The following is a 72089-nucleotide window of genomic DNA, read 5'->3' as shown; positions in this document are numbered from 1 at the left end:
AAAACACAAGTGGCCTGACCACATTAATTGCTCTAGATCGTGAAAATTAATATTGCTCTGAAAAATGGCATTCATGCATCAAGGTTGTAAATTGATCTTGGAGACATCGGTTCCACTAGTCATGTGCTTATCATGTCTTTTTAATGTATATACAGTGTGATAACATCAAATGCACATTCACAAAAGAAACAAACATGTAGATGATAAGTAGAACATCTCACCCAATGCAAACTACACCACCACTGTGCAATTTAGCATAGAAATTGCCAAGTAATGAAATACAGCAAGGCAGCGTTAATTTGCATCCGACAATCCAGCGTTCATCAGTTGTGCAGGCGTTTGTAGTGGCGTAGGTGAGAGTGGTTGCAGTCTTTAACGTTAATCCTGGAATATATCTTCTGAAAGGGAAGGAAAGAGTCAATACACAGCACTGATTTGGTTCTGATCTAGAGCTCACGGCTTTTGGAAAGACGTGTTGGAAAGAATCAACCTGGTGCTGGGAAGGGACATTCGAATGTCCCTTTTGATTTCCATTCTTGGAGATGACAAGACAATCTGCAAACTGACCAAACCCAACAAGATGTTGCTTTGCAAAAGTGGCATACAGGTTTCTCTTCTGTGAAAGGATGGTGAGCTAAAGACTCTGGTTGAGACTCTAATCCAGGATATAGGCCGGGAGAGAGACACTCCCAGGACCCCCCTTGTTTGTGCATACGGGTAAAACATACTGTTCTGCATAACTGGAAGTCTCCAGCAGGCCTGAACATTGAAGACTAATTACTGACTCGCTCTATGATTGTGCAGGCCTTGCACAAATATACAGTAAGAAATGGCAGTAAAGGTCAAGGGTATCCACAGCACTTGTACAGTCACTTATGATTAGCAAAGAGGCAGCGGGTGTCAAGAAAGTGTGGGTGTACTGCCAGTACACTACCACGTTAATTAAGCACAGACAGAAAGGTCCCAAGACACACTGCGCCAAGAGAGGCAAGAATTTAAATACAATAATGTATTTATTTATGTTGATTGGTCAGCCCGACACGTGTTTCAAGCCAAACCCGGCTCTTCATCTGAGGCTTGTTGTTAGAGGTAGGAATTGCAAAACGTAGGGGCATAAATTGCCTTTGCAAACTCTTATGCTTCGCAGACGCGGCAGAGGCCGGACACTGAACAGGTAGCAACTAGAATGGGCACAGGTCTGTCTGTGCTTGCAGAAATATAGGTTAGGGCGAAACTTTGAAAAAGAAACATTGTAAGACATTGCTCACTCCCTGTGGCCCAGCTCCCCCGGATGGGTCTAACTCGTGGATACAGCCCAGCATGGGATCCTCCTGTCTCTACACAACCTGTGCTCTCCATTAATAATCCCTCTAGTGGTCAATGGAGGACCACATACACTTGGTTCTCTGCACCGAAGAAAGAGTTACGTCTTCTTCAAAGCCTTGTAAGGGTGGAATTATGTCTCAGAGAATGCCTGTGGTATTCCTTTGATTTGACTGTTTTTATAATAATAATAATAATAATAATAATAATAATAATAATACAGTTGTGCGCCTTTTGATGTTGCTCTGTGAAAATTATGTTCCATGGAGGTTTAAAATTGTATGTGTTTTCGCATTCAAATTGTTTATTAACAAAATAATATTACAGAGCATAGCCTGCATCAGAGTTCTGTTACAGTCAACACAAATAGAAGAAACAACATTTTCACAAGCAACCATCTATTGGCAACTATCTAGAATTCTTTTATGTAAGTTATAAACAATTGGTCCATACAATACCTAAAAAAGATTATTCAGGAATTCTTCTACCCCATGTAACCACCAACTGGTGCCATCCCCTGGCCCTCCTCCACAGTGGGTGGTACCTGTCAGGAAGTAGGTTTCTGTTCCATCATTTCCACCCTAAGGGTCTACCTTTGACCCCTCTGAGGGAGTGTAGGCTGATGGGGCATATTCCAAAGAGGGCGCTCACACCAGGGGAATCAAGAAATAGGAGGGTTATAAGGGTTTAAGTACTAATGTTTCCATAGGTCTTATGTTTTGTTGAAAAATAAAATAGGGTCCCCTTTGGGGTGGATCGACCTTGGTGCCTGTGTCGCATTAGAAAGAAATGTGTTTTAACATCTTTTAAATTGCAGGTGGTGCAGCATCCCATCTTGTCCAGTTGGTCTGGGCGGTGGGATTGGTTGGCTTCTGTATGGTTTGGGGTCTGGGTTAAGGAATGTGTACCCCTGCCCCACATCAGGGCCAGAAAAGTACAGGCTACGTTGGAGGCATTGCTGAGATGGGCTGAGCCCTTGAGGGTCTGAGTGTATCATCATAGCCAGGCTTTATAGCATTGCTGGGATTGGCATTCCTGGAGATGGGAATTTCCTGAAGGGGGAGTGATGTAGCCCTTGGCCTTAATTGGGCCTGGCTAGGGTGGGCTACAAGCTTGTCCCATGAGGGAAATAAAGAAATAAAGACACAGACATTTGGCGTTGTAATTTCCTTTAATTGTGTGTGTGTCTTTTAACTACATAGATGTACCCGTAACACCCTTTCCATCATGGGGCTGTGTGGAATGTGAAAAAAAGAAAGCGAGCAATGGCCAAAACATCCCCTGCCCAAGAGTGGGTTGGGCAGGGGAGAGAATGTTGGAGGAGTTCTAAACAAATGCTGTACTAAGGGTTGTGGGAAGAGATAACGAAAGTGGTGAAGAACACAGCTCTCTGGGGGGCTGTGGCCCCTGGGCCTGGCAACATTTTAAAAAGCAGACCTTGTATACTAGAGGCAGCCCTCATCTTCCATGGGCCTGGACTGCACGTCCGGAGCGGCCCCGGTCCTCACAGGAATGGCTTGTATGTGTGAAGCTGGCAAAGTGGTCTAAATGTGTGACTCTCAGCACAGTGCTTGTGATTTCTGGCAGCAATTGTGGCTGTTGTGTACATATATTCATAAAAATATCTATCTTAAGTTTCATCCAACCATCATCTGTTAGAGAATACCTAAGGGCAGACACTCAAAAGGTCAATGAAAGACCCAAAACATAGTTAACACCAGCAAGAAAAGTATTCTACATGCTAGTACTAGCTTAACTACTTTAAACATTGTGTTAAAAAGTGCCAAGCAGTGATTTGTACACAGGAATCCACATGAAAAGCAGATAAGTAGTAAAAATCAGATCATTGTATCAATCTTTCCGAAAATACAATTTCAAAATAGTTGTCAGAGATTTACAGGATAGCCCATTTCTCACATACTTCTATAGAGTTTAAGAAGTTTAGAAAAGTTAGTTCGTAGAAAGCGCCATGTCATGAGTTCAGACCCCTAATATAGTGAAAATGCAGATAACCATTACAAGATGTATAGGGCATCTAAAGATGTGGCAACCTTCATGCTGGCAGGGAAAAATGACCCCACCAGATTAGTTCCAGAGCCAGGTGCGACAGCCCGAGGCCTGGAAAAGGAATGTTTCCATTGGGACTGAAGAGGATCAAAATCAGACAGATTTGCCCTGATGGTACCATGGAAGATGCACTGCACATGGAGGCCATAAGGCCTTTAGGTGGCTGCCAGCAATGGATCCGCTGCCCAAGGACTCCAAGAATGTGAAATGGGCCGCTGAACCTGTCGAGAGGATCCATGGTTCGAATGTACAGTGGTCAAAGGAGACAACAGGGCTTCACAGGTTAAGGTTCTGACTTCTAATTACGGAACTGCACACAAAGCCCTTTGGCACAGACGGCTGCCTACTGAGAACTAGACACAGTCACAAAACACATGTGAGGTGGACCTTATGGTGGTAGATGCCTGGGCAGATGCAGCAACAGTAAACCACACTACTGGCCTTTTTGAGTCAGGCCAGAGGTGCTCCAGTGACAGCAAACACAGCAGGACAGAACGCAAAAGGCCCCCTTGAGTCAGAACAGCAGCAGAGATCAGGGACAAACAAAGGAGCAGGTGAGAAATAGCAGCAACAATGCCACTCAATTTGAGCATAGCAGCAGGGCACCGGTCCTACTCACAGACAAAGGGGGCATCAGCACAAAGGGCTCCAGATGTTTACAGTAAGAAGATTTAAAAGAAGCAGCACAGGCCTACTTGGTAGCATCTTCTTCAGCAACTCTGCAGTGATTCCAGGTAGGTTCTGAGGGATGCACACACTCTGTCAACATCAGTCTGCAATGACCGACTGCTCTCTGACAAAACACTCTCACTGTGCACCAATATTTATTAACTCATTCAATTCTGAAATGATCACCTTAAACCTGTCCACACATTGCACCTTACATCGCCTTCTTGCTTAAAATCTCAATCCTCAGACCCACCATTCCTATCAAGACTTGACTGTAAACTCCTTCTACACTGGCCTTACAATGTCCTTCATATCCACATTTCAGACTATGCAAAAACAACTTTCTGCATCTTCTCTAACTTGATTTTCCCACTATAATCCATGGCAGCAAGCAATACCAGTATATAAGTGTGGTATCCTGGGCAGCAGGGTGTGGCAGGATTCAGGCAGGAACGAGGCTGGACCCAGAGTTGTAGAAAAGGAAAGTCTTTATTATGTTAGAGTTTACAAGCAGGTAGTTAAGCAGGGGACCAAAGCAGAGACAACCAACATGTAATTGATCCCATCCTGTCTGATCTCTAACTAAAACTTCTAGAACCTTCAGACACACACATTCCACATTCAATCAGGCATTCCACACGCATCTTGCACCCCAGGGACACAAGAACAGCAACCCAGGAAAGAATGTACCACAAGTCACTAAATAATTGTCTTATTACATGCTGGTTTTGATTAACTACTGACCTGTAATAAAAACAATGACATCATCAGTGCTCTGTTATCCGTTATTACGCTTCGCTTGTGACCCTCTCTCTGTTTTATGGGAGGGCAAAAGGGGCACTTAGGGGCCCTACAAAGCTGCCTGATCGAAAGAGGTAAGATTCCTTTATTCACCAGATTTAAATAGCACCCATCACGATATTCTATGGCATTGTCCTGAGGGTCTAAACCTATTGCCTTTCTGTTTTGCCAAGTACATTCTGACTCGATCAATGCATCATGTCATGCTTTCTGTGTTCACTATGGTATATATAGTTTGTGTGTTCCTTGCGGCACAACTCCTGTAGCATTCCTTGCTTCCTGTGGGAGTTATGTTGATCATTTGCAATAGCCACATTTGAAATGCATATTGGTAAATTGAGTGCCACAATGGTTCAGAAGTTAGCTCAGTGTGTTAAGCACTCATTGCAGAGATATGTGTTCCTATGCAAGATTAGAATAGCACATTCCTGTAATGCTGGCTGAGCCTTTCCTATGTCTGAAGTTTATAAACCTGCCTGCATATGTACTTGGTCTTGCAGCACAACAGGTGCTATTATCAGCAATGTGCCTGCACCCGTCAGGGGTTGCTAGAAAAGCGAACATGTCATCTTTATGGTGAAGGTCTAGAAATTGGTTTGTTCAGATGCGGTGTTGTAAATCCTAGGCATTCTGCTCCAACGCTGAGCATAAACTGTTAGTCCAAGAGACGAATAAGTATCCAAATTTGTAACCAAAGCCTTCATTCTTGTATCCTGGCTTTGCCTGCAGACAATACAGTGATCCTGGTCAAATCAACTAATATCTCGTACATTACTGTACTGTCTTTGGTGAAGTTGGCTTCCTCTCATGATGGTGCTGCTTGTTTGACACAAAAAAAGCTTTGCATTTTATTAAAAGTGAAAGGTTTTTCTGCATGTTTATAAATGACAATTTCCAAGACAGTGTTTTGGAACTATGTAAAGCTTTAAAATACAAATGACCAACCCATATCAAATCTGTTAAATCACACTGATTAGTATGCTGGTATTTATATACTTTTCTTGATGATGGAGAGAATGAAGTCTAGAATCATTCTGTTACACCCTTCTATAATATTTTGTTTTTAAAAATGGTCATGTTTGGTAATGTGAGTGGAGTACTTTCCAAGTCAGTTTTATAAAATTATATTATTTTAGTTCATGGTAAGAACTGGTAATGAAAGTGTTCAAATACAGAAATTGCAGAGTTGGCACAAATCCCAGATTCACCCCTTAACCAGTCTGTGTAATGCTGGGCATCTAATTTAATCTTGCATTGCCTAGCCTCTTGAAATTGCCAGTCCCTAACCGGTTCAAAATTGTCAGCCCTAAAGAGAGATTTCCTTCTCAGGGTATGACCTTCAAAACAGCCTCACTCATGGTTTCACTGACTATAGTGTTGCTTCCACTATAAAAGTGAGCATTGATATATTGCACACCACAGGCACTTTATTCTTTCGATATCTAATGACAACACTATTTGAAAACCATGTCCCACTTTTGCAGGCCTATTCATGGAATTAATGTGCACCAGAAATTGCCACGCAAGCGTGCGAAAGAGTGCGAATCGCAGCGCAAGTGTGAAAATCGTAGCGCAAGCGTGCGAAAGCCGCGCACATCGATTCATGGAAGTCCATGCGCGTGTAAATCCTGGGATGTGCGCTAAAATCGTGCGTGGCGCACGCGGGCGCAGACTTCATCAAACGGCGTGCGCTACGCGCACAGCAAAAGCGCACATAGCACAGCGCACACAACAAAAGTGGGCGTAACACGGGGCGTAACATGCGGAATGGGGAACAACGCATGAAAATGTGGGCGTTACGGGTAAGTACAGGAGGTAAATGCACAGAACGCCCACACGCGTGCCTACAACACACATTCATTGAATCGAACAGGGGAAACGTGTGCGCCAAAAAAGAGGCGCTAATCCGGAAACACGTACGCCAGCAGGAAGCAGGCATACGCAGCCCCGCGCAGCGTAAAAGTGCACGCAAACAACAAACAAGCTCAGACGCTACAATGAATATACCATTCTTCGCAGCAGTGGTCGTGGGACATCGCAGGAGGAGAAGGATAGCCAGGCCCAGAATTTGTACACCCAGGACCAGCCTTTTTGGGATGCCTGATGACCAGGTGTATGGGAGGTCCAGGTTCCCACCACATATAATACTCAACCTGGTGAGTGAGTGGGAGAATGACCTCACCTCACCCACCCTGTGCTACCAAGCACTGAGCCCCTTGGAAAAGGTGCTCAATGTACTGCACTTCTTGGCCACTAGTTCATTTCAGCGGACAAGTTCCATAGTGGGGGGGGGTGTCACAGGCCACGCAGTCACGCTGCCTACACCAGGTGTTGGCCATCATGACTGCACGCTCTTCAGTCCGCAGGCACATATACATGCCCAGAACACCTGCAGAAAGGCAGGCTGCCATCCAGGACTTTTACGGGGTGGCACACTTCCCCAAAGTGCTCGGTGCCATTGATTGCACCCATGTGGCTCTACGTCCTCCCAGGGCAACTGAGCACATCTATAGAAACCGCAAGCACTGGCATTCCATCAACGTGCAGGTAGTATGTGATGCCAAGGGAATCATCACCTCATTATATGCCAACTATCCAGGGTCCACCCATGACGGTTTCATTTTCAGAATGTCACCCCTAAACCGGGACCTAGAAGCTGGGCGGCATGGCAATACATGGCTGCTTGGTGAGTATAAATGCCTCTGCACATGCATGCATGTCAGATACTGAGTAATGTCAAATCCCCACTAATGATACCCATCATCACCTCCCCAGGGGACAGTGCTTACCCTCTAAGCACCCACATGATGACGCCAATTCGGAACCCCACCACACCACCCGAGGTAAGATACAACACAGCCCATATTGCAACCCGGGGCAAAGTGGAGTGCACATTCAGAGTGCTCAAGTCACGCTTTCGCTCCCTTGACCTCTCTGGTGGGCAGCTGCTATATGCGCCCCCAGTAGTGTGCAGGATCATAGTGGCAGCATGTGTCCTGCACAACGTTGCAACCCGCCGGGCCTGCCGGTGGACATGATGGTGCCCCCACATCCCCAACCACATGCACGACCGCTGCGCATGGGAGAGGAAAGGGCATGTGGTGAGGCAGCCCGTACGCAGCTGGTGGCTAATTACTCCACCTTAAATCACACCCCTGTGGAGTGCACACAGCCCTGGCACATACCAACTGACAATCAATGATGATGACATAAGGGACAGTCAACTGTCACAACCATACCAGCCTGTGATTGGTCACCTGGAAGTGTTACATTGTGTGCATCCCTACCTACTGAAAGACAACCAATGCTGTGTCACAAAAAGACACACATTTATGCTGCATGAATGACTACCCCCTTGCAAAATACAACATGAAAATAGTTCCATGTCACCAAACCCCTCCCCACCTCGGCTACCCAACACACCATGGCATGTCATGCAATGTGAAAGCAACCAAATGAATGCACAACACATGAAACAAGTGTCACAAAGTGCATTGTCCCAAATGGAAACAGGCCACAGACAATATGCTCCCGGTAATCAATAACAAACAGCACACATGAACAAATACTTACCAGCAACACAATACAGCAACACAGGATGAAATAGTGGCAAAATATGACAGTCCAAAATCAAAGTAGTGCAAGTCTTACAACCTGAATAAGCCAGCACATTGACCCCTTCCAACTGCAGAGTGTTTCTGTCAGGCAAATGTGTCAGTGTACTGCATACAACATGAACTGCATCTGCAAAGGAGACGGCCTTGTGAAGACATGACGAAGTACCTGTGAATAAGGAGGAAGACATGGATGCACAAGCACATATCAATACACCATGCAGTGTTCAATACAACAACATTCCCCACTAGGGATGTCCACACAGTTTTGACTACAGACTGCCCACACAGCTCATGGGAGCCCAATGTCACTGTGTTAGTCACTGTCACTTGGTCACACCCTTTGTAAGCCCATGTAAAGGGGAAGCAGGAGGGGTGTGTGTGTCATGAACCCAAGCATCTAACCCAAAGACAGGACAAGCCTGCATGTGCCCAGCTGGAATACACAGTGGATGCCCACGGGAGCCACACAAGGCAACACACTGTAAAAAAAAAAAAACAAAGATCAAAAATGGCCATGTGTGGACCAGGGGGGGGAGGCCACCCAGGAGGTTCGAGGACAGGGTGCACACCAACACCCACCTGCGTGGATGTTGCGAGAAAAAAAAATACCTCCATGGGCTCATGGCCTGCATGGCTACGCCAATGTGGGAGAGCTGCTGTCACTCTCTTCACCCTCTGCTGCTACATCAGGAGGTGGCGGTGCTTTGGGAGGCAGCCCACGCAAAGCCCTGGTATGGTCCTCCATGGCAGCAAGCATGCAGGTGTGGAAGGTCTGGTTCTGGAGGATGATAGTACGGAGATCCCCATGCAGCATCTCACGGGTTGCCTGCATTTCTGCACGCATGGCCTCGTGTGCCTGGATCTCCTCATGAGTTCCCTGCAGCTCAGCTGAGAGTGAACTTGTGAGCTGCTTCAGCTGCTGTTCTGACCTAAAATTTCGGAAAGCCTCAAGTTCACGCAGAGTCTCCCTTAGGAAATGGAGTTCTAACCTCAGGGCTTCCCTGTGGCCCTGTGACTCTACAGATATGGCTTCACGTAGAGTCTCCAGTGCCGCCCGTCAGTCTCTGTTGGACGCCAACATGTCTTCCCTGTGTGATTGGCAAATGGAGTCTGTTGCCTGCTGTTGTTGCTCCATCTGCCTTTCAGGGGGGAGAATGGAAGTGGCCACCCTCTCCATTGCCTGAGCCATCATTTCAACCGATGCTCCCTGTTGTGTTGCTATACTGTAAATTGAGTTTTCCCATACAGTATTGCCTGGTGGCGTACGGCCACCGCGTCGGCGGGCATCACACCTGTTTGGGGCAAGGCGATCTGCGCCTTGCTGTGCTGGCACTGCCTGAGGATGCAGGACTGCATTCCCCCTCTGATCTGATGGCCCAGGAACAGGATCAGATGTAGTGGAGTGTGACCCTGCATCCGTAACCGCCAAAGGCGGAGTTACCAACACTGACATCCCCATAGAGGGGCCTACCCCCGGTGCAGGTGGGTTGGACAGAACAGCATCCCTGCCAGAAACACTCACCTGCGACAGCACATAAGTCCCACCGTCCGATTCAGTACCTGAATCATAGAGGTCTGGGGAGGTGCACCCAGAGACACACGTGGACAGTATGGTCTGCAGGAGGATGGGGTTTTCACCCACCACCACACCACGTCCTCCACTGGTGCCCGGTCGTGGCTGAGATTCCTCCTGGGTCTGCACCATCTCCTCCACCTCAACAGCATCAAGTGCGTCATCACCTGCAAAAACATGAAAGACAACAAATGGAAACAGGCAAGAGCACCATAGCACACACATAGGCCTGACAAAGCAGAGATCCAGTACATGAACAACACATGTCCCACACGACTATAACCCTGGCATGCATGCACTGTCAATGAGTTGGAAGGGGAGGCAAAAAGCAGACACTGAGGACTCCAAGATGGAAAAGCAACACATGTGCTAGCACTGGCATCCCAGATTAGCCTGTGAGTGGCATGGGCAATCCACATACATGACACATGCCAGCACACAGATGCAACGTAGCATAGCCATGGCACATTTGACAAGTACAGCCATATGTCAGTGAATGAGTACTGTCACCTATCCATGTGACACATGATGAGATGAAAAATGCAAAATAGTGTGTCAAAATACGCATGTGCCACACAGTGCAACACATCCAGTGTGCAGTAATACAGTGATGGCAGGCAGACAGATACATCAATGGTTGGTCACTTCAACATGACAGGAAACAACAATCATGTTCCACATTCAAAGAGGCCCCAAAAATGTATGTGAGCAGGCCCTTACTCAATCAGCCTGAATGGTCAAATCATTCCCATAACAAGGTAATAAATGTGGGCCAATGTGGGTTGTAATCTATGACAGAAGCATGTCACATATGTGGCATTAGGGCACAAAAATGCGTTGCAAAAATGGGAGGATTGAAACAATCAGGCTGAATGAACACTGAAAAATCAGAACAGTTCAAGGGCAACTGCAGTAATGTGGCGCCAATTGGCTACTGTGGTCAGAAGGGATACTGTCATACCCAAACCCAAGGCCAGTGAATGGTTTGGAGGAAGCACATGGGTGACCCATACCACTCAGGAGTACACACCCTCACCTGGCACTCAATCATTACACATCACCCAAGAAACATACACATGGATTACACACACTTGCATGGGCACTCACCGGACAATGCCTCATAATCTGGTAGGTCTCCCACGCCTTGGATCTGTTCCTCTGTGATGAAAGTTCCAGCAACAGATTCATGTTCAGTGAGTTGGCGGTCCTCTGGTGGAGACCTACTGCCAGTCACCAGAGGAGAGGCATGATTGGAAGCCAGCTTGTTCTTTGCTCTGCGTTTAAGTTAATTCCACCGCTTGTTGCAATCAGCAGCTGTGCGCCTCACAAATTCAAGGGCACTAATGTGGTCCGCGATGGTCTGCCAGTGGGCCCTATGTTGAGCAGTCGTAGTCTTACAGCCTGCAGTCACCAACATTTCGCGGCTGTGTGCCGACACATAGGCCACAAGTGCATCAAGTTCGGCGTCATTGAAGCTAGGCTTCCTTGACGTGCCGGAGTGTGTAGCCATGTCTGGGGTCTCAGCCTGTAGTGCAAGAGCACCCTTCTTCTTCTTCTTGTAAGGTAGAGCGGATCCTGAGTGGCTTATGCTGCTCTGGTCAGTAGGGGCAGAAGCGCAGGTGGACTGGGTACTAGAAGCCTGTAAAGGCACAATGACCATAGGTCTTGGTGCAGGCATTGGCTGCAGGGTGATGTCAGCAGGGCCAACGTCGGTGTGATGGACCTGGACCGACACTGTCCTGGCTGGGAGACTCGAAGCTGGGGTGGATTGAGCTGCAGCTGCCCCTGCAGCCTCCCCACCCTGCCTACTTGGGGCAGCAGATGACATTGCTGCCCCAGATCCACGTGGCCTGGTGACAGCAACTTTCACCGCCACACATGGATTAGACTTGCTGACCAGGAAGTCAGCCTGAGAGTCATCCTGTGCCGGTTCATGTGACAAAATGGGCCGGACCAACAAGGGCTGAGCTGGGATTGTGTCAGCTACGTTTCCCACAACTATTGGGGTGGGGGGCATAGGTGGCCCCGATTGGTCCTCCACACATGGGGCTCTAGGGGCACCCTGCAAATCCTGGCCACGTCCCCTACCGCGCCCACCACGCCCACCTTTTGGAGGTCAGCAACCTTTGCCTCCCTTACTGCTTGGTCGCCTCCCAACCATGGCACTGATGTTGTTGTGCATATGGGAGTTGCAGAAAACAATTGTCCTGGGCAATTGGGGTGAAAGGGGTAGGGTAATAGATGGAATTCATACCCTAGTGCTCTAGCAAGGCTCTCTGTGACCTCTGGGGGAAGATGACGGGTCACGCAACGCACAGGCCCCTCAAAAACAAAAGTACACATGCACGCAACCCCTGGTAGACCACGTGCGTGGAAAAATGAACACGCACTATGCTGTGGCACCCAGAAACACAAAAATAAGCGTACGCATGTTACACACAGCCTACAATGACCTCTGAAGAGGTGCGCGACACACGGGGGCAACCAATTGGAAAATACGTGTGCGACCCACCGTCTGCCTTGAAAAAGAATGTGAAAAAGACACGCGTGTGCGCGTTGGCAACACCCCCGCCAAAAGAAGAAAAGAACGCAGTCTGAGGAAACACGGAGTATGAACTGGAAACTTTGTGAAGTAATCGCGTGTGAACCAACAAGAAGTACAAGAATCACCTGCTCTCTCTCCACATAAAGCACGTACAAGAAAATAGCGTGATACTCGTACCTTTTAAGCCAGCCCACACGTGCAACGTCGCTTACGCGCTAAGGCCCTTTCCTCCAATAGCACGTTGACGTGCAGTTTTCTCACGTGCTGATTCACAATGCACCCGCGTTGTGCGGAACACCCGCGCGCGTAACGTCACTTACGCGCTTAGGCCCTTTCCTCGGATTTCACGCTGATGTGCACTTTTTTCACTTGCCAAATCACTCCGTATCAAGCTGGCCACGCGAAAACACACGGAAGACCACGCTCATGCCCAAAAGGCCATTTTCCTGCCCCCAAGAGCCCCGAGCACGCTCCCACCAGCCATCTGCTCTGCTGCCTGCCTGCTGCCCACGTGCCCTGCTATTTGGTGCCTGCACGTCAGCCACCTGAAGGGGTCCAGTTGCTGTGTCCACCCCTGCTGGAACAGAAGACTCCCGACTGGGATACCATCGCTCCACAGCCCAGGACCCAGTTGCCCACCCACGCCTGCCTCGGGGGTCGCCATGTCGGGGCAAACACCATCTGCGACCACTGGCGACCCCCAGCCAGAGAGGCAGAGGGCCACCAGCTTCAGTGAGAAGGAAGTTGGTGTCCTGGTGGAGCATGTCCTGGGCATTATGATGCCCTCTTCGGAACATCACGCGCCAACAAGGAAGGACGGGAGAGGATCTGGGAGGACACAGTGGTTGCCATCAACGCGGAGGGGGTGGCAACCCACGACATCAAGCACGTCCGGAAGGGCTTGGAGGACTTCAGGTCCAGGACCCTCTACAAGGCCCAGCACCTCGCGAAGGGAGAGGATGCAGAGGGGTGCCGGGTCAGCATGAGCAACATCCAGATGAGGGTCCTGGAACGCGTAGGCCCAGCGCTCCACGGCCAGATCCTTCGGAGGCAGACCCGTCTGGAGTTGAGCAGTAAGGGGCCAAGCATTGCTGTGTGAGACAGGGCATGTTGCAGTGTGCTGGTAGTCTGATACTTGCCTGTATGTGTGACATAGGCCATGTATGGATGTGTGTTTGCAGGGACATCATGGTCATGCATGTGAGACCAGTAATGTGTGAACCACATGGATGCTGCATGTGTTCCAATGCAACATGGGGAGCTGTATGCGGAATGCACACATGAATGCATGCCAGTCTCTGTTCTTGGACATGGAGGGGGGTGAGGGATGGGTGCTGCTCTCATGTACATGTATGGTGCACATGTGTGTGTGTCTGAGAAGTGTGTGTGTGACTTTGAAACGCCATGGATGCATGACACATGTCCGTGATGATGTGTAGATTCACTCATGCAGTGCGGTCACCGTTGTATCCCCTTGTCTATCCACTGTGTCTGTGGTGTACAAGCCATGATGCATGACCCTCCGGTGATGTGTGTGCATGGGATCAGTGTGAGCCATGATGCATGTGAGTTTGAAGGCAACATTTTGGTTAAAAGAGGCCCTTGTGCATGGATGCTGATGTTGATTGCAGGCGCCGTGCCTGTTTCTGCATGTGTGTTGGTGCATCCACCCATGTATTGTGGAGGGACAGAATGGAAGTGACATTTGACAGTGCCACTCATGTGTTATTGCTTCCTGTCTAGGGGAATATTGTACTGTACCCTGATGCTTGTGTTCTATGTCTCCCTCTACGCAGCGTCAAGTGAAGAAGAGGGCAGAGACGGCGCTGTAGAGCCAAGCGGCGGGGATGCCTCCACCGGGCGGCGACGCAAGGCCCATCCACCCTCCCAGGAATTGCCATCATCCAGGAGCGAGGGGAGTGGTGCCGTGTCTGCCACTACGGCTGTAGTGGAAGGGCCAGGTGAGCCCCCACAGGGGCTTGCAATGGCGGAAGATGGTGTGGAGACATCCAGGTTGGTGGTCTCCGCAGAGGAGGAGGAGCCCGCTACTGAGCCACACACGGGGCCTGGTGGGGGTAGTACCACTGTTGCAAGTGGTGCAGTCCAGGGCCAGGGTCAGGAGGCAGCACAGGTCACCGCCGAGGGGCCTGTGCATGTCGCTGTCCTTGACCCTGTGCCTGCACCACAATGCACCAGCAGGATGCCCCGTCCCAGGCCCGTCCGCAGTTAGGGGGGAGTGCCACGTCATCTGCCTCTCCACTACCTGCAGACGAGGGGTCCCATGAACGTATGGGCTCTGTCCTGATAGGTGTCGCGTTGCGCATGCGTGACACTCGTGATGATGTGCGAGCTTCCGGAGGTGGAGAACGCTCGCCATCACGAAGAACAGCGTCGCGACATGGCATTGTTGGGAGGGGCCCTGGTCAGTGGGTTCCTACATGTGTCACGCACTCTGGAGACTATGTGCCAGTCGTTCTCCCTGCCGTCTTGTGGCCCAGATTCCACCAGGGCCCCTGTGGACCTGGCCTGACCAACACAGCCAGCTTGGTGGAGATCACATCCCTGCCACCGTCAGGAGTCGGCGATCCAGCAGGGGTGGACACCACAACAACTGGAGACCAGCTGATGGAGGATGTGCAGGCATCATCGGACAGGGCACATGGACAGCAGCAAGAGCAGCAGCAGGCTCTAGGTGGGAGCAATGATGGCTCGGGCCATCGACATCAGAGGGGCAGGCATCAGCCAGAGGGCAGGAGGACCCTGGAATGAGTGTGTCTTCCATGTGGCTGCGGTTGGGCCGGCGTATAGATGCGGAGCGGCGGCGGGAAGAAGAGGCACGGCTCACAATGGTCAGGGCGGAGAACTCCATGCGGAGGGCACTGAGGCGGGCAGAGTGCCTCGAGGCTATTCGCAGGGAGTTGGCGTCCAACATGGCATCGTCCCTGCGAACCCTCGGGGCCATGGAAGAGGTCCACCTCCAGGACATTGAGCAGGAGTTCGATGATGCCCAGGCCTGGGAAATCAGAAAGTGAGCCATCGGACTAGCCCGCCGCCATTGTATATAGTTTTTAGTGTTAGGTTTCATTTTCATTTTCCTTTATTTTGGGGTGTTTGGACTTTGCCCCACACATTTGTATATAGTTTTTTTTATTAGGTAGTTTTTTTCATAGGTTTCTGTTCTTTCGTTGGGCTCATGGACCCTTGATAATTGATTGTACATAGTTGGACAATGGATTTATTGGAACTTTTTCTTTGGATTTCATCAGGGATTAATGGATTTAACTTTTTACTTTTCCTTTGGATTTGCTTTGGTGGAGGGAGAGTTTGTACTATTTTTCTTTTGGATTTCTTTGGATTGGTTATAGTTTTCATGTACTCATGTTTTGGACATGCTTTTCATTTCATGTTTGCAATTTTTTTATGCTTTTATTTCATTGCTTTATTTTTGTCCAGAATACATTTTGATATTTTACTTCCATGTGTGTAATTCGCTCTTTGAGTTCATGCATGTGAAAATGTGGGTTTACACAATCAAAGCCAACCAGTGTGTGTGTGTGTGTGACGGACATGTGTTGATGTACATAGTTGACTTTTGGTTTGTGTCTTGAAATAGGCATGTCAGTGTGGGGTGGATTGGGAAATCATTGCGTCTCAAGACTGGGGTGGCGTGCTGTGGTATTTTGGTGGAGATGTGGGCCATGATTGTGCATCTTTATGTCATGTAGGGGGGACATGATTCAGGGCCTGCTGGCAGGTGCCCGTCAATGCTGGGGGGTGGGGGTGCTGGGGGACATGAGTCGGGGCCTGCTGGCAGGTGCCCCTCACTGCTGGGTGGGTAGGGGTCCTGGGGGACATGATTCGGGGCCTGCTGGCAGGTGCCCCTCACTGCTGGGGGGTGGGGGCGCTGGGGGACATGAGTCGGGGCCTGCTGGCAGGTGCCCCTCACTGCTGGGGGGTGGGGGTTCTGGGGGACATAAGTTGGGGCCTGCTGGCAGTTGACCCTCACTGCTGGGTGGGTGGGGCTGATGGGGGACATGAGTCAGGGCCTGAGGCTCATTGCTGGGTGGGTGGGGTGCTGGGGGACATGAGTCAGGGCATGAGGCTCACTGCTGGGGGTGGGGGTGCTGGGGGACATGAGTCGGGGCCTGCTGGCAGGTGCCCCTCACTGCTGGGTGGGTGGGAGTGCTGGGGGACATGAGTCGGGGCCTTCTGGCAGGTGCCCCTCACTGCTGGGTGGTTGGGGGTGCTGGGGGACATGAGTCAGGGCCTGAGGCTCATTGCTTGGTGGGTGGGGGTGCTGGGGGACATGAGTCGGGGCCTGCTGGCAGGTGCCCGTCAATGCTGTGTGGGTGGGGGTGCTGGGGGACATGAGTCAGAGCCTGAGGCTCACTGCTGGGGGGTGGGGGTGCTGGGGGACATGAGTCGGGGCCTGCTGGCAGGTGCCCCTCACTGCTGGGTGGGTGGGGGTGCTGGGGGACATGAGTCAGGGCCTGAGGCTCACTGCTGGGCGGGTGGGGGTGCTGGGGGACATGAGTCAGGGCCTGAGGCTCACTGCTGCGGGGTGGGGGTACTGGGGGACATGATTCGGGGCCTGCTGGCAGGTGCCTGTCAATGCTGGGTGGGTGGGGGTGCTGGGGGACATGAGTCAGGGCCTGAGGCTCCCTGCTGGGTGGGTGGGGGTGCTCGGGGACATGAGTTGGTGATCACTAGTGCAAGGTGACATGTGGGCTGGCTGGGGGGCATGCCCATGGTGGATGGGCTGTGTGCGGGACATGACCAGGGGTGCTGGGTAGTCCCCTGTGGTGTGGGCTGCCTGCAGGGGCCGTGGAGGGGGTAGAAGGAACACCTGGGAGGACCCACACTGCCAATTCACATGTGGACTCCCCGCGCACCCCACTGGATACACGTACCCCGCTATGACAGCGAATTTGCGTGTGAAACTGCCTGCGAACCCCCGAAATACATGTACCCTGCTCGCACAGGGCCAATCGCGTGTGAAACTCCTCGCAAACCCCAGTAATGCACTTACCCTGCTCGCACAGGGCCAATCGCGTGTGAAACTTCCCGCACACCCCCGAAATACACGTACCTCACTCGCACAGGGCCAATCGCATGTGAAACTTCTCACGCACCCCTCAAATACACGTACCCCGCTCGCACAGGGCCAATCGCGTGTAAAACTTCCCGCGAACCCCAGTAATACACGTACCCCGCTCGCACATGGCCAATCGTGTGTGAAACTTCCTGCGCACCCCCGAAATACACGTACCCCACTCGCACAGGGCCAATCGCGTGTGAAACTTCCCGCGAACCCCCGAAATACACGTACCCCGCTCGCACAGGGCCAATCGCGTGTGGAACTCCCACAAATCCCAGTAATACACGTACCCTGCTCGCACAGGGCCAATCGCGTGTGATTCTCCCCACGCAGCGGGGTACGTGTATTCGGAGGGGTGCGAAGGGAGTTTTGCAGGCGTTTTCATGGTTGGGGGCCTGTGTGCTGGTCCACTGGCCTGTGCGCCATGTACGGGATTTGTGCGCTGTACATGGCGCACGGGGAGGGATTGGGGCGTAACTGGCGCTGCTGCAGGGTCACTGCACCACTCTGCGCCACGGCTGGTAATGGATGTTTAAATCCATGAATACGCTGTGCGCAAAAATGGATTTTGGCGCACGCGGCTGGCGCAGACTGTCGCACGCGCACACTGTGCGCCAGCCGCGTGCGCCACTTGTGCGCTGAATTCTATGAATTACCCACTTGATGTCAATCTGTCTAGATACAGACACCTTCCTGGTAGTTTCTAATTTGCATCCAATATCCATGCTATGGTATGCGTAGCTTTTTCCTTTCTACCAATTGGCCTCCTCTATCCATGCTTGAGCATGATTGCATTCTGTGAGGCAGCAAATGTGAGTTTTCTGTCTATTCTGGGTTACATGTACCTTTTACATAGGGTCTTGCATTAAAAAGTCTCCTGAATCTATGCTAGAACAGAAGTAACCTCTTCATAGACTGATAATGTTGACCTTCAAATGGACTTGTTTATCATTCTGATTAGAGCAAAAATGAAGATGGTAAGGGGACTTGAGGGGAGCAAACATCCTTATTTTTAATGCTGTTATGTAGCATATCAACCTATGGGTTGTGATTAAGATGGCCCTGCTTGTGACATCACAATACCTGCTGCTTGAGGCAGAGCAGATTTCCAGCTGCCACTGCAGCACTTAATTAAAGCCATGACTGGAAGATCTCTTATATCACATTAAGCAAGGGCCAAGCATTCAAGAGGGTGACAGTATAGGGCCATGTGTTATTCGGAATAAAATATCCCCTACCATACAAAAAAAGATAGTTGAACTCACCTCAGAGTTTTGTGACCGTACAAAGCCTTCATCCTTGCTCCTCAATTTGGTGACAGGACTCTTTGGTGACTTGCAATATTCTTATATATTATATATATTAGTTTTTTTTACTAATTATATCAGTAAATGACTATCACTGATCTGTGATTGGATGAGTCAAAATTGGTTTAAAATGAACAGTGGTAAGACCGATGTCCTATTTGTGGGAGTCCCGGCTCAGAACTCGGCTTGGATGCCAGAGCTGTGGTCCTTTTTGTTTGGTCCGTTCCCTAAACATGTCACTGTTGCCTTGGACTTGGGTGTTAAGATCACAGCCACCCTTTCTGTGGATGTCCAGGTTAGTGCTGTCTGTCAGGGAGGCTACCTTAAGCTTAAAATATTTAGAAAGGTTCTTCCTTTCCTGCCCCCTGACTTGCATGCCAATGTTGTGGTGGCCTCTGTCTTTGGTTCCCTGGACTACTGTAATTCTCTTTTTCTTTCCCAGCACGCATATATACTCCATCGGCTTCAGATACTCCAAAATACTGCAGCTAGAGGGGTCACTGGTGTCTCTATGCAGGGTCATGTTTCCCCCACCTTGCTCCGTCTTCATTGGCTCCCTGTCAAATGTCGAATTCAATTTAATTCACTCTATATAGTTCACTGGGATTTTTATCACCTGTGTGCTGAGTTTTTGCAGCATACATTCTGCTGCTATACACCTTGTCGAGCTTTGCGCTCTGCCTCTGATTTTTTGATGCAAGTACCCAGATTTCAGCAGACCAGGACTGTTGCCTTCTCGATGTCTGCTCTGGTCGTGTGGAACAAGCTCCCTCCTTCCCTTCCTCCCTCCACCCTATTGATAGTCCATCTTCTGTTTCGCCACCAACTAAAAACCTTCTTGTTTTAGCTTCTTTCTCTCGCTCCATTTTACTGTTGTGTCTCTCCAATTAGCGCCATGATGGCCTCAGGCGACATTGCATTGATAAGTAGAGTTAACATAACAGAACATAACAAAGTTTGGCCTTCGCGTGTTTCAAATTGTGGGTATACAAATATGTAATAACCCTTTAAATGTGAGTTTCTTTAGTGCCAGTGCATCTTTCTAATTAGTGTCTTCAACTTCTAGAGATGACTGACGGTGCACCCGTTTTTTTAAGACAATTGGCGTCCACTTAGTACACAGGACACATTGGGCCTCATTACGACCCTGGCGGAGTGGGTTTACGCCAGCGTTATTCGCGGCGGACCCGTCCGCCCCACTACGAGATTCCGTAGCGCCATGGAGCGTTTTCCGCCTGGTTTTTCCGGGCGGAGAAATCCATGGCGCTACGGGACCTTGTTGTTAATTACGCCACCGTATTTAACGGTGGCGTAATTAACGCCTTCCCCACTCCCATTATACCCTATGGGGCAAAAATGGGAATGGGGAAGGGTAAAATGGGGAATGGGGATTCACCGCCCCGCCAAGGTCGGAATGGGGCGGTGAATCCGCCAACCCCCATGGCGCTATCGGCAGCTTTCCGCCGTGCCCCATGGTGCATTTTGCACCGCGATTTCCGCCAGGGTCGTAATGAGGCCCATTGTTAAGTGTCCTTAGGATATGTTCCCTGAAGCATTCATTTTTCTCATCATTAGTATGTGCATGGATTTATAACTACAGGAAGTTAAGAGCTAGCGAGCGGCATGATAAGAGCATAGCTTTGGAATTTGGTCAGCCAAAGACACGCTGCTTGCTAGCTCTAGCCTTCCTATACCAGAAAGAGGTGTAAATGCATCCAACTGCTTGCAATAATAATGAGAAAAAATAAAAATGCAACAAACACACTCTAAGGACACTTAATAATGTGTCCCCGTCTATAGACAAGGACAAAAATCCAAATGCTTGACAAATTAGACAATGATTCAATCTACAGTATCAGAAGGGGTGTGCTAAATTATGGTATCAGGAGAAGCCAAAGTCAAAATACACAATTCAACTCCGATGACGTCCCATTCTATTTCATAACATGACACCCCACTGGTTTCTCCTTAATTTTTTTCAAAAAATGCTGCTTCATCATGACAGAAATTCAGCCTTCAAATGTGAAGAATACAGGGATTGCTTGTGGAATGACTAGGATTTCTTTGGACACCTATAATTTTTATATTTGTGTCAGTGGTCTGGTTTCTGTAGACTTCTTTTCACTGGTTATGAATAAGGTTTTTTGTCTTCTCTTTTTTCTTCATCTTTATAGCATACTAGCAAAAAGTACCCGTACTACTCACAGGTTCTGTACATAGAAATCAGAACACTCTCATCAATTGTTCAAAATCAATGATCCTGTAGGTCGCTGTTCCGAGTTGCTTATCACTTGATGTGCTTTGCACTCAAGTAAACTGTACTGCGAATGAGCGTGTGTGGCTGGCTAACATACCCCGCAGCAGACGTGGAGAGAAAGCGAGAGTTGGAGTGCTGCACCATACTGGGCCTTTCAGTGCGCTCTCCTCACCTGTTGCCTCCCCCTGATGCGGTGTGGTGTGCTGCAGTGCCAATATCTCTGAAACAGTGCATCGTAGGGCCTTGAAACATGGCTTAGATACCCCAGAGCAGATGTGGAGGGGAGGTCAGAGTGGTGCATTGTTGTGCAAATATCTCAGAAACTGTGCTCCTAGAGCTTTGAAACATGATTTTCAAGACTTTGGGCCTCATTAGGACCCTGGCAGTATGGGGTTAATGGCGGCGATAAAGGTGCTGTCGCTGTTAACCCCATACCGCCCTATTATGAGGTCCGCTCACAGGACCCGCTCTGGACGCCTGGTTTCACCAGACGTCCTTTGCGAGTCCCACGAGCGGCCCAGCATGCTAACAACGGGCCCGTCATTACTGGGCCCGTTGTTAGCATGCTCCCCATTCCCATTGAGCCCTATGGGGTCTTAAATGGGAATGGTCCGGGTTCCCTGAATGGGGAAATACCGGGCCCTCCAAGGTCGGTATGGCCGGTATTTCCACATTCATGGAACCCGGACTCAAGTTTGGAGTTATTAAGGGCATGGCTACCTCCAAACTCGTAATGAGGCTCTTTCTGCCTCATCACGAGTTTAGCGGTAACCCTTAAATGTGGCCGGTAACGCTATTACCGCCACATTTAAGGGTCCGCCAAATCACGGCCTTGGCGGATTTACCCCCAGCTCTTAGCTGGGGGCAAATCCGCTGCAATATTGCCAATTCTTTGCGCTATTACCGCCAGCAGTAATACCGCCAGCGGTAATAGCGCCGAAAATGTCCCATTGAGCCCAATGGGGAATGGGGAATGGGGAATTCCCGAATGGACCCAGTGGGGAATGGGGACTTACCGTTCCTCCAAACGCGTGGTCCGGAGCTAATAGCACCGGGGAGTTTGGCGGTACCGCTAATAGCCCGGCACTAATACTTCTGGGGTTACCGCCCAACTCGTGAGTTTTGTTCCGCATGTCGGGTGACTTAAAATTAGCACTGTCGGGGCTGGAATCCGGTGGAAGGGGTGGGGTGTCCAAAAGGGCTGGGTTGTCCAAATTTCATGTAGCCAGTGATGTCCAGAGGGTCCTAACAGGTAATTGTACAGAATGTGGTGCAAGATGTGGAACTGTATAAGGAACAAAATGTTGCGATGCAAATTTCTTGCAAACAGTGCATCCCAGGGCCTTGAAACATGGTTCTCAAGGTTCCATCTGGAACTTGAGTTTTATTCCTCACATTGAGATGCTTGAAATTAGCTCTGTCCAGTCCTTCTATGACCACCTTGGTGTTTTTCCGCTTTCAGGAAACCATCTCATGTGTGCATAGGCTGTAATTTGGGATATTAAATGTCATGTAGCTGGTGACAAAGGGAGGGTCCTAAAAGGTAACTGCACATTTCGGTGCAGATTGCTGGAACAGTGTGGAATTGTTTGAGGGACAAACAAACAGATTTTCCGTTTCAATTGACCATTTCCCTGTCTGTTTTCTATGTTTAGTTGGGTTGTCACTTTACTTCAACCTCCGTTGAATGGGCAAACTAAAAAATAGACATCCGAAGATGATTGACTCGTGATAAGACATGTCAATGCTTTTTCCTGATAGGATATATCCTTCTCCTTGATGTGATATCCTGCGGTGCAGGATTTTATTATCACACTTATTCCTAGATAGGTCTACAGGAAATGTATGGTCATAAGCTGGTACAGATTTAATGAACATGTTATGTTTGAAGACATGGCTATTGGATTCATATCTGACTTACCCTATATTCATAGGTGCTTGGGGCTGCAGTTAAATTAGCCCACGGGGAATGTGGTACTACAAAAGACATTTAATTGATTATTTAATAGCTGGCTCTTATGGATACACATACATTTAAAAATGCTTCTTGTTCAGTTTTATTTTATTTCTTTACTTTTATTTAATATCAAAGTCAAGCTGCAATGGCAATTTCGAAAGGATTTGTTCTTAATCTAGCTACAACTCATACCTTAATGTTCCGTGCGACACCATTCGTGGAAACATGTAACTACACTTCTCAGAATACCAGGAAAAGCAATCTGCACTAATTGCAGTTGTTTTGAAACTAGTCCGGTTTGATTGCAACTCATAGAACTCAACAAAATGTATATTAAAAGAAATAGATTCTGCAAAAACGATTTTAAAAGAGAAGGCGTTCTTACCAGGTGAGAAATCAAACCCTCTACCAAAGTCAAAAGAACGTAAACTTGATCAACACGTCAATCTAGTGGGACAGTCGAGGAAACTGTCTTCAGACAAATGTCTGACTACGGAAACAGTGAACATGTGCCACAGTAGAAGCGTAGCAAAACAAACCATGGCCAAATGAATAAAGACGGAAGGTACGCATGAATCTAAATGTAATTAAGTTGCCAAACACCTGCAGGCTCTGAGCCCAGCGACCATAAAACTCATCAATTACAGCATTTAAGCACAAACCTAGTCCCCAAATCGTAATTATGCTCATAGCAAATTTACAAAATGAACGACCATTGGAACAAACACCCAATTTGCAAAGATTAGCACAAAACGGACTCAATGAACACAAAATGCAAATAATTAACATAGCATATGCTTTATTATAAAATGAAATATTTCAGCGCGAATGTAGTAGGGCAAGGAAATACAATAACATGTTTTTTTTAATGAAAACAAAAACCATATGGATACAAGAAATCATTCATCTTATTTTTTATAGAAATGTTTCTTTATTGTAATGCCAAGAAATGACAAAGGTCAACGCAATGAAAAGAGCACAACCAATACAAAGAGCGTTATCCATCTAGAACAGTCACAACGTATTGTGTAGGATACACACAACACCAAGTAGACGAAAAAGAAAGAAAACACAACAAATTCATTAACCTGCCATACATGTGTCACACAAAAAACCTGCACAATAGGACGCAATGACACTATTATAATACCAGCAATGTAACCACAAACATTTCCACGAAACATTTGACAGAACATCTTCCATGAGCATATCAGCCGCAGGAATCCACAAACAACCTCCACGAACAACCCCCAAAGATCATTGAATTTGTCAGACTCCCCTTTATATTTGAAAATGTCCCTCTCATGTGTGGACACGGTCAGCAATTCCTCCACCCAATCATCGATGCTGAAGGAATTGGATGACTTATTTGGCTATCATGCTACTTCTATGTACCCAAACTTTCTTTGAGAATGACAGATCTGCTGGTTGACAGACATCCCCAACAACCAAATGGGAAGCCCTTCTAGGAATAGAACACTCCAACACTAAGCCTGTCCTTTCACATACCCCCTCCCAGAAGTCCCTGGTTCTCTTACAAAATCAAAGTTAGTGGCTCAGCATAGCCCTTGATTGATTACATTTCCAGCATTGGTCACTCTGAGGGTGCCTCTTAAACATTTGTTCTGGTGTCCAATATGCCCTAAAAAGCAATTTAGTTTGAGAGACCCTCAGGCCCCAATCCATGCTTGCTCCAACAATGTTACAGCATCTCTGTCAACGTTCAGGGCTAATCACCTCATCCAGTTCACCAGCCCAGACATTAACAAGTTCATAATTCCCTTTGGAATAGATACAATGACATTGTATAAGGTGGCCGCCAGATGGGCTGCCCAGGCACACATTTCCAGCGTTGACCAAGCAGAACTCAGCGCAGTCATTTGAGGTGCAAGCTCAAGTTTAGCAGATACAAGCCCCCTCAGCTGTCTATGTTCGGCATAACTGCAGTCTCTCAAATCAAAATCTCTGCACAAACGCAAAAAAGGAATCCAAGATTCATCCTCAAAAAGGTCTTGGATATACTGAATTCCGCCCAAATACCAGGACGGCCAAAACAATAACTTTCCTTGTACTGTCAGCGATGGATTCAGCCAAATGTAAGAAGATAACGTAAGAAGACAGTAAGAGGACTCAATGACCGAGAGCCCTTTGAGGTCATTGACAGCAAGACCCCGGGTTCCAGTTGAAACACACTGGGCCTCATTACGACCCAGGTGGTAAGTTACCGCCTGGGTCGTACCTTTACCACCATGGCGTAAACTACGTTTACGCCATGGTGGTTGGCGGATTTACCGCCCCATTCCGAGGTTGGCGGGGCGGTAAATCCCCAATCCCCATTTACCCTTCCCCATTCCCATTTTTGCCCCATAGGGCATAATGGGAGTGGGGAAGGCGTTAATTACGCCACCGTAAATTACGGTGGCGTAATTAACAACAAGGTCCCTTAGCGCCATGGATTTTAACACCTGCTAAAAGCAGGTGTTAAATCCTCCATGGCGCTAAGGGACCTCGGAATCAGGCGGTAAGGGTCGGCGCTGTTTACGCCGCCATAAACCCCTTACCACCTGGGTCCTAATGAGGCCCACTGTTGGATTTGAATTAAATCCACTGGTCTGGAGCAGCCTCCACCATACGGCATAAATGCCACACAGTGAAAGCGAGATGATACTCGAAGAAATTTGGCAAATTCATACCACCCTGTTTCAATGGTAGTTGCATCTTCCACAGAGCTTTCCATCCCATATACATTCCTGTATAAGTCCATCAAATTACTTGAATATCCATTTTGTCATTTTTAGCTGAAGCATTGAAAGGACATAATTGACCCTTGGCACCATGTTCATTTTTATGCAATTTACCTTGCCCCACAGTGAAAGTTTCAGAAGTGACCACCAGTCTATGCTAGTCCTGAGTTTAGTTATTAGGCAATCAAAATTGATCTTTGGCAACAACTTCACCTAAGGGCCAATCCACACCCCCAAGCACTTCAGCCTCTCGAGACACCACATAATATCCAGATTGCCATACATGTGTTGCATGCAGGCCACAGTGATTGGAAGCCCCTCAACCTTGCTCCAGTTGACCTTATACCCGGATATTTCAGTGAAGACCCGGATGTCATTCATCAGGTAAGCCATACTTGGCTCAGGCACACGTACAACCACCAATAGGTCATCCGCATAAAGTAAGACCTTGCCATAACACTCCCCTCTCTCGAGTTCATGAATGTTTCCATTTGTCCTCAGCATTATAGCCAGCGGTTACATCGCTAGAATTAACAACAAAGGGGAAAGCGGGCATCCTTGGCTTGTCCCCCTCTTCAGCTGAAATTACTCAGATACAAGGCCATTAGTAAGTACACTGGCAATGGAGCTCGCATACAGTAGGCCCACTAAACCCAGAAAAGTCAGTACCAATCCCATCGGCGTTAGGCTCCCGAATAGGTAAGGACACTCAATCATATCGAAAGCCTACTCTGCATCGAGAGAGTTCACTGCCACAGGTTCCTCCATTTTACTCCCTTCATCAATAGTCATAATTAGCTTCTGCATGTGATCCGGCAGAGATCTTCCTGTTACAAAACCAACTTGATTCGCATGCACTAGTCTCCAATCTTCTTGCCAATATTTTTGCCAACAGTTTACAATCAGTAATCTTAATAGAGAAACATTCGCGACATAAAACATTAACACTGACAACGTTCAAATCCTGCAACATGAATGTGCACAACTATGCAGGTTAGTCACCCCATTGCATTAGGAATTTACTTACCTCATGCACATAACTAATAAATGCATGCAAGAATGAACAGAGTCACCAATGACACAATCCAGGCCCAACAACACAGTAGAAATATGACCTGCATCAAACTGCCTCCAACCACTCTATATTTAATGCCACCATGCACCATGCTGTCTTTCCTCACTCCCCAGAGAACATTAAAACCAAGGAGGTCATTTATGATATTGTCAAGTTCCTCCTGGGTATCAGTGTCATTGGCTGCATGCCTCTGGCCATCAAAAGACCTCTCACTGGGACTCTCATCTAGTACAACAACAAAGGGCACACTAGCCTCAACATAGCTGATGACTGACTAATGCAGACCTACAATTTATTTCCTACTCCAAACTCTTCCTTTGGATAATGACAGGACCATGACATATTGAAAATCTATTGATAACCACGGCTCAAATGCAGAAAAAACAGAAGAAGGTTCATGTTTATGCAGCAAGGTATACTCTGTTACAAGTAAATTCTGCTGAGAAATGGCAACCTACTGCAAATCTGGTTTATGCTACGCAACATAGCTAATGATGCCTGCCTAATCAAACCTGACTAGTATGGATTGTCAATGTCATAGGTTCCACTAGACAAATTATGTCATTCTCAGACAACTACCATAACAGAATTTTGAAGTTGTATCTGGGGACATAAAGAGTGCAGCCATAGCTCATGCAATGATATGATATGATATGATTTGATATGGCCTTTATAACAGGCCTTGACACAAGTGTTTCAAGGCATAACAAGGCAAGGGAGGGGGACACAGGGAGGACAGAGACAGCGATCTTACTAAGCCAAGTGACATTGAGATTGCGCAAGTGCTGGGGAGTGGAGTGGGGAAAAGTGCAAGAGGAAAGGGTAGTAGGGAAGTGCAGTACATGTGATCAAACAATAACAAGAATTACGGCCAACTGGTGCCAGGTGCAAGGGTAGGTGCAGGCAGCAGGTCTACAAATGCAGGTCGGGGGACTGTAGGGTTACAGATACAGACCCCAAGTGCAGGGGTTTTCGGAGGGCAGTGTTGGTGTGCAACTGGGTGGGAAGGGGACCTGTGCTCGAGATCAGAGGGTAGCCAGGTGACCAGTGCAATTTCAGCCAGGACATCAGCAGGGGAAAGGAAGAGAGAAGGCAGAAGAAAAGAGGAAGGTCTTGAGGTGCTTCCGGAATCCAAGATGGTTCTCCTCAAGTTTCAGAGAGACAGGGAGGCTGTTCCAGAGGGAGGCCCCAGCCGAAGAAAGAGATCTACCACCAACTCGTTGCTTGGAGAAGCAACTGACCCTGAGGGAGTTGGAAGTGGAGGAGCAAAGAGATGACAACAAACCATGCTCTGCACAGTGTTCAGCAAAGTCTAACATTGTGGCCCATTTCTCCTGATAAGAATACAGGAAAAAGGGGGACCCCAGGCTAATTTCATTACTAGAGCTGCTTGAAACATCAATGGGTAGTGCCAGGGTAGCACCTACCTGTACCCCCTCCGGTAAAATGCTGGTTTCACCTGCTCCTTCAGCATTTAGACCTGTAAAGTGTGATGCACCAGGAGCACCAAGTCATGTTGAAGAAGTGACAGATGTAGATTGGCTGCTCACAAACCGAGCAACTACAAAGACAACATTCCACCTCTTCCATTGTGAAGGTCATCAAAGGTGGAACACTCACACAATTGTTTGCTGTCATCAATGCATCCCTCATACAAGGTAGTTTCCCAGATGCACTGAAAACAAGGCAGATCCTCCAACTGCTGAAGACAGCCACACTTGACCCTGATGACCTGCCCAACTATCACTCCAACACGCATCTACCTTTCATAGCAAAGTGATTGAGAAGACCATCGCCATTGTAAGTGTTTTCAAACTGGCACTCCACCTAAGTCAATACCTAGCGTGTGATGCACAGCTGGAACCCTTAATTATATATTTGTGTCTATAAATTCTTTTATTTCTGAATGATGTACCCTTATATCACGCCCCTCTCTTTGAATCCCCCCCGGTCTCACTGTACCAGGAAGCAGGCTGTTTTGCAAAGTTAAAAGATTTATTTTATGGATTTGCACAATATATATCACACTATTTAATATTTATACAAGGATCATCACCATTGGGGTGATGTAACAATCAACCATCTCTTTAATCAGAAGGAGTATGGATAAGAAAAATAATGCAGCATAGAATAAAACTTTGTGTGGGTAGAGTCAGATGCAATGTCACTCTTTCCCGCTGCACACTACTCAATCCCCCCAATATGCAAGATAAAGAGATGGCAGGGGAGAACACAGGTTTCAGAAATACAGACTCAATAATACAGTTCAATCCCAATTTCCCCCAGCAAGCATAGAGAGAGAAACAGGAATGATTGCAAACAGGTCAAATGCTTTTGAATTGGCTTTGAATGAATGGTTACAAACACTGAAAAATTGATTTAATTAACTTAATTGGATTCAAAACTAGTGGGAGCCACTTTGTATAGTTTCAGGTAAACACTAGCAATGATGATTGAATAACTAGCAGATTGAAAACTGAATTCTGAGGTCAGATGCAAAGAATAGCTGTTTTACAGTGATGAAATTGAGCCAAACGAAAAATCTGCGGCAAACTTTTCCGCGCGCGAGAAACGCGATTGCGGAAAAACTATATGGAGTTGGAATTAAATCCACTGGTCTGGAGCAGCCTCCACCATACGCCATAAATGCCTCACAGTGAAAGCGAGATGATACTCGAAGAAATTTGGCAAATTCATACCATCCTGTTTCAATGGTAGTTGCATCTTCCACAGAGCCAGCCTAGGATGCTTTCCATCTCCACATTTCTGTATAAGTGCATCAAGTTTCTTGAATATCCATTTTGTCATTTTTAGCTGAAGCATTGCGGAAAAACTATATGGAGTTGGAATTCGGTTTTGGATTTGTTGGAAAGCTGTACGGGACAGAAGTTACAGAGGTTTTAGTAGAGGTCGGTTTTTCTCAGAAGGAGTCAAGATTTTCAAATGAAAGATGCGCTTTTGAAATACAAACAGGATTTTCTTTACACTAAGGAGTCTTTGAAGCCACAAGCTACACGACAGCACAGCCACCTATCCAGCAACGTCTCCGGATGGTTTCTATCTGCCGAGACGCTTGTCTTTCTTCAGCAACTATATTAGCGCAAAAATGATATTATCAATACTATTATCAAAGAACTACATGGATGAGGGAAAGATTCAGGAAAGACAAAAGATTTTCTATAATGCAGTTCTGGATATGATAGAATGGGTTGGATATAATTACTTAAGGATAAGAGATTGGCTATGGACAATTCTATGCTATAGATACTCACAACTACTGTTGGGAATAGGCCCGTCAAGGATCTGGTCAAAGGATTTCTGGACTGGAATTCTGCTAGCCCACCGGACAGGATTCAGGGCGCTCGGTTCTGCACTCAGCACGGCACTCTGGACAGTGCACGGCCTCTGGACTGGATCTGACGGGTTGGTTCTGGGTTGCAGCTATCTGGTTACAGATCTGCTCTACTGGTTTGGATCTCGGGATTCCAGCAAGAGTTCTTGGCAAGAAAGCAAAAACAGCATGGCCAGGCTGTTCTTTTTGGTGTTCCCCTTGGAAGTCTGGGGGTAATATCAGGTTTCAAGATTTTAAAAGCCAAGCTGAGAAGGGTTCAGCTTTGAAATTGGACATCTCTGCTCTCAAAGTTCTGGAGTCTTGGATATGGGTTTCTCCTGCAAAGTGCTTCACCAGTAAATCAGTTGATGGGTGAATGTGTGTGTGTCTGTAGGTCCTAAGCTGTCCCTATTTATATATTTCCCAAAGGGGTGGGTAGGCTGAATTATACTAAGCACACCCTCTAGGAATCCTATTGGTTAGTGTCAGTCCTCGCTCCTGATTTGAGAAGGAACTCTGGTGCCATGATGATGCTGTGTTTTACAATCCACGAAGTACCTCCCCTTTGTTTCTGTACAGTAAATCTATTTTTCATATAAATCATATTTACAATCCAACCAACTTGCTAGCAATACATATTTACATCACAGATTTAGTAGAACAAGTATCCATCCGAGTTCCATCTCAGTGAGAGCTTTAGTTCAGATTTGACAGTTTTTCACGCTTTTGGTTGGGTACCCAATGTCAGATTTGTCCACATTTTTGCTACATATATGCGCATGACATCTGGGCATAATCCTGTGAAGTTTCATATTTCTAGCATCATCATAATTGCTACAAAATTACAATTTTGGTAGTCCTGTCTCTGAACATAGCACAGAGTTCAGAGTAGTTTCAAACTGTGAGCAGCATTTTCATGTTAACAACCTATATTTTACAGATTTTTACAAATTTTGCACAGTTCTCTGTGAGTCTTTTTCAAAAAGATATTTTCTTGGGGGTTACCATACACAAATCTGTCTAGTCCCGCCCCCATGGTTGGGCTGGGCTAAGAGCAATCCAGGACTCTCTTCCTGCTGGAAATTAGTTTCTGTTGACACTTGAATTTGCATTCCCTTTCAGTCCAGGAAGCCTATTGTCCCTCCCCAGAGAAGCAGAGCAAAATCTCCTCCTCCCTTTCATTAGCATCTAACTGAGAGTTCCCGGGCAGAGAGCAAAAGGAAGGCACCTTTGTTTGGGGCAAACTGTGGAATGTGCTTTGAAGTCCTCTGGCTGGTATCAGTTTACTTTAAAATACTTTGTTTAAAATTGTCTTTGCTAAAATACTTTACATTTTCAACAAGTATACACTCAAAACATAGAGATTGAATAGTAGCAACCTATATTGCTTTTGATGGCAAGTCACTTCTTTTCCACAATTTGATCTTAATGTACAAGTTTAAGCTAACAGTGTAAATAAATGACAGCATTGATACAGGCAGGCGGCGGTACTGAGCCCATATTCTGACAGATTTTTCCAGGCAAGCCTTTTTAATGTGGATATTCTTGTGATGAAATCTGCTTCTCCGAATATAGTGCCTAGGTGGATTCTTTAAATAAGGTGATGGATGCTGGATCTTTCCTGATGTTTGGGAACCATTATTTTGCAATTTCAACAGCCCAGGAAAAACGGATTTTAGAGCACTTCTGGGTTTTCCTGGCAATGCAGCACTGCCTTTTGAGGTAATTCCATTTCACTCTGTGAGCAGCCCAATGACAGGTTTTGGCAGCGTGGTCTCCTGTTTTACCACTGACACAGGCAAAGTAGATTGGCAGCCTATTTTTCCGGTTTCCCTGTGCACTTCTCTGAGGTTTTAAGCGAGCATAGGGCTTTTTGGCGGTCATTCTGTTGTTTCTGGTGAAAGCAGCACACAGAGATGTCGCAGGGCAGAGACTAGTGGGTCAGAACATCCCACACCATCTAGTTGCATGAAAGGATCACTCACCACAATCTCCTACAGGACTAACAATCCTGTTTCTATACAGATTTTGCCACCATCCAAGTTATTGATAGTGCTCTGCACAACCTGGACTTAAGGGAAGTGTTGGGTAGTGAGAGACATGCCCAGGCGGAATGTGGGTAAGCAAGTATTTATTAACAGAGATCGCAGAGGTCGGCAAGCGCCTCTGCCTGCCTCCTTCTCTCAACTCTGTTATGTTCCAGAACCTTGCGCAGTTCTGAAACACTTTAAAAGAACAATACACATCTTTCCCCTTAACAAGGAATCAACAACAAACTAACATAATCCCCACCATCACAAATTGAACAATGACAATGGTTAAACATATTTCAAAACTTACCTAAAGAACTACTATTTTTGAAAACCAATGCCAGCACCGACATTGTAATCAACCACAAAGGAAATGTTTTAACTTAAATTAAAACATTTTTAACTCTTCCACTAATCTGTCCACCACAGTCTTCACCTCCTCACCAACACTCTTAGTTTCCTCATCCACACTCTTTACTTCCTCCCCACCACTTCCCATTACTCCATCAACTCCATCCGTAAGTGATTCCGACCTCTCCTCACTTGACGCCAGCCTACCCTTGTACCACACCTCTCCATCATCAACCACCAGCACAGTATTGCTCACAGCAGCAATCCTTTTTGGTTCCAAAAATGTGCTCCCCAAACATTTGAGCCAGTATCCGGGATTCCTAATCGGTACCCAATCCCCACCTTCCCATTCCCTTTCCTTTACTTTGAAGTTTTCTTCAAACACTCCGTTATACTGACATTGTGCCTCTTCCACCATCCGCATCACCTCCTTCCAATCAACAATGCACGCCAGTCCTAACCATGCGGTCACAATTGTGTCCCCGGTTGCCTTCCCTTCAATGACAAAAAGGGAGAAACTTTCGTTACTGAGTGGAGTGTAACACAATAACTCCATACCACGTGTTTCAATACATTACTCCACAACAACCCCAACCTCATAGAAAGTTGAAGGCCCTCTTTAAGAAACCTATTTGCACGTTCTACCATCCCATTAGCTCTAGGGTGATACAAGGCTGTGCGTGTGAGTTTACTGCCAAACTGTGTCAAACATTTCTTCATTGTTCCTGAACAGAACTGTAACCCATTTCAGTTACAATTTCTGTGGGGAACCCTTCATGAAAAAACACCTCTTCAAAAAATGCCACCAACTACACTGTGGATGCTTCTCTCAGTCCCTTCCTCTCTATCCACTTCAAGTGATAATCCACTAAGACTACAACAAACTTTAATCCCTCACCCAAACCTTGAATGGGACCCATTAAATCCACTTCAACCTTTTTCCAAGGTTACCCAGGTACTTGCACAGGGCAAAGTGGTGTTTCACGCACTCTCCTGTCCCAGTATCTGCTGCAGCATGAGGGCCTCTGTGCTCTCTTTCACTGTCGCCGATCCTCGTTGCCAATGTTGGGTAGTGAGAGACACAACCAGGTGGAATGTGGGTAAACAAGAGTATATTAACAGCGAGTGCAAAGAGCCGCAAGCACCTATGCCGGCCTCCTTCTCTCAACTCTGTTATGTTCCAGAATCGTGCGCAGTTCTGGAACACTTGAACAGAACACAAGAGCCCTGCTTACACATTCTCCTCAACCTCTCTGCTGCCTTCAATACCTTTGAAGATGATGCCCTCTTCAACATCTTAACCATGTGCATTGGCTTTGACAGAACAGTCCTGACATGATTTGCCTCCTTCCTCTCCAACCAACAGACCAACTCATTCCGATGGCCGCAGTAACCTGAAGAGTTCCTCAATGCTCCATCCTGTCCCCTATCATCTTCAACTTGTACATGGAACATCTGGGAGAATTCCTCACCTACACTAACATCAACATCAAGATGCACCAATATGCAGATGACACACAGCTTCACCTGAAGATCAATTGCATCAATGTGAGTCATCAAAATAAGTATTGCCTGTCACGCATCAAAACCTGGATTTCAAGAACCTAACTGAATCTCAAGCCTATAAAGACCAAACTGATTCCCCTAGAAAACCCCACCAAGCCTGCCCAAGTCTAGAAAGTGCTTGATGACATTAAGCTCAATGGATCCACACCTCATTTCTAACCCAATGAAAAATATCCTGGCTTTACTATCTTGGCTTTACTATACACTGTGAGATTTAATTCAAAACATACACAGCCAAGAAGCCCCAATCAGCATGCATTGAACCAGCTGGTGCGCCTCTGCAAAGAAAGCCCTTCATCACTGCCCTTAGTGTCAGAAAAACTGCTGCATCACAGTACTAAGAAAATTCAAGCAAACCAACCCTCTTAAGGAACCGCACTGGATATGTCTTCAAGCACACACCATTTTCAAGTCTGGTAGCCTCACATACAAAGAAGTCACAACCAAAACACAAATGTACCTGGTCCCTGCAACTAAAGATTTTTCCTTGAATTTCAAAAGTTTTGTTAGTTCATAGATTATTTCCGCACATGGCCATGCACACTGTACTTGTTAAAACACAACCAAACCACTTGTCATGGCTTTTGGCCGTGGCCATTGTCCATTTTAGAACACTACCAGAGCACTAGCCACGGCCTTCATCCATGGCTGGTGGGCATGGCCACTCCATATTTGAACACATTTGCAACCCATCACTCAAAGATGCTCATCAATCACAAACTGATTTTGACCTGTTTTGACAGTGGTATTGATATGTATAAAATATTTCAGGCTTTGAGAACTCACAATGTTTTTAGGCAATGCACAGTGAGATCAAATTATTTCTTGAGGATTTCTCACTTTGGTTAAGCAGCATGTTACAAGCCCCTTGCTTTATGGCTAGTCTCTTGGTGACTGTTGTGATACATCACATGACCCCAACTAACCGCATTTAAGCAGCACGGAAAAGGGGAAAAAATTACCAGCTGCAAGAATAACATATGCCCACGTACTTTTGCCCCATAGCGAAAATCAAAAGCTGGCACCAATAAATATATGCACAGTAAGTGAACATATATTTTAAAGTGAAATATACAAATCCAGTTAAATTAGCTGTTCCCGGCGTAAGCATATCTTAAAGGTCAATATTGGTCGGTATATTCATAGGGTCACTTTTGTCCCCCTTCTTAAATATCGGAATTACCACTGATCACTTCCAGGAAGGGGGCGTAGGTCCCTGTGACTTATTAATGATCATTGAAAAGGCTAAACGTATCAGATGGAATGAGAGCTATATGCGGTATAAGAACAGTAAGTTCCATCAATCACACAGGCATCTATGATGTGTCTTTGTAGACGCCTAATTGTCAACCTTCTTCCATTGCAGAGTCCCCATGATGGCATAAGATTGCATAGTAGCATTATTACAGCACCTACTTTCAGTTTTAGCTTGTTAGGAGGCATTTGTCCTACAACGTTTCGCTCTTTAGAGACTGAAACATTGAGCCTTTGATTAACTGTTCATTGACAACGTAACCGCTGTGTGAAGAGAAGTGGGGGTGAAAAGAAGTACCTTCTGAATGTTTGCCATAATGGAAGGTGAAGGTGACCGAGTACAACCATGCTCATTCTGTTTGTTGAAATGGTAGCTGTTGTTGAAGTGGCTGCACTTTGCCATTTTGACTGCACAGGCAACCTAACACTGATAAATTGCATCTGTATGTTGAAATGATAGCTGTTGTTGAAAAGGCTGCACTTTGCCATTTTGACAGCAGAGGGCAACCTAACACTGAGAAATTACCTAAGCGTATATATATATATATATATATATATATATATATGTATATATATATATATATATATATATATATATTTATTTATTTATTTGAAAAAGAGGATTTCTGTGTACAAGTACAAAAAGAAAAAGTCGGAATGTCGGAATGCATTCCCAAAAGCAGCACAGAAACGCTGTCTTTACTTCCAGCAAAGAGGCAGGGACACCAAAGGATTTCCAGACAAACAAAATCCTTTAATAGTAGTTTGTCACATAACAAAGAAAGTGGGAGAAAAACGTGTTTCACGGTGTACACACCGCTTGATCACGTTAGGAAATTAGACATAGAAAAGGCAACTTTAAAAGAACACAGCAGTCTCTTTCGTTACACCCTGTGATAGAGTTCCCATTGCAAAACGTACTACTGTTCTTAACAAGAGTGGCAGACATCTTTCAATGTCTAATGGCAAGCATAGTTCCAAATGTTGAACTAATATATAAAGTTCACACTGCGGTACATGGGAGGCAGTTTGATCAAGAAATAAGTGTAGACTAGTCATCACATACTCTTATACAATTCCTTCAATGTCTGTATTACCAATGCCAAATCACAATCCAACGAAATCTTTGCCATTTTCAATGAACTTATATCTCTACCCAATACTCCAGATGAGATTAATAAAGATGAAGCCTGGTGCTCCAGTATCCAAGCTGCCATGCTTAACAAAATAGAGCTCCTTCAAAATAAAATCAAGGATCATCACAAAGCTCTAGCTCACACCCTTGGTCCCAAACAATCTGACCCCCCTCCCCCCTCAACCAATTTCAAACCATGCTTCACATTTAAAGATATCTCAGAACTGGAAGTCACCAACATCCTCAAAAACTTAAAACATTCTATGTGTAAAGGAGACATCTGCCCACCCAAACTTATGAAGGACTCCCCAGACCTCCTCGTCCCACTTATAACAGCCTTCATTAATGCCTCCTTCAGAACCGGCATCATCCCAGCCAGCCTCAAAGAAGCATGGGTACGCCCTCTTCTAAAAAAAAGCTTCCCTCGACCCTACTCAGCCAAACAACGACCGAATCATAACCACTGTGCCTTTCCTCCTCAAGATCCTGGAGAAATCTGCTCATTGCCAAAGCCAGCACTACCTCGAAACACACTCCATTCTTGGTTCTAGACAATCTGGGTTTCGCAAAGGACATGGCATGGAAACAGCGCTGGTAGACCTAAAAAAACAGATCACCCTAATAATGGATAAAGGAAAGCCAGCCCTCCTTCTACTCTTAGACCTCTCAGCGGCCTTTGATCTTGTAGATCACAAGACACTCACATCTCATCTCACACACTCAGCCAACTTCTCCAAAGAAGCTGCACACTGGATCACCTCCTTCTTAGAGGGCAGGGCCATGAAAGTATTCTCAGACACAGCCCACGCTGCCCCCACCACCATCCACTGTGGAGTCTTGCAGGGCTCCTGCACCTCACCCACTCTTTACAACTTGTTCACGAAGCCTCTCTTCAACAAGCTGGATGCGCTAGGTATAGCGTATACTAACTACGCTGATGATACTCAAGTACTCCTATCTCTCACTGTCTTCTATACCAAAGATGCCCAATCACTTCACGACATATACACCACCATCCAGGCTTGGATGACAGCAAACGGCCTCTACCTCAATGGAGAGAAGACCAACATCATCATTCTAGGCCTTAAAACGACATTAGCCAAGCTAGACAAACTGTACTCCAATTTCACCATCGACAACACCATCATCCCTGTCTCCACCTCGGTAAAGACCTTAGGCGTCTACATAGACTCCACGCTATCCATGTCTAGGCAGGTTAGCGCCGTCACCTCTGCCTCAGCACACACCACCAAACTTATAAATGCAGTTAAACCGTACGTATCCAAGCCCAACTGTCTCTCAATTGCCAGAGTAACAATTGGGGCCAAACTGGACTACTGCAATGCCCTCCTAGCAGATACCTCCAAACATAATCTTAATAGACTTCAAATCACACAAAATAATGCACTCAGAGCAGCATTAAGCCTTCCCAAAAGGGAACACATCACTCAGGCTAGACAGACAGCCCACTGGCTCCTTGTTAAAGAACGCATCAACTTTAAAATCCTCACTCTGACCCACAAATGCCTCTCCTCATCAGCTCCTTCATATCTCACACAAACCATATCCAAACCTACACACACCAGGCCTGCCAGAACACCTTACACCAACCTTCTACACAGTCCCCACATCCACAGAGCCAAAGCAGGAGGACTAGGTTTCCCCTACCTAGCCCCCAAGCTCTGGAACACTCTACCCACAGGCATCAGAACAGAAAACTCTCTTCTCACCTTTTGCAAAAAACTCAAGACCTTACTCTGCAATTGACCTACTGCTTGCCTTGCCTCATGCTTGTATATATGACTGTAATTGTTCCTTCATTCTGTAACTATGTGAACTGTCTGTAACTAGCGCCACGATGCCCCGGGCTGATGCGCGCTTAACAAATGTGAATAAATAAATCCATAAATATAAAAGTGTGTTTAGTACACAATGTACCACGGAAACTAGTCTCAATATGGGCAACGACTGCTAATACTCAAAAGAGAATATAGACATAGGCATATATAAACATAGATATAGTAGCATGTCATTGTACCTAGATAGCCGTTCTTTATCTTGATTGCCAAAGGCTATTAATGGTTCTTTCACAAGATCCTATTGCCACATGCTAGGTAAATTCATATATTTTAAGTATATGCCACCTTCTGCCTTATGGACACAGTGCTGATCGCTGCAATGGCCCATTATACGATCCGAGCATACTGATTATATAACCTAATGCAATGTGCAATAATGCAAAGTTGCAAGGCTCAAATATGTGGAATTAAGCAAAGACCCCATTATATGCGAGTAAGTAAAGTGTACGTAAACTTATTTACTGTAAACATTTCAACTTGTGCAAAAGAGCAAAGCAACAATTGGCTAGAATGTGTTGTTTCCAACATACACAGCTGTCAACAGAGATAAAGTGAAAGTGCTAGGGTCTTAGCCCAAACCGCCTATATGCTAAGGTGTCTCATGCATATAAATATGACACATATAAGGTACTATGTACAAGGACCTATATGGGAGTATGGGTTATATAATGTACTAAGCAGCAACCTCTAAAGCTTGAATGGAACACCTAGGAGCATACCGCCAGTCTTGTTACATCATCAAGAGATTAAAAAGAGAGATGCTGTGAATGTCTAAATACATTCATTCATAGAACGCTCCTATTGGAACATATAGAAAAAATGATATAGAGAAAAAAACTATACTCTAAAAAGCTGTAGGATCTATAAAACCAAGAATGTCTGGGGTGTTACAGGGATTCTAGAGTGTGGTTAAAATATTTAAACCGCCCTGAAGTGTAGACCAAAAGGTGCCCCGTAGACATAATGGATAAGAAAACAAACCCAGCCAAAAAGCATTGGTTCCTAATATAAACAAAGCATTACAAGGCTAAGAAGTATGAGCGACAAAACTATGTTTTCTCAGTGCAGGTAATGTAAATATAAACAGAAAGAAAGCTCAAGAGAAGAAGAAAAGGAGAACAGAGCAGACAAAAAGTCCCCCAACACTTCATAATAGAAACCTCATGTGTTAGAAACGACACTAGGAGATGCAGAAACTTTGTCTACCAGGATTGGACAATTGTGAGAGTAAGGAACTCGGATTCAAACACTAGAAGCGAAAGTATATAAGTATATAAGAATATTAATAATATTTCCAAAAATTCTAGGTTCTATATATATATAGATTGAGGTTCTCTTTAGAAGAAGTGTGCAAGACAAAACAGCATTGGACTATAACAAAAAAAATTATGAGCACCATAAAAATAACCTGTGAGATTAAATCTTTCAATAGATATGCTGGAAAAGTATACATTGAGCAATCTGTCCTAAAATATTCCCTGGAAAACAAAATCCCAATACGAAACAAGCGCTTGTGGTCTTGTGAGCAAGCATCTGCACTGGGAACATGACAACCCGAGTGAAATCCTGGTAACTTAAGCAAGCTTGCCAACCTCCAAAAAACCCAATGGGTTGAACTCGCCCTGAAAAAAAAGTTATGCTGGCCACCGACATGTGTCCTTTACTTGTGCCCTGAAAAGCAGCCACAATCATGGGAACATATCTGCACCAGTGTCCAGGATTGCAAACTCTCTTGCCACATCATGGGCAAATGCTCATGACCTTCTTGCCCCCTCATCATTTCCCCTCCTCGCCACCATGTCTGGCTTTCATCAATACTCTGCTTTATAAACATAACTTGAAAAGTACACAAACCATAGTGTCACTCAAATATATAAATCCTTAGAGAGCTATGTTAGGCAAAAAGTGTACAATTGTGGCATTATTCCCCCATCTTGACTGGGAGACTACAAATACCAGAATGCAATGCACCCAAAGGCATACAAATGGACTCTGAGTGCAAAACTGTCAAGGACCTACAGTAGCTCGGTTTAAAAAAAATAATGTGGATGCCCATTCGATTGCCCATCCATTCAGTAACCGGGACAGACCCTGCTTAGCTTTGAAGCAAGACTGACCCTGCTTAGCTTCAAAGCAAGGAAAGGGTGGGCTCCTGTAAGCCATGTTTCTCTTGTAAGATGGCTCATTTATTAGGTACCATGGCCTGATCCTTTTGAAGCTAAGCAGGGTCTGTCTGGTCACTGCATGGATGGGAGACCTGGGTGGCTATCATGTCACTGGCCAAGGCCATGGCCAGTGATCTTTCACCCCCAATGTCACTATAGCTGTTAAAAAATCTGTAAAAAAAACTATAACCATGGCTACAGAACTACACATACCCTGGGCTATCTGTAGTTCTTTATTACCACGGTTATCGGGGAAACAGGCAACAATTTTCTTTCCTGCCCCTTCATCTGTGCCAGCTCCCCCCACTCCCCAGATGGCCTCCTCACTTACCCTGCCCTCTCCCTTTTCCCCCAAAACAAGTGCTGTTTTTGTCATGCAGTTTGCTTTGAGATGTTTACTATTCACAGATATAGCCGAAGTTACACAAAAGGTTTGTGTTGCAAACTCAATCCCTAGACCCCCACCAACTCCTACATTTCACTTGGTGTCCCCTAGCCACCTCTACATCTAGACTAACAGCATTTGCATGTTTTGACCTGCAAATAGCTTTTTTCCCCACGTTTCATTTTCCCACATCCTCTGCCATGTCTGCAGATCTCTCTCACATCAAGAGATAAACAAGATGGAGGTTTCATTTCTAAAAACACCAATTTTGCGGTAAATCCCGGAGACATAGCTATCTCTTTGCAGAAGGGGGCATCCCCTTTTCCATCAAATATGTAAAAAACTACTGCACGGAATAACCCCAAACTACAAAAAGGCCTCTTATAAATGCTTCATGTTCAAGTTTTTTCAGACCTGGTACAAATCAGTCCAGCGGTTTGAGCAGTGCAGCCCAGCAAAAATTGAACTGGTTTGTCTATGGGAAAATTAATAGCAAGTAGGCTGCCCATTTAGAAAATATTATTTGATTGTCTTCTTAAGAACTTTTTTTTTTAAACAAATCCTTACCAAACTTTGCAGTCAGGGGGGGTCGGTAAATCCCTAATCACTTTTGAAATGTTGTCCAAATCTGTTTCTCGAAACAAAAGTTATTAACAATAGAAGTTTAAGAGGTTCCTATGGGAGTCCGACTCACCTTAACTATAAGGCAGCAATAGCCGCCCTATAATATATGTGTGTGTGTCTATATAACATGGACGCGGTAGCGTCCATGTAGTTATGGTTAAGTTGGTGTTTCCATAGGAAGAGCATTTTTTGGGCGGCTTATAACTTTGCACCCTCTGGACGAATCCTCACCAAACTTTGCAAAATAAGTATATGGCCCACTCTGAATTTTTTTGCAAAGTTTGGAGAGGTTTGTTCCAGGGGGGGCAAAGTTATAGGGGGGGTCCCAAAACGTTTGTTTTTTCCCATAGACATAATGGGAAAAAACTTTGCCACGCCTACAGCCCAAACTGGGCGGATTTACCCCAAATTTGTGGCAGGTGTGGGGGCTTGGTCCCAAAAGCGTGCTTTTGCAAATTTGGTGTAAATCCGTCCAGTAGTTTTTTTTTAAATGACCAAAATGTAAGGCAAAACAATTAGTGATATCTCTGTTCGCTTCGCGGACAGACTTCCCGGTTCGCTCCGCGGACAGTGCCCTGATTGGCCGAGCGGCTTGCGCGATGTCCGCGGACATCCGACATGTTCGCTGATTGGATGGCGTGGGGCGTGGAGCGTGTCAGATTTTTGGTGGCGCCCGACATCTTGCATTCGCGGATGACTGTGGACAGCGAGGTGAAACTTGGTTTAAAAATTGTATTTAGTGGAGTGTGTTGGTGTGTAAGAGTGTTTGGGGAGGATGGGGGAGTATGAGATAGGTGCAATGTTGTATTTTTTTATGTGCTAGACGCTTTTGTTGTGTTTGGTTTGTCTGCGGACAACACGGCTGTTCTGAAATGTTCGTAAATAAGCAGAATGGATTCGGTGTCAAGTTGAAAGTGTTCTAAGAAGACTCGCGGTGTCCTGAAATGTTCGTACATAAAGAAAATGGACGTGTCCTGAGGACGCTGTCCGTATCGTCCTCTGGCAAGTTGAATGTGTTCTAGGAACTTCCTTGTGTCTGCGGACATTAAAATGGTTGCAATGCTTCAATCTATGGGTGTGATATGCTGCGGTGGTTGTGGCCAGGGTATAGAATGTTGGGTGCATGGCTCTATGCCCTGGCCACAACCACTGCAGCATTTCACACTCATATGCCATGCAACCAAGAGTCTATGCTCTGGCCAAAAGCACCGCAGCATATCACATTCATAGTGGCTTATAACTTTGGGTCAAAAACAAATTTATATGGAACATTGTTATAAGCCAGTATGGGTGTGATATGATGCAATGGTTGTATTTATCATGTTATACTTACTATTTGGTTTAGTAACGGGAGTCCATGTTTTTCTTGTTCATTTCTGTGATAAAAGAAAATAGAATGTTAGTATTAGTATTTTATAAAGACTTATTACATTGTACAATCAACATTTTCTTCTTTTTTTTTACCCTCATATTTAGTAGATGACAAACCAGAGTACTGTGCAATTTGCTCAGTTTCTGTGTTTGTTGCTAAAATCATTGGGTCTGTGGGAGAAAAAAAATCCATGTTGGATTAAAAAAAAAAACTTTTTGTGTTTGTTTGTTTGTTTTCAGTGTTTACTTGTTGTTTCTGGCTAATGCTTTATACATTGGATTGTTCCAGTTTTTGGGAGCAGTAAGATATTAGGTATTTGTTTGGATATTGTAAAAATTTGTGAGCAGTTAGATACCAGTAGGCGTATTCTAACTGTTTATTGTTTTATATAATTTCGTGGTATTGATTTATCTGTTTGGATATTTCTAAATTTTGGGACAGTTTGATACCAAATTGGAGTATTCTAACTGTCTGTTTTTTTCTCTATTTGAGTGGTATTAATTTATCTGATTAGTTGTTGTAGCATCTTTGGGCAGTTAGATAGCTTTTGGAATATTGTGACAGTTTATATTTTTTTACTACAATTGTACTTAAGGTTTAAGTACAGTTTAGTTATCAAATTTTGGTTTTAAGAACATTAAATAAGCGTTTGTAAGATTTGCTGGTAATCTCTGCTTTAGAGTAATGGTACTATCATTACATTCAAACCATCCACATTTCTTTTTTATATATGCAGTGTAGTGCCCTGAATTGGTTGTGGCTCCTGCGTGGTAGATTATACCTATTGTTGTGAAGGTTTTCCTACCAAGTGATATTTGACCATGTGTGAATCCAGTCAGCTTGCAGTTGTTTTTGGTACCATCTGCATTGTAACGTAGAAGCATTAGTATTACGTATTTACTATGTGTTTGTATTACTAACGTAGAGCGATTATCTGAATTGCAGGTCGAACATAATCTACCATGGTTTGCATTTTGTACAAGTTGCTGAAATGGAACGGATTCACAATTAGGTATTGATATATACACAAAGCGTTCATTGGGGATTTGTTCTTGTGTCACATTGTTGCAGAGAGTGCATGTATGTTTCCACATGTATGAAATCTGGAAGATTTCATTTATAGGTATGTTTTTGTTTTCCATTACTAATAGTAAGTACCTTAGAAATTCTTGTGGATCTTCCTGTGAGTTTATAGTGAATTTCACCATTCCAGCACAGTAGTCAAATTGTTGCCTTATTCCATAAACACTATACGTGTTGTCAGGATTGTTTGCTGCGTTTCTGTGAAGTACTAACATTTGCAAACACAATGGGTCTGTACTGTATAAGTAAATGTTCCCAACAATTGGTGGTAATTGAAATAGAATATTCATTGCTACATTTGCGTAGCAACTTACACCAACTATATTTCAGAGTTTAAATGGACCAGGTAGTTCTGTATCTGACTGCTTTTTTGGAGTGTGTCTTCCTTCTTTGAAGAAGTACCTGGTTTACTTTCCCTAATTGATTCTTTTTTGCTTGTGGCACTTGATGAAGTATTACTTTCTTTTACTCTCTTTGGAGGATTTGCAGTGACATCCTGTTGCTTTTCTGTTTGATTTATTTTTCTTTTATAATGTTTTACTTTTTGTGGAACAGAATATGTGTTTAGATGGGGAGTGTATAGTGAACGAAGTCTATTGTATTCTAAAATGCAAGGAATATCAGTGTTTATTTTACTTGCATCAAAGTTGATTAGAAATAGACCGTCAAGTGTACGTAAGCGTGATAGTGCTACGTAGCTCATGCCTTCTTTAAAGACTGTGTTACCAATGTCTATCATTGCTTTGTCTAGGGTAAGACCTCGTGATTTATGAATGGTGACTGTGTATGCAAGAGTTAGAGAAAGAATCGAGCTGTTGAGCGTCCTATTCTTTTTACTTCTGAAAATGTGTCAAAGAGAATATTGACAAACTGAATTTTGTTGTCACGTGGGTATGTTTGAAAGCCAACAACTGTACACAGTGCTCCATTAACTAGTCCTTGGTCCACCTCAAGGTTACGTTTCAGCATTAGTCTGCAATTTAAGGATAATTTAATATCTTTTCCAAGCCTGCTGTGTTTGAGATTGATTTTTCTAAACTATTTAGTCTTGTTGTGGCTTGGTCACACATGGGTAGTGTCATTCCATGTACATCTAGTTTGTCTGTGGTGCTAATTTCCATTATTGGTTGCATTTCTTTACTTAACATTATTTCAATGAATTTGAAACAGCTTGCAAGAGTTGGCATTAAGGCCAAACAATTGACATTTTTGTGGGCTAATTGTTCCATAACATCGGTAGCACATGCATTATCACCATAAAGTGCATGAATGTGCCGGATTTTCAATATTGCTTTTGCTTCTTTAGAAAGTATACCAACTCTGATACTTTTTAAGATGTTGGCATAAGTGAGATAAGCAGATTGGCGCATGTTTTCTGTTAATTCTCTGTATTGGAAATGTTGCCAAAGGTTGACATTTCCTATGGTGCCAACAGTTTTACGGCAGAGTTTGTGTCCTAGTGTTTTAAAAATAGGCTCACCTTTTACTGGTGTCAATTGAAGAAGATCTCCAAAAACAATAATGTGTTTTCCTGCAAAGAGCTCTTCATAGTTTGTTTTGAGTACTTCTTGTAATCTGAGGTGAATCAAAGCCAACATTAGGTTGGACACCATGCTCACCTCATCTATTAGTAGCATTTTCATTTGTTTCAATACTCTGCGTAGTTCCATTGCAGCTTCTGCAGAAAGTTTGTAATAATCTAATTTGTTTTGGTGTTCTACTGGCAGGAGTAGTAATCGGTGTAAAGTGACACCACCTATGTTGTAGGCAGCTAAACCTGTGGGGGCAGTGACAACAGCTGACAGTTTGTTGTTTGTCAATTGTTGAAGGAACTTACTGATGATTTTGATTAGGAATGTTTTGCCAGAACCAGCTTCACCACTGACATACAATAGTATAGGTTTGTAATTTTGACAGGTGCATTCTTTGTTTTCATGTTGTACACCATGTGCAATTTATTTTGTTACTTCTTGAAAATGCTATGTTGCTCATTGTTTATCTTTGATTGTAGTATAGTTAAGTCTTCTTTATCTTCATACTGACACATGGTGTTTTCTACTTCTATCATAGCTAATTCTGCCTCATTTGTTATTAGTGGGTCTCCCAGTGGTTCTTGGCTTCCTGTGACAGAAGGTTGACTACTGTCAGGAGTGTCCTTATCTAGTTGGGCCTTGAGTTCTTCTTCGTGTTGCTGTTCATTGTGCAACATTGTTTTGTACTGTGCAAAGTTTACATCAGTTATACTGCTTTCATTTGCTTTGAAAGCGTCTTCATATGAGTCATAGTTATCTAGTATTTCTTCTGCTTTTCTCCATGGTTTAAAGAGTTGTAGCAGGGACATGTAATATACTTCTTTATGTTGAGGAGTCTTTAATGACAATTTGATATGATTAATTAAATTTGGTTTGGTGAGTTTTACTAAGCTGCCTTCACAGTTTGTCACTTTGTATTTACGGTTTTGTTCATCAGGTTTTATATTATATTTGTATGTGTAGTTTTGGGCTATGTGGTATAGACACATGGTTTCCAAAGTGGTACTCCTATTTGGGTAGTATGTGTCCAATAAATTGTTTTTTAAAATGTCTTGGCTGTTGGGATCATGTTTGGCTATTGTTTCTATATCTTCATATGATTTTAGAACTCTTTTTCTAGATTTAGCTGTAGCAAGACTTAGCCATACTATATTTGCAGATTTACCATACAATGCAGTACCAGTTAATCTATCAGCTGCTTCATAGGATCCACATTCTCTATGGGACAGCATTTTTATGCCCAAGCTGTATAATTTGTGAGAAACTGTTTTATCTGATGACAGGTCATTCCAGATGTCTTGGAGCTCTGTCTTTTCTGATTTGGTTAAGTATGCTGTGACATATCATGCAACTGCAGTAGAATTGTCTGCAATGTACTGCACATCTATGTTCGCATTCCATAAGTGGGCAATGATTGCATTGTAATCATTGATATATTTTTCTTCTTCTTTTCTTTTTATGCAATATGTATTTTTAGGTGACTTAACTTTAACACTATGTCTAACTGAAGACATGAGGTTGTTCACTTGACCTGTATTTGTAACTGGTCTAGGGAAACCAAATCGGCATTTGGTGTATTATTTCCCTTTGTTTTTGTATTTGCGACGACAATATTTGCCACATTTGTGTCTTTGGAATTGTAATATTTTTGCATGAAGATCACTCTTTGTGGATTCTGATGGAATTTCACAAGTGATATATTTTTCAATAAACTGTAAAACAGTGGCATCACTATCTTGACCAAATTTAGGAGCATCCTTACTCCATAAAAGCATGTGGACATGTGGTGCTCCTCTGGCTTGGTATTCTTTTCTCCAAAAGAAGTGTTGCACTTCTCCAAGGGGAGGAACAGTTTTATTACAAATAAAATGTAGCGTAGCAATGAAACAATGGTGAAAATATCTTGAAACATTAACAGGATCCTGAGAACAAAGTTCTCCAGGTGTTAGTATATCTATGTTTGTTTTGTTTTTGTTTGATATGCGTAGGAAAGCATGTAAATCTTCCCATGAATATTCTGCACACCTTAATGTAACAAACCAAGTGGGTGGGCCAAGGTTTCTGATCATACAACGTACATCTCCATGATGTTGAAACCAGTACTCTTTAGTACCACGCATATTTGCTAATACATTTGTAAGATTTGCTTGTAAAACCTCATCTTTTTGTTGAACTTTTTGTAATAATTGTGTAGCTGTCATATTTTGAAAGTGTGATTCTGATTTTAATATGTGTGCAACTCCGTAACATAAAGTTGCTAGTTCACTTTCAAAGAGTAGGTGGAATATGTATTCCACATTTTGTCAAAATCTGGGATCTGCAGAATACATTCGTAATGAGCGATATTCTGATGCTGATATTTGAATATGTCTCTCATCGTATCTTCCTCCTTTGCCAGTCGGAAAGAGTAGAGGAAAAGCACGTGCTTCTATACTTTTTTCCCATATGCTGATTGGTGATCCTTTTGTTTGACGCATTTGGTACGTTTCCAGTGCATCTTCTATGGTGTCATTAGAGTGCAATGGATGAATTGTATAATGGTCTAAAGTGTTTGATATTGTAGCAGGATCTAGGAGCTGAAATTGACCAGTTTCTTGTGTCTCTTGAATTATTTCAGTTGTACCTTTCAAGTTTTCTTCAATATTAATTTCTTTGTAATATTCATTATTCTCTTTAAGATATTGCAGGGCATCTCTAACTTTATGTAAATCTACCAGTTGTTGCCAAATTTTTGTTGTCTTTTGTAGGTACTCCATTTACCAAGATAATTAAAGATTGTTGCATTGGACGTTGCACTCCTAGAGTGTGCACATTTTCATTTAGATCTAATGGTAAATACACTACTTTTCCACAAATACCTTTCACTAATTCAAAGGGAGGTAATTTTGCAGTTTTTGGTTGAAGGTGTATTATTGCTTGAAATGGGTGCACTGTTTGAATTATGATGCTCTCATATAAATTAAGTTGTTGAAGGGGTTTTGGTAGTGGATATAATTTCAAGTTATTTGTGATAGCACGTGAAGGAGTTTGGTTGTTGTCAAGTTTTGTAGTGCAGTAACTGCAAAGTATTATGGGGTCAGTTATTTCGTATTTGTTTTCTGCTATAAGGTAGAGAGCTAATTCAAACCATTTAGATTCTTCATTGTCTTCTATTTTGTATGATAGGTCTACAGTTTTTGTGTTACTTTTATAAAAAGTTCTGCGGCAACATACACACACGTGGTTTGGTACTTCAGCTGAAGTACTTTCAAATTTTAGTATTTCTTTTTTGTATGTGTGTAGTGAAAGGTTGCCATGTGCAGAATTGTTACGAAGTTGGTTTACAGCTAATTCATCTTGTAAGTGGGTTTCACTTCCAAAATATTTTGTCTGGATATAGTCGATTTCTTTTAGTAGGTCTTTTGCTGTACCATGTAGAATAATGTTATTTATATTGGCTAGTGCTAAAGCAGGACTTTTAGCATAGTACAGTTTATAAACCAGATTTCTTATACTTGCATGATGTGTTCATATCCTTTTGATATCATGGAAGGTTGTTTTGCAAGTAGGTCCTGTAATGCAGGCCAATGAATGTCCTTGTAGTCCTGTGTACTTGCGTACTGGACAAGCATCCATATTTTGCAGTAGTTTAATTTTGATTTTGTCTTTGCTTTTCACATATTGATTGAGGAATTGGCATAAAGACTTGAACATTTTTTTGGAATGTTACACATTGACGTGCATGGCCATTTGTACACTAGATGTTCTGATTCAGTTGAATGGAGGGGTAAATCTACATTTTCAGGGCATATTTTTGTAAGGAGTACTTCTTGTTCCATTATGGTATTATTAACTTTTTCATAACCTCGACCACTGCTATGTATGGCAATTGTATGCGTTTGCTTTTGTTTGTACGCTTCTTCATTAAAGTATGGTTCTGTGCTTGTAGTGTGACTCCATTCACCTCCACAGATATTTAAGAAGTTATTTCTGTTGATATTTCGTTTATTGAGAAGTCTTTTTTGTAATTCAGTTATTAGTTTTGTTAGTGGTTTTATTCTGTTTAACACTAAAATAAATAACTTTCTTTTGAGAAGAATTGCACTGTCTATCAACGCTTCTAAAATTACTTTTCTGCGATAGGTTTGAAGTGTTGAACCTGGTTTCTCTCCTGTTTTCATAAGATTTTGAAGGACTTTGTGACGGAACATTTTGGCTAAAATACTTTTCTTGGTATGCTTACTTTGTACTACATCAAGATTTATAGAAGCAGTTTTATTTGTAGTGATAGTTGATTTTCTGTTAATTGTTTTTTGGTTTGTTTTACTTTTTGATAGAGGAGGCAAAGTTTTTGTACTAGAAACTTCTTCTGTTTCACTACATGACTGTATTAGCTCTTGTGTTTCAACTTTTTTTTACAAATTCTGCTATAGATGGATGTTTATGTTGGAGAGTTTTCTTTTCATTTGCTCTACTTCTGCGTTCCTTTCTACGGAGTTGCTTTTTGGGAGGCATTCTTTAGGGTCTGTTGAAAAAAATACAGAAGGTATGGGTTGGGGTGCTCTGGAATGCTCGTGTGTTGTGTGCATGATTGTTTGAGTAAGGTGATAAAGATGTATGTAATGGTGTGTGATTGTGCTTTGGGAAGTACAACTACTAGGCATGGGTATTCTTGAATTAATGTGTTACTAAACTGGGGTTCAGATGACAGAAAAAAGTAAGCCAGTGGTTTGGAGAAGTATAAATAGTATATCTAAAGCTATACAATTAAAACAGTTTTTTGTTCTACAACATCTAAATTCTAGCGGCTGAGTTGGGTAATTTGTGTGTCGAAAAATAGGAAGTTGTGGGCCATTCTGCCAGTAAATCACTGTTTAAGACGGGGGGATTTTTGGTCAGAATGGTGCAGAATCTCTATTTTTCGGCACAGAAATAGCATCAATTAACCTTACAGTGTGTTTGAGTAATAATTCAAATATTATGGTAACATTTTACTTACTTTTTTTCTAAAATGAGCAGTTTGCTTCTTAGTTGTTCTTTGTACTTCAAATTCGGCTGCTTCTTTTCTGGAGAATGGTCTTCACTGCAATTGTAAAAGAAAGAAATTAGTAATTTGGTTTGTATATAACACTGTTTTCAATTTAGACATAGATGTTTTAAATTGAAATGCTCAGCACCTTCCTCAAAACCATTAAAACTATCTTATGACTAACTGTAGGAAAGAAAATATCTTTACTATGGCTTGTGAAATTCATAATGTACCACTGTATACCACTATTCCTGTAACTAAGCTTTTCCACGTAATAGTGAGTCAATGTCATAGCCTGCTTTTCCACGTAATAGTGAGTCAATGTCATAGCCTGCTTGTCCTATATAAATGTAAGTAATTATATAAATTGTTGAAAAAATTAAAACCAATTATGTGTTTGTACAAATATTATTGTTTGAGATTTGATCATAGAGTGTGCATGTAATTTTGTTTGATTATATGTAGTCTATATATTTTATTTAAAAAATGTTGGTTTAACATTATTTGCGTGTGTGTATGAAGAAATTAAACAGTATAAAGGTTTGTAAGTCACAGTTCATTTTAGGACAATGAAAAAATGATCGTAGATTCATTTTACAGATTATACAAGGTAAAAGTTGGTTAGAAAATGTGTTCATGTACTGTATAGAAAATATGCATACCTGTAGTTTGTGTTCATGCATATGGATATGGACGAAGCTGCAAGTAAAAATCTTGGTGACTTGTATAGTATTTCTCGTAGATCGTGCTTGCCAATGGTATGAGACTTGTACTCCGAGAGATTCACTGTACATTTGCAGTGCTGATCTATGATGATGCAGTTACATGTAGAGGTCTTGGATTTGATTGGTGGATGGTCATGTGATTTCTTAGCTACATCCAATGAGGGAATGGTACAGAGAGTGAAGTGGAAATGGTAGAAGGGCTGTCCATGTTACGATATGTTCACGGACATGGCGGTAGTTCTAGGACACCGCGTATTACATCCGGGGAATTTGGGGTGGAGAGGCATGCAAATGAGATTGAATGTAGCAAGGTATTGGTCAGTAAAGTTTAGTGAGTGTGTTGTGCTAGGAGAGGTTTTCTCAGATATTCTTTTTGCTGAGAGAAGAACAGATAGCTATGGCTGAGTGTTTCAAAAAACAGATTGTGTGGATTTTGGGAGACTCGTGGATACATTGGTTGAAGGTGCATGCAGAAAGCTGTGGCGTATCTATAGAACTTGGATTCCCACATGTGGAAGTACACTGGAATGGAGTGCGTGGAATGAAGTGTTTGGACTTGCTACCTCTCTGTGCAACTTTGAAGATAGAGGAACATCCAGACATAATTGTAATTCATTGTGGAGGGAACAGTTTAGGACATGTGTCTGGAATTTCTTTGCAATTTGCAATGAAAGAAGGACTTCAGAAGATCATGGACATGTTTCCAAACTCCAAAGTAATTTTTTCACGGATTGCGCAGAGACAAATGTGGCTTCGTTCTTTCTCATGTGGTCCACAAATGGAGAAAGCAAGGCGTAATGTCAATAAGGCTGTTTGTGCCTTCCTAAGAGATTTTGGCAAGTCCATCTTACTTATGCTGGCAATCAAATTATTCTGAGAAATGTACAAAATGCATTGCAACCTTTTTTTTAGAAATACAGCATCCATTTTGAAGTAGGTGTTAAGTATTTAAATTTTTGACATACAAACACCTCCCAAAGGCTATTTTCAGAGCCACCACTTGCTCCCAGATAAAAATGCAATGGTTACAATAGGGTAGCACCCCAATTTTTTTATGTTCGCAAACTGTCTGCGGACTTTTAAGATATACAAAGGGCCCTGCTATATTTATCTTCACTTCTATTTTTAACTGTGAAAGGTGTCTCTGAAAAGAGCCTTATTTTTTTTTTATTTTTGTTATTTTGTATTTTTTTGGGGTTTTTATACACAACACACTAGTAGAGGAGGGTAAAGGAGGGTAAAGGGGGGACACCAACCACAGGGATAAGAAAGGGTGAGCTGAGAGAGGAAGATGTAGAGTGGGTTTTATTTGGGTAGTGAGCAGGTCTTCTCGTGCTGTGAGACGATAGTTTCAAAAGCACTCCGAAGTCGCTCCGCCCTGCAGAGTACTGTGTCACAGTACATACATACAACTGTGACCCTCGAAAGATAAGGGTCATCAGAATTCTGTATGGCCTGTGAGGCAGCTTGAGGAAGACGCTGTCCCACAGAGGTGTTCCTTGTGGTGACAGGATCAGAAACAGTGGATGAAGTAGAGGCAATCAACCTACTACGCTCTTCGCAAGGTACAACCTGGTGAATGGCCCCAGTGTGGAATGAGTTCAGGTGTCGCTTCATGGTCGTGGTCCCAAAGCTGTACGCACCATGCCTCCCGTGACTGAGTACCATTTTGCACTGATTGCAGGTGACATGGTTCGCACGAGCCTTAGGAACATTCCCATGAACGGTAAACAACCGTCACACCCAAGAATCACGCCGAGAGCGGGTAGTAGGGATTTCCTCTACCTCATTCTCGTCATCCTCTTCTTCCTCCTCTGTATCCTCACTCCTGTTCCCCTCTTCAGGCCCTTGGGGAGATGGTGGTGGTGAAGGGGGTGGGGGTGGTGCTGAGGCAGATGTAGCACCAGGTAGCAATAGTGGAGCCATGGATGTCATCGTCTTGGAGATGGAAATCTCTAAATCTGCAAAGTATGCAGCAAAATGCAGTGTGCTCTGTGGAATAGCCAGAAACACAATGAGAATGAGCTCTAGGGCGTGGTTTTTTATAGGGGTGCGTGTACGCGGTTCGCAGACATGCGCGCCGTCCGCAAGACAGATCGAACACCAAAAAAGGTTCAAAAAGTCACAAAAACTATGTGGAAACTTAGGATTAATATGTGGGATTTGTGGTATGGTGAGTTTTTAATAAGAAATATTGTGGATTACTTGGAAATGTACTTTTAAACTGTTCGGGGATACAAACAGTGTCCACATTCAGAACACGCGATCAGCATTGGTGCGGTCACATGATTGCTTCGTGAGCATGTTCGCTAAGGAAGCGGCCGTTCGCAGGACACCCAATGTACGGACATTGTTTTGCGCATGCGTGTTGATGTTCTACGGTCAGTGTTCGGGTCCCGAACTAATTAAAAGTGCGTCACGCGTAAAACAAACAGTTACGGACAGCCGTTTGTTCTTAGCACAGTTTACTTTACTTGCGAACAATACGGACAGACATAGCGTTTCAAGCACACCTCCATTTTCATTTATTTACGAACAATTCATATTATTAGTGAGTTGGTTTATAAATGTAAACCTTTTCACAGAAACAAATTATAAAACAAACGCAACATAAATAGCATAAAAATACAATACATGAAAAAGTTGGAATCCATTAAATAGCCAAGTTAAATTGAAATGCCCAACAGTGCAAATATATTTGTTAACATCCCAAATAAATCCAACAACCTAATATTACTATTGCCCACCATTAGGTCAGACCACAAAATATTGCCAGCTTCAATAGAGGAGAAATCATTAAATACCTAAAATGTGGGTGCTTGAGCTGTACAGTGCATTCACTTGACAGAAAAAGATGTTTTATTGTTTCAATAGAATTGTGTTTTGTACAACGTCTACACATTCTATTATAGGTCCCATACACTCCAGAGTAGGCAATTGATTGCATTTCAATCTTATATATATCTCTAGTGCTCCTGGACTATGAAAAAGATAAATGTATCTTGATAGTAGACTCCTTTTCTTTGGAAAACGATTATATTCAGCATAGAGTGTGTAAGTACTCAGTTCATTAACAGTCACACACCAATAATAATTAAAGAGCTTTCCCTTGACATGAAAAGTGCTTCCAACAAAGATGGATCTGTCAAGGCCCAATAAATCCAGAAGTGACAACATGCTAATGCAAAATGTGTCCTAAGAAGAAATGGAATGATGTTTGAACAATAAATGCAGCATCTCAAAAAGAGATTTTGAAGGAGGATCCAAGAATCCAAGAGTTTTGCAAACAGGTGCAATTTTGCCGATAGAACTCTCGTCGCTAACGAAGCAAATTCAAACTCGTGACGAATGACACAGTTTGGAATCGCTCGTGAGAGGTTCAAATTTTGATTACATATAATTCAAACTGGGACCACCTCGGCAAGGTAAAATGTACGTAGAGGAATAAGAGAAAATCGACAGAGGTTAATAAGTATCCTTTTTAACTGGGTGATCAAGAAATGAGACTTAGTTCTCAGACGATTACAGCTTGCACATTTGGACTTGCTATAAGAGATATTAAATCCTAGGTAGTTTATAGAATGGGTGAGTTCCAAGCAAGCTGTACCAACAGCCCAACCCGTAGTTTTAGGTTTACGTTTACGTGAGAAAATTATGATTTTTTATTTCCTTCGACTGACTTTAAGGCTATATTTTTCAGCATAGATAGAAAAAGCAGTAACCTTGCATTGCAAACCTATCGGAGTGAAATCAAACAGCATCACATCATCAGTGAAGGACAACCAATTAAATTTGAAAAGACTCCGGTCTTGCTGGGAAAGATGTATCAGAATCCCATAGTGAATCTATATCTGAGATTTAAATGTTAAAAGGTAAAGGGGCCAAGACACAACCTTGCCTGAGGCCCACAAAAGTCTTGATTGCTCTAGTTAAAGCACCAGTCCTGGTTAACCTGACTTACATGTGTATCATGTTGTAAAAGGGTAATCATCTTAACTAAAGGTGGGGACACCCCTAGATTAGCAATTTGTGCCAAAATATCTGCCTAATGACTATCAAAAGTAGAGGACATGTTCATATAGCCATTAGAAACAGAGGTGCTCAAATGTTCCAATATACTGCACAATTGAGGGTAGTATCCACCTTTTTATTAAATCCCACCTGGGTAGGAGTCAAAATATCTAACCCACTTACCCGAATGTCGAGTTCCTTCAAAATGATCTTGCTAATAGCATCCAAAAGGGTGATCTGTCTGTAGTTGACAGGATTCTACCGATCCCCCTTTTTGTAGATGGGAATAATATGGGACAACATCCGGGAGGGTGGCAACATTCCAGTAGCTAGAAGTTCCTGAAAATGGTAAAGTAAAATGTTAGACCATAAGTCGGGAGCATGTTTCAAAGGGACAGGAGCCAACATATCTGAGCCAGGGACCCTAGAACACTTACTCCTAACAATTTGGTGACTAATGTCAACTACATCGAAGGCGGTCTGAGTCAGGACACCTGAAACATCGTCTGGTAAATCAGAGGTATTGTTCTTAGGCGGCTCAGCATAGATATTGTCATAAAATGAAACCCAGACTTCTTAGGTAATGGTACCAAGACCTTCAATCATGTCCCTATTTGTAAATGAGTAAGTCAATTTCCAAAACTGAGATATATTTACATTTACAAGATGATCTATGACTTCCTGAATGGCCTGTATACAAAGCTGAAATCTAAGGCTTTTGAAGTAGTTTCTATAATGCTGGCAAATCTTTTTTTTTGTAGCAACGTAATTGTGGCTGTCTAAAAATTTACTGTGCAAGTTTCTGATGAGGGTATTTTTCATATTTTTTCTTTGGCCACTCTGTAGTTGAATCTATAGGCATAGGGTCTTTGCAAAAGGCAAGTGCCCTTGCTTGTAAACCTGTTTAAATATTTTGTGACAGTGTCGTTTATCGTCTCACAAGCAAACAATTCATGTTCTCTTGAAGTCCAAAAAACTCTATTAATATCTTGTGTAAATCTATTTAGCAAGAATGGTTCCAATCCACTACTGTACTTTTATGGGGTTCCACAAATGGTAGCCACACACACATCTCAAGGTTATAGTTATTAATTGTGACCTCACACGTTACTGAGAGATGGTCACCCACACTCGTCTCCTTGATTAACATGGCATAAGAGAGGCAGAAACAAAGATATGATCTGTCAGGTATTACCCAAATTGGTCATTTCAAATTTACCGTATTGTACAACTGGCCTAATTCGGTCAGTTCCATTTGGTCATTTTGAAACAACCAATCTGGCTAATCACTACCAAACATGGGGAGCGGGGGTTGTGAGGTAGTGATTGCCTTTGGGGGTAGCGTGGGTGTCCCCCGCTTCCGGAGGTCTGGAGGTGGGGGACCAGAAAAAATGTATATATTTTAAAAAAATGAAATCGGACCATGCGGCGTCGGAACCAACACAGCATTCTTGCTTAAGATTCTGGACCGTGTGGCGTACATACAAATTGCAGATCACCTAAAATCATACCCTATCCTTAATGACCATCAGTCAGGATTTCGAGTTGGATATGATACTGAAACCGCGCTTCTTGAACTCAAGTCTAAATTGATGGCATACGCTGCTAGATCTCTCTGCGGCTTTCCGCCTGGTGGACCATGATATCATGGGCACCAGGTTGTCTGAAGTGGCCAACTTCTCCCAACTAGCTTGCAAATGGGTTTTGTCATTTCTCAATAATCGAGATGGTAGAGTCTTTCAAGGCAGTGCTGAATCTGAGCCTATTGTTACAACCTGTGGTGTTCCTCAGGGTGCTTGCACTGCCCCCTGTTTTTACAATATATTCACGGCTCCTTTGTTCGCAATGCTCGACCATGAGAACATTATATTTACCAACTACGCGGATGATACTCAATGTGTCATCCCGCTCCATGGGTCCCACAGATTGGATGAAATTGCCATCAATAGAGTCTTTACTTTAATTGAAACCTGGATGGTTCATAATAAGTTAGCACTGCACAAATCCAAAACTGAACTATTGGTAGTTGGTTCACCACATACTATTACTAAACTTGGTCCACAGTATGATAACTCCCATCTGGGAGAAGAATCAATCAAACCTCTAAAAAAAGTGAAAACCCTGGGAGTGACTTTCGACCAACACTGACTATGAAACAGCATGTCAGTAGTATTGTTTCATCATGTGCATACTACATTAAACTTCTAGCACATTTAAGGCCTCTTATTTCACAGGACAATGCAGAAACTATTGCCAGAGCAATAGTAGGTTCAAAAATAGATTACTGCTCTAGCCTTTTTATGGGAATCAATAAATCTGAATGCAACGGGCTGCAAATCTGTCAAAATGGGGCTATTAGAGCCGTTATAAAACTCAAACACAGAGACCATGTTACACCAGCGAGACGTGGGCTTCACTGGTTGCTTGTGGCCGCTAGATTTCTATTCCGCACCCTGACTATTGTACATAAGTGCAGATCTGGGAAGATGCCTGGATATTTACAACAGCTATTATCCATATGAGCTAATACAAGATCACTGAGGTCAAATAACTTGTTTCTCCTATCTGAACCAAAGTGCCATACTGTCAGAACAACCAATTCAGCTTTCTTCTCTAATGGACCCAGAGCTTGGAACGCTCTTCCGCTGGAGTTAAGATCCATGGACTCCTTAGAATTCTTTAAAAAAAGATTAAAGACCTACCTGTTTCACTAAACGACCTTTATGCCACTGATGTAATCTCGTGCAGCCCTGCCTCATGAATACACTTCTTGTTTTTTGTTATCTTTGTCCTGTAGTGCCCTCATGCCTTCGGGTTCATGGTCGCGCTATACAAATGTATTAAAGTAAAGTAAAGTAAAGTAGTAGGGACGGATCCGACGCCACAGGGTAAAAACATGCACGGATGGCAAAAAGGTAAGTAAGGCGTGGGTGGGGGGTTGTGTGGGGTGGTTTATTTTTTTAAATTAGGGCCATTTGGCCACTGCAAAATTGGCTTTGCAGACAAACAATTGTGCCACGGCCAAAAAGTATACATCCATCTGTCCAAGAGTAATTCGAGCCTCTATTCCATGATATGATCTGATATGATATAGCATTTGTAATGCGCCTATACACAAGTGTTTCGAGGCGCGATGAGGCAAGGGAGGGGGAAACAGAGGGAGGACAGACAGCGATCCTACTAGGCCAGGTGTCATTTAGGTCGCGCAAGTGCATGTGAAGGGGGAAAGGGATAAGTGCCGAGGAAAGGAGGAGGGGAAAGAGCAGCGCATGGGAAAGTAGAATAAATAAGATAATAGAACGGCCGGATGGTGGCAATTGAAGGTAAGAGCAGACATAAGTGCTGGTGGGGGACTGTAGGGATACAGAACAACAGTGCCCAAGTGCGGGGGTTTCCAGGAAGGCAGTGTAGGTGTGCAATTGGCGGGGCTAGGGCCCGAAGATCAGAAGGGTGGCTAGGTAGCCAGTGCAATTACAGACAGGAATTCAGCAGGGGAGGGGGGAGAGAAAGCAGAAGCAAAGAGGAAGGTTTGAGGTGCTTCTGGAACCAGAGATGGTTCTCCACAAGTTTCAGGGAGGCAAGAAGGCTGTTCCAGAGGGAGGCCCCTGACGAAGAGAGAGATCTACCACCAACTTGTTTCTTGGAGAAACGACTGACCCTCAGGGAGTTGGAGGCTGATGAGCGAAGAGCTTGAATAGGAAGATATTTGGGAAGAGAGTGTTGAAGGTATTGAGGCCCCAGGGCCCAGAAAGCCTTGTGGATGATGCAGAGGGTTTTGAACTTAATCCTCGCAGCCACTGGGAGCCCATGCAGAGATTTCAGTCCTGGAGAGATACGATCCCTGGGCTTGAGGCCAAGGACATGAAGATGTCTTAGCAAGAGACTTAAGAGCACCTAGGAGTAGAAGACTAACATTCCAAGTTTGAAAGAAGGCAGACCATGCTCAACCCAGAGATGTCATTTGGGGGATGCCAAGTGTAACACTTTGAGCAGTGACCCTAAATAAGAAATAATAGGAATAACAAAGAATTTGTCTTTCTGGAATTCTATGCATTTATTAGTCCTTAAATATTAATTTCAGGCACACTTCAGGGGGTGAGTCAATGATTTAGTCTGTTCTTTGACATCTCAAAGTCACAATGCAGACAAAAACTTCCAAAAAGCTTTTACAGTAGAATAGGTATCCATTTTGGACTATGTATTTTGCTTTTCGCAAGTTGCGGTTGTAGCATGTTTTTTCTGCCGATTTCTCTCGTACGATCATCATAAGACATTCCATCTCGGTGGCCTTGGTGGCTTGACAAAATCCTTGTGACTAAAAGCTTGTGTGCAATGTAGAAATGTTTGACCATGGCACATAAAGTGGCCCTTTATTTCATTGTGCCACAATTAATGCTTTGTTGTAATGTGTCTATTTTTCCGATCTCCATGGCATGCTGTTCAGGATGTTTGTTGGCATGTATGAGATGAGGAGTGCCCAGAGTACGGGATGCTGTGTGAGTGCGCTGCTTTCCCTGCGCTACTCTCGATTCTTTAACACACAATTATGAACTATCACAATGGCATGTATTTTGCCAACCTCTGAAGTCTGAAAGTAGATCCAAACAGGCTTGACATGTGGCTAACTTTGCACCAGACCTGCAGATGAACTAGTCTGCTGTTAAATCTCAGTTACCAGTTAAATGGTATCCACTACAGAGTGTAATTTGCTTACTGACTTTGAGAACATTCAGACATGTAATTGTTCATTTTACTACAGCTGTTAAGATAGCTACAGCTGGTAAGATAGCTCAGTGGGTTGAGCGCTTGCTGCTACAATGTGTGTGTGTGATTGGTTTGAATCCCTGTGAGCCCAACTCAGTCTTTCATCCTTCTGAGGTTGATAAATGAGTACCAACACAGGTTGGGTGATATTGAATGTATATTTGTTCTATATAAAGCGCTTAAGCGTAAGTGCTATATAACAACACATCTTTATCATTTGGCATTGGACGTCGGCTTGCATTCACAGTAATTTGGTAATATTCACACTGTTATTAACGATCCATATGTTGATCCATTCTTGTATGAAATGTATATCACACTACACTTATATCGTAACCATATCTTTCGTAGTGTACTCAGGAACAGTGCAATGTGATGCCATTTCCTGTTATGTTAAGGGGTGAAAGGTCGTGTTCCATCGTTTCCCATGATGTCACTTCAGGGTGGGGTCAAATGACATCACGTCTGGTGATGTCATTAGAGGTCAAGGGCCGTGTGATGTCACTTCTGCTTCCCCTGGTATTTTGGTGAAATGACATCCCTGGCTCCACCCTGTTCAAATGATGGAGATTTGCCCCCCCTTAACCAATGGGCCTCTTGTCCCTAGTATGCCAACAGCACAGGCAGATTTGAAGTCTCCCCCCAACCTAAATGTTGGCCTCATGTCCATCACCCAACCAGGCCTCCAACACTTTACATAATGCAAAATGAAAATCACAGAGTTGGCTCTTTGCTGGATTCCAATGTCGGTAAGAGGTTCCACGTTAGATTCAGGGAGCTCAAATTCCATCGCTAGAATTCCTAAAGTGGCGATATCAAAAGGGAAGGTGTGCACCCTTAATCTTAAATCTACTGCTATAGCCAACCCCCCACTAAGTCTTCCAAGAGCGCCTTTTACTGCACTCTGTGAGTGCACATAAAACCCATTCAAGTTTAGGGGAGAGGCGAGCATAGTTTCTTGGAACATATAAACATATTGGTCTCAAATGGGGTAGTTGCAGTTAGCCAGCTCCATGAGATTACGAACACCACAAGAATTCCAAGATAGACATTTTAGCGAGTTATTGTTAAAGACTCAGCTGACGCTCTTTAGGCATTCTGTTTTTATAAATTGTCTCTAAGACCCACGACCAGTCAGCCACTTGATTCTGAATGTTTGCCAGCCCTCTTACCCTCCGAAGAATTTATAAAAGAAGTAACTAGTAGATCATTATAATATGTGTTCCTTATCGCCAGATCATTCTTGTTATTTTCTTTAACTTTGTGATCTTTCAAAAAGCTGTCAATTTCTCTGGTTACAACTCTTTGCCATAAAGTTTGATTGGGGGCACCCCGTTGCTGGCTCCGCACACTTGCGGGATATGTGCACAAGCCTGGCATGATTATGAGCATGGGAGCTTGGAGTGGAAAACATGAGGCACGCTTTAGGCATGAGCATATTTATTTGCCTTTTTTGACCAGCTTGTGGGATGTGGCTGTGCCAGTGTGAATACAGTGCACACACAACGGAGTGGTTTTGATTTGATTTTATTATTTTACAGAGCACAGTAACCACTCCAGTACATGGATTGAGACTCGCAGGTTTTTATGGGTGTTGAATCACTTATCTGATGTTGGGGATACCATCATTTCCATTAATGCATGTAAGTTCGTAATTAACAGTAAGTGTTATAAAGTGCACTTACTGTCATCTGTTTAAAAGTAGGTAACATTTGTTTTGGGTTTTGTGTATATATAATAGGATTGTCATGTTAGACTGTGCGGTGAGATTCTCTTTTGATTGTTTTGATTTTTATAGCCACCTGAAGATAATCTTAACCGATCGAAACATTTGCATGTAGTGACTGTTAACGTGGAATTGTCGCCAAAATTCATATGGAGAATCGAAATTGAATGAAATTTAAAATTCTACATTTATACACAATTGTACTTTAAAATTAGAAAATCATGTCAATTGGTGTTTTACCTTAAAATAAACAGTGTCTCATTGGTCAGCAGGGGGCCTGCTGTTATTTGTGCATTATTAAATCCCTGACTGGGAGAAACTATTGAGACACAAATTGAACGTGATGCAAACTTGTGTGTTTTTGTTTTAATTTACCAATGTGCCTGCAATCTCTAAAGTGAATTACATCAAGTCCCATTGACCTGAGTGAGTCAATTTGTCTCACACCAATTTAGTCACAGATTTTTAACAGAAATTGGCCACTAGTGTATTGCGCCCCGAATCAAGTGTGACCACCAGATCTATGTCATCGGTGTGTAGTGAACAAAAAACAGAATTTCCTGCAAAGATAGAAAATAACTTTGAAGGGCTGTGATTTTTAACAATATCTTCAAATCCCACAATTCGGGATTGATAATCTATTGATTCAATCATTTTTTAAACAATTCACAGCCTCAGTTTGAGGGCCTTTCCCCGCTGAGTCAGGTATAAGACAATTAGGGATTGTAGACGGAGCCTCAGAAGCCCTAGTTTCCTTTACTGAAGAACAGTCCAGTGCAGTTTATTTATTAATTTTAATTCTTATAAAGCGCCACACACCCGTGGGCCTCAGGGCGCCCAAAAAACTGGAACAAAAACAGACAACATGCAGGAGCATATGAGTCAGGAATCAGAAAATGAAAGTAAACGGAACAGACTCCGTTCAGCCTGGCTTAAGGTTGAACAGATACATTTTTATTTCCTTCTTAAAAAGTGCCAAATTATCAGCTCGATCTATGTGACCGGGAAGTAGGTTCCATTGCAGAGGAGACTACGTGTCAAAAGATGTCCCTCTAAAATGAACCAGTTTATATCTGGGCTGGATGAATGTTTGAAAGGTGGAGGAGCGGAGGTTGATTCTGCTTATTGGGACTTTACACGATCAATGAGATATATATGCAGAGCAAGTGTTAGAATGACATTTGAAGGCCACAGTCAGGATCTGGTGTGTGATCCTGTGCTGTATTGGCAACCAATGAAGTGCCCTCCTGGTGTCTGAAATGTGCGGACATTTGGACAGGCCCTGAATGGCCCGAACGGCCTTATTCTGCGACCTGCAAAGCTTGTATGTTGAGATGTGTGGTGCCCGCTAAGAGACTATTGCATTAGTCAATCTGGAATTAACTAGTGCAGTAGCAAGCACCACACAATTTTTGACAGTGAGAAATGGGTCAATATTATTTATTTGCTTAGTAATAAGGCCACAAGAAGATCGAAAGTAATAAACATGTGGTCTCATAGATAATTGCTCATCTAGGACCCCTAGGGTCTTGATTTTCTTTGATACTGAAATGATATTGTCAGCAATGCAAAAGATGGCATATGCCGGGCTAGTTTGTTAAGGCAAGCTCTAGATTCCACACTCAGTTTTATTGCAATTCAGTGCAACTGCATGGCGTTATAGATTTTATTTATGGCAATCAAGTCTTGCTCATACTTCCGGCTGAGCTCAAAGATGACCTGAGTGTCATCAACATAATTTGTATACCCGACACCCAGAGCGTCAAGCAGGTCCAAAAGAGCACGGATGTATATGTTAAATAAGGTGGGAGACATACAGGAACCCTGTGGGACACTGCATAGTTGAGAAACGGGATTAGAGCTTTCCTCAAAAATGGAAACCCAGACTGTCCGAGGGCCGGGAAATGAGGCCAGCCACTGGGATGCTGGATTAGAAGAGTGGTCGACCCCCCCCCAGTCTTGTTACCAATTTGTCATGGTCCACCAGATCAAAGGCAGTGGAAAGGTCCAGAAGCATCAGCAGAGTGGGATGACCTCTATCCATATGCTGGGCAAGGTGGATTAAAGGTCCAACATGGTGGTTTCTGTCCCATGTTGAGCTCTGAAGCCCAATTGGCAGGGGCCAAAGATTTTATGGTCTGCAATATGTCTCTGTAATTGGAGATATGCCAATGTGTCCATTATCCTTAAGACAAATGGCACATTCGTAATGGGCCTCTAATTGTCAATAACAAGTGGACCAAGATTGACTTTTGTAAGCAGAGGTTTAATCCAGGCTTCCTTCAGCGAGGAAGGAACCACGCCCTAATCAAAGGAATATTGTCCTGTAGATGTCCTTGAAGACATCTACAGGACAACATGAAGTGGGTTTGAGGTCACAAATGATCTTAGTGACTTGTTCCTCCGAGTAATGGGAGAAGTTAAAGCATGGAACTTTATTAGTTTCTGAGATGGGCAATTGGGGACTGTTCATATGAGTATTGTATCCTTGACAAGAAGTCTGGATATTACTGACAGTTTTCTTATGGGATGCGATCTTGGGCAGGAAACCATCATGGAGTTCTTGGCACCAGGCAGACTCCTTTATAAGGTCTTAATTGGTAGGAGGAGAGTCTTGGAAATCTGCCAGGATCTTGAAGAGTTCACTGATGTTAGAGAGGTGTGTTGTTGATCCTATTATTGTAGTAGATGGATTTGGAGGAAATAATCGCAGTTTTAAATTCCTTCACTGCTTGTTTGTACAGTCATTAGGTAGCTGGATTACGATTTTTGCGCCAGGCTCTTTTTTGTGCTCTCTTCACCTGTCTGGCGGAGATAATAACATCAGAGAAACATGTGTTCTGTTGTACCTCAGGCTTAATGACTTTTCATTTCAATGGCATCAGGTCTGAGATTACTTGCTTTATGGATGTGGAAATATGTTCCAAAAGGTGTGATGACTCAGAGAAGCTTGTAAGAGGTTTCAGCCTAGATGATCGATGGGCTGTAAATTGGTGGCAGTAGAATTTTTAAGTTTATGTGTCAGTTCTTGATTATGGGGTAGAGTGTTCATTTTTGCTGGAGGTGTGGGAAGATTTAGAATGTCATGGATCAAAAAATGATCGGACCATGCACAGGGCGACACCTGTAGTTGAGATACAGATGGATTGTGATATAAGAGCCAATCAACATTGTGCCCGTCTTTGTGTGTGTCCACCTCCACCCATCGTCTGAGCCCTGCAGATGTCAGGGAGTCAATAAGTGAGGAACCGTGCTTATCCAAAGGGTCCTTGGCCCAGTGGTAGAAATCACCCATAATAATCAGTGGGTTTTTTGATTTAGTGATGTGTGCAAGCAGCTCCGAGAGCTGTTCTTCAAAATGTGGCAAACCTCTAGTGGGTTAGGGCTGGTATGTGAGATAGTATGGCAGTCAAGATTTAATTTGCTCATTAGCTCTACCTCTCCTCCTTTACTGTTTATGCGGTCAGCACAAAGGTCACATAGTTGGCCGGTGTAAATAGTCTAACATTGATCGGTACAGATGGATTTAACCATGTTTCAGTAAGTGCAAATAAGTCAGGACCACATTCAGACAGGTGGTCCGCCAATGCAACTCCATTTTTGAGTAGGCATCTTGTATTGAGAAGAGAAAGGGACAGGGAGAGAGCAGATGCATTGCTATCAATATGTGAACCATGCGCATGTGTGTTGTTGATGATATTATTTGCTTTGGTGTTATGTAAATAAGTGGGTCCTTCAGTACAGGCCGGGGGAGCTACGGGGCACATTCTGCTCACGGAGGTAGCCATACAAGTCAGCGAGCACCGAGTCAAAGGTTGAGAATGTTTTTTTGATACAGAGCAGTTCGTACGGGGCACGGTGAAGGCACAACACAGGCATTATACCAACCAGATCACAGTAACTCTGTAGCCCAAATGGAGCAAACTGAAAAGGATCAACGATGGAAGACGTAAAAAAGGAAGCTCAGGGTTACACGTTGTAATACGCACATGGGGACTCACCCATGAAGAAGGCTAGTCTCACATGATGTAGTGGAACCAAAGTCCTGCAGGAATCAGGGCAGCAGCAGCGATGTTTGGCGAGGACCAGCGAAGACCGGCTTTCCGCAGAAGTGCCAGCACTGAAGCGCCTGGACTTCACATTAGAATGAAAGGGTGTCTGGAAAATGTACTTCCCAGACACTCACACAGCCACACAGGTCAAACAATCACAAGAGTGCTTATCTCTCTGCCGAACATTCTGTGAATACACACGTTCTACCAAGTGTGAGTATACAGTAGTTTTCAAATAAATGGCAGTGCTGAATAATTATTGCAAAGTTAAAAAAAAAAAAACTGCAGACAAACTGGGAGTGATCTCAATGTCCTTCTGCAGGAGCCTACATTTCGTTATTTTTTCCTGGGTAGACTCTTTTTAGGATTTTGCTTAGAGTTCCTAACTTTAGGGGCATTGGCGGTTGGGCTGTTTGTGGAGGCTTCTTCTTGAATAAACATTGGTTGGGAATTCAAGTCAATTATTACGTGGTTATTTGGCAATGGCCATAAACATTTCTGAGAAGACTTCCTTCTAGTGCCCTTGATGTTCGGAAGATTTTTAGTTGTTCGATTCTGACAAACAACTGTCCCCCCTCTTTTAGTTGTTTGTGCCGGGGGGAGAGAATGGTCTCTCAATGGTATCTCTAGTACCTCTATGCGGTGACAGATTATCCGTTGAAAGTCATTGGGCTGACTTTGAAACAAGTCTGGAAACACATTTAGGCGTGTTGAACCAAGGGTAGACTGTGGAAAAGGTGGCCTTGCAGCTTGATCAGGCCATTCCACCGCAGAAGTATCCAAGACTAATGCCCTTGGTGGAGTACGATGCTGACATTTACATTTAGTAGATAACTTCTCCCTTTTTAGCTTCTCAAGAGTCACCTTTAAAAGGCCTGTGTTATGGGCAGCGGAATCCTTAACGTTGTCATACAGGCGAAGTATGAATTTCAGAACTAGATGAAGGGCTGCAATGGAAGAAGGGCCAAGAGTGTTCACATTAGATAGTGAATCCATTCTCAGTCTAGATAGTGCATTGGAGGGAGTTATAAACTCCTCCTGTACATTCTGGTTGTGCAAGTCCATCTTGTCAATTGATTCAATATTAGAACTGGCACTGACAGATTATAAAATCAAATTGTTTGAATCAATTGATAACGGATCGTCACACATTTCCTGGCACATGCAGACGAAAGATTCGTCCAATATGACAGAGTCAGATAAATGCACATATAGAACATTAGAGACAGTATTGGTGTCAGTTTGAAGCTGAACAGTTTTAGCATCAGAGGTTTGAGTTGGCAAACCTCAGTTATCTTGACTTGCTTTTGTTTATTTTTAGCAGCCCCCACAATGCCTGCAACATTAGTAATATAAGCAGGTAACAAAACCTCTGCTGAGGGCTCCACAGAGGAAATCGATTTGTTAAGGATTTAAATCATGCAACGCACACCTTAGTCTCAGCCCAATATGCAGCGCTCAATTGAAATGTTTATGTGTGATAGATTCAATATTGAGATGATACACCACTCATATCACATTAATGGATCATGAACCAGGCTGGTTGATAAAATATAATATTTATTTATTTATTTGAAAATTCAAAATAAATCATACAATTTTTAACATGGGGCAACAATCACCAATTGGGTGATAAGAACATTAGGAATATAAGCAATGCACTTAGTTTAACCTTCTATTGACACAACTACAAAACACCAGGGAATAGGAGCACTTTTTGATTTTTGGTAAGATAGCACTGGAGTTAGAATTTCCCCCTGCAATGTTCCCTCACCCACAAATCATCAATTTTAAGTGGATAAACAGAATCAGCATGTAATCAGGAATGACAAATAAGAAACAGAATAGAAATCCGACTTTCTCTCCCCAAACAAGAGAGAAAAACGGATTTAAAGCCTGGCAATGCTAAAATAACACTCAGAAATGGATGGATAAACAATCAATGTGTCTAAAACTCTTGCAACAAAAACAATTCTTAACAGGAGCAACACTGCAAAGATACTAGCAATCACAAGCAATGGATTGAGCAAACGCATACAATCTGAAATTGAATGGAAGCGTGAAAACCATTTAGAAACAAAATGACACGTTGTAAAATTAAAACACATTTTGCAAATTCCGCCTTAATTTGCCAAAACGGTTTTTAGTAAAAACGGGTGAAATATGATCAGTGTTGGGGTGTAGCTATGGATCAGAGGTACAATATGAAAGTGAAATGAGGTCTCTGGCTGTTAAATTGAGTGAGTTATGCAAGATCTAGTGAGATGCGTTTTTGAGAAAATGAAGGTGCCATAAAGGAACAGAAATCAATTTTGGCAAGGACAGTTTTACTCTACACTAGGACATTCAGGCTAGGCTACGAGATTGAGACACAGTAAGCTCTGCGGTTGGTTTGCGGAATCAACCCTAGCAGCTCAACGCCTGCCCTGGCATACCCAGTCCGATCACTGGAGGGAGGACTAAGACAAAATTATTAAAGAAGTTGGCACTAGCACAAGGAATCAAAGGCAGGGTTTCAAGAATGATTTTTGACAATATTACAATTATCAGGATACGTATATGATGACTTAGAGATTGGAACTAAGGGCAAGGCAAGGTATACTATGACTTTCTATGGTTCCTATTGACACTCACAGTCCACTTTTAGTTTGTTTTTTTTGAACAGTCAGCACTCTGGATCACCACACGGATCTGGTCTAATACAGGACAGCTGGACAAAATCAGCGGGACAGGGTCAGCTGGGCATGGACTGGATACCAAAGGATAGTTCTTCCGGACTGGCAATTCTGGTTACTGGATACTATAGGTCATCAGGATAGCAGGATAGCAGCAGCATGTAGTGAGTGGCAGCAAGCCAGGTTAATTCAGAACGCTTCCCAAAACACCACAGCAATTCCCTTGGTTATGGGGATTATTTTAGAATTGAGGCCTAGCTGAAGCAGGATCAGCAATTGCTTGGCCTTGTGGTTGGGAGCTGGAGTTTAGATGGATAAATGCAAGATGAAGACAGGAACAGTACTCCAGAGTAGGAATAAGGAATCAGTGTGTCCTCAGTGTGTTGTTAGGGGCTCTTATTTATAATGCCAGGTGATATAATCACAGTATATCACAGGGGCAGGCTTTACTACACACGCCCCTAACAATCGGATTGGGCAAGGGTAGTAATCTCCACCTTGCTCTCTGCTGGTTGGATTTCTAAGGGAATGATGTCAGGTTTATGACGTGAGGTTTACAATGTCCAGAAACTCCCACATTTACTTTACTGAAAATCTGATTTTGCCAAAAACATACAGTTATACACTTGCAATCTCTTGTCAAATTATACCCACACGTTACATATGATGTGCAGCACAGATTAGTCCACACCTCCAGTCTACACAAATGGGAATTGTCCCCAGGGATGTATGTACAAACTCTTATATTTGCCACATTAATACTTTCCTTGGAATTGATCATATTTCGTAATTTCTGTTCCCCTTGCGGCAATGAGTTCTACCAAGTTTTAAAAGATGGCCCACAGAATTAGATTAAAAACTGCGAATTTTAAAATTTCTGCTAATTCTTGCCACAGAAATAAGAGTCTTTACAGTTTCTTTGTAACATAGTCTCTGGCACCAAAAGGCAGCCCCTTTGTTACTTCCTGGTTTTTTATTTTCCTTCCTTCAACTGCAAGCAGCTGTCAATTCCTTCCAGGCAAGGGGATTTCCAGTCTTAATTGAAGGTTTTATTGTCCTTTCACACTTGACAGGTGAGTGTCCCAGGACTGCTATTGTCCCAGCCTGGAGCACAGACGAATGTCTGATGAGCATGTGAACTCTCATTGTCCTAACTCATTCAAGGTTTTTCAAGCTGGCACTTCGCACATACGTTCCTGGATTCAGGGTGTATCTCCCTTCCTAGGAGGAGTTTCATAGCTGGCAACTGGAATACAGGTTTTTCTGAGAGCTTGCAACTCCATCTTATGTGTTTTAAACTGTTTAATTTCTTACTTTGGGCCTTGAATTAAACCAACCTATGACAGAAGCTATTGTATGTGTGTATTGTCACCACTAACATAACTTCTTTATATTGCGAAGTAAGCAGGCTTTCATTAACAATTGAGTTTTAAACAGGTCATTTTTTTCGCTTCAGTCAGCACAGCCCATTTTTCCACATGTGTCAAAAACTGCTATCATTTCTTTCTTTAATTCGGTTTGCAGCTCCTCAGATTGCCACTGTCTTGGCAGCTGTAGTCATTTTCCTTGCAGCAGGACTCCTATCTAGAGTATAGATACATTTCTCCTTGACCTGGCTCAGAGAGTAAAAAGTCTCTTTGGACTGCTGCACCTGGATACATTTTGTCAAGAAATAAAAGCACCTTTCCTATGCAAGTGAAAAATGAAGTTTCTTTTGATTTCTCTGAGAGTTGGTTTAACTGGGCCTTTTTACTCACAGTGGTTTGAAAATGACAGATGAAATTGTCATTAAAGCAGCATTTTGAAAGGGTGAAACGGTTTCATTTTGAAGGGGATTTTGGCTTTTGCAGCAATGGCATACTTTCCTTTTCACTTGATTGCATATATGTTTCAGAACACACTGGCATATTTTTCAGTGTGTCCCCTTGTTCCATTTTGCCTGAAGTGTGTGAGACAAGATGGTGCAGCCATTTTTCTGTTGTTGCTGTCAAAAGCAGTTTTGAGGTCCTGGTGCGCACAGGAGCCAGCACAGCCAGGTTACTGTTCCTTGTGCAAAGGTAGCTCAGTGATGTAAGGCAATGCCTTTGAGTGGGTCAATATATCCCACAGATTTTTGTGGGACCAGATCACAAGTAATCACTGTGTGGTTGTCAACCATCGGGGATGCAGACAAAGTACTTCTTAAATTGTACTTGGTAACAGCTGCTTCTGCGGAAGACATGGACTAACACAGTATGAACAACAACGAATACCTGCCAAACAGCATCTTGTGGGTAACACCCGTAAGGTAGATAAATAGTGAAAGATTACTTCGATGGACGACAGCTGAACTTTCTTGGACTGCCTGTGGACCAATGCAGGGTATTCCATGCAAAAAAAGTTGGATGAACTCATCCGACTAAGTCTGGCGCTCTCTGTGAGAGCTCTCGTGGAGCTTATTCATTACTTCTAGTACAAATGTGTGCAAACTTAATCAGAGTTTTTATCAAACTTAAAATCTATATATGGATTTACAGGGTTGATGTCTAGATAAAATTCAAAAAGATTTCAGAAACAATTCTTAATTTGCAACTTATAAACCGCTAGATTTCTTTAAGCAAGAAGCAGACTTGTTTAGTTTTTCGTATGTTTGTTTTAATGCCAATGCATTTCGAAGCGAATCTGCTTCTTCAGGGCGTTAACTACACTACTAAATTCAATTTATTCTTCAGTTACAAACAATCACTATGATGGGCAAACAAGTCAAAGGATTCAACAAAAGATGCATTGGTCCCATATGAGGGAAATCGCAAGACAAATATGGTACAAAAAAGATTTAGACCGTTACACAAGTCCATATATTTTAATACCACAGTCCGCCATTTTGGAGATAATGAATCAATATGTGAAAAAATTATTAAATAAATAAATAAATAGAAGTGTACATACCTATTAATGATAATTCCCAAAAAGTCAGAAGAAATGGTTATGGGAAAGAAAACAACAACATGGCATCCTCATTAGATAAGTGTTACTCTAAAGTTGTATAATTGAGCATAAAGTTCACAGTGCTATGTATGTCTGAAATGAAATCAAATTACCTTCGTGATTTCTTATGGTGCCTAACACCATTACAAAGTGGTGAACTCTGTACATTCAACGGTTCAACTGCAAGTGATCTAGACAAAGATAACATATACTCAATGAATTGCTGCTAATCATTAAGAGAGACATGTGCGTGTTGCCGTGTGCCTTCAAACAAAGATTCGAGGCTTACCTTTGAGTGGGTCAATATATCCCACATATTTTTGTGGGACCAGATCAGAAGTAATCACTGTGTGGTTGTCAACCATTGGGGATGCAGACAAAGTACTTCTTAAATTGTACTTGGTAACAGCTGCTGCTGCGGAAGACATGGACTAACACAGT

Source organism: Ambystoma mexicanum, chromosome 4p (assembly GCF_040938575.1).
Source record: "Ambystoma mexicanum isolate Mex_15411 chromosome 4p, UKY_AmexF1_1, whole genome shotgun sequence".
Taxonomy (NCBI): domain Eukaryota; kingdom Metazoa; phylum Chordata; class Amphibia; order Caudata; family Ambystomatidae; genus Ambystoma; species Ambystoma mexicanum.
This window is presented reverse-complemented; position numbering follows the sequence as displayed.